Below are 61753 nucleotides of genomic sequence, written 5' to 3'. Positions count from 1 at the left end.
CCGAAGCGAGAATAAATTCTCTCTCCGTAAGGCAAAATTACTTCCGCTCTGTGCTCGCGGATCTACAGTAATTGCCCCAAAGATACAACGGTTTAGGGATGATAGACGAGTCCTTAGCACTAGGAGTTCGCTATCCGGTCGAACGGCTTGATACTCGGGACTGAGTATGTAAACTAAACTAATATGACAAATTAATTATCTGAATTCGTTGGTGTGTTTAATCTCATTCTGGAGGGCCCTATTTATAGTAGTCCAGGGGTTTCCTTGAACTGACGTGACTGTTTGGCCAAACAGGAGGTCCGAACAGGCGTGTCTCTTCGGTCTTGAACCGTCGCCACGTGCCCTGTTTGGACAAACAGATCCGAACCAACGTGTCTCTTCGGTCCTCAACCGCTGCCACGTCGGTTTGGGCAAACAGGTGGTCCGAACCGTCGTGTCTCTTCGGTCCTTAACCGTCACCACGTGTACTGTTTGGGCAAACAGGTGGTCCGAACCATGGATATCTTTGGGCATTAATTACTCATTCAATTCTTTACAGATTTGAACAAGTAAATATACCAAATTAATCTACTCAACATGTAGATTCCAAAAATATCATTTAATATCATTAATTACAATGTAATCATGACATTAAATAAGCTATTTATTCCAACATTCAATTCCCGAATGATCGAATTATTTTTTGGATGAAGCAATAGTATGAGTATTGTATGTTTGTGCTTTATTGATAGTGCGCATGTCCTATCTAAGATGCTCATCGTATATTAAATTAGAAACAATAGGGCCGGATGGCCCTATTGGTGATTGAAACTTAAATTTTGTTCACAAAATTTAAAATATCAATATTTGGCCATCTTTTATGTGCTCTACCTAATTTACCCTTTAACCCAATAGATCCAACAACTTCCTTTGACCCGGATCCAAATTTAGGGATTAACTCATGCCTTGTCTACCCTCCAGACCCCCGACCCCACCCACCCCCTACCCACCCCCAAGCCAATTTTTTTTTTTTTTTACTTCCCCTACCTTGTCTACCCCCCAGACCCCCGACCCCACCCACCCACCCCCCCACCACCCACCCCAAGCCAATAATTTTTTTTACTCCCACTGCCCTGCCTACCCCCTGACCCCCGACCCTACCCCCCCCACCCACCCCCAAGCCAAAATGAACTTTTTAAACACTTTCCCTAGGGTTTAGATATTCCATTTAGGGTTTAGATTATCCATTTAGGGTTTAGATGTTCCATTTAGGGTTTAGATTATCCATTTAGGGTTTAAATGTTCCATTTAGGGTTTAGATGATGCTGTTGTTTCTATATTTGTTCTGCATGTTTGGCACTTATGGCACTATTAATGCCATAAGTGCTAAAAAGACCATTTTACTTTATTTTATTTTGGATTTTCGTTGGCACTTATGGCACTATTAGTGCCATAAGTGCCATAAAATAAAATAATAAAGTAAAATTTTTTGGCTTGGGGGTGGGTGGGGTGGGTGGGGTCGGGGGTCTGGGGGGTAGACAGGGTAGGGGGAGTAAAAAAAAAAATTTCGTTGGCACTTATGGCATTAATAGTGCCATAAGTGCCATAAAATAAAATAATAAAGTAAAATTTTTTGTTTGGGGGTGGGTGGGGTGGGTGGGGTCGGGGGTCTGGGGGGTAGACAGGGCAGGGGGAGTAAAAAAAAAAATTTGTTGGCACTTATGGCACTTATAGTGCCATAAGTGCCAAGCTTGGCACTTATGGCACTAATAGTGCCATAAGTGCCTAACCGTCCGCGTGCCTGATCCTACCCGGCACGCGACCCGCGCTCCCGACCCTACCCAGTCCGCCCAATTAAGGGCAAAAACGTCCCAAAGCTATAAAAATGGCCAAAATTTATGTTTTTTCAATGAGTGGTCATAATTTGTGTTTCATGATTCATTTTGGCTATTCCAAAATTTTACTCGTATAATTATATAAACATGATAAAATTAATGCAAGATATTTAATAATATATTATTTTATAATTAAAAAGCAAGATTGTTACAGAAAAAAATTAGAAACTAAGATTATTAGATCATCCAAAAGCAAACCACAGAAAACTGGTAATCTTCATGCTCATCCTCTGCATATTTAATCGATAATAATTCAAGTTAAATATCAATCTTAGAATAGTTTAGTTAATAATTTAGATGCGAATAATTCAGTAGCATGCGCATGATGTTGTAAGTCACGCATATATCAATGTCAACAAATAATAATTAATTACCAAATATCTCAATTTGTAGAAGCTAGTGAAAAATAATAATACACGTTTAGATGAAAAGAACTATTCACCAGCAAAATAAAAGGTAAAAAAATTGATACTATAAATAAAGTAGGTGAAACAATCTACGCAAAAAAAAAAAGTAGGTGAAACAAAAAGACAAATCGATAACTGAAAAATCAAATATGTTCATGTGCGTGACCATTTTCGCAACCAAAACTGATAACGCAACGCTCCTTTTCTATAAGCAGCAGACAACAGTAGCTTTCTCAAACCCCTTTCCCCACCTAAATTTCTAGAAATATAATCGAGTTTTTCGAAATATCAATACGAGTCGCTGCAAATAAATATGCTCACGGTATTGTACTTTTACCTCTTTTTGACTTAATACTTTACTTTCACGGATAATAAAATTTTCTGGAGGTTAATTTACAATCGTATAATTTGATAGTTTACCATATGTATCCCAACTTTTAACTATTTTATCAATTATATTCTATTTAATTTAAATCATTTTAACTTGCATTAATTTTATCAAACATTTTTTAAAACTAAAGTTTTTACGTGGAAATATTAATATTCGTGAATCACATATACAAATTACTCCCTCCATCCCATTATTGATGACATGTTTTCTTTTTTGGTTGTCCCATTCATGGCTTGTTTCCTATTTTAGATATAATTAGGGCTCAATTAACTCTCACTAAAAAGATAAGAGACTCTCAGTTCTCTCTCTCAGCCGTCTCCACCCTCACCCTGTCCACCTTAACATGCTTTTGTGAAAAATTATGCATGTTTTTGTGGATGAAGGGACTGGTATAAATTTTAATGGTAAAATTGAAAGATCACAAAATATATACTATGAAAAAATATTACTCCTATCACATTTATAACTTGTGATAGTATTATAATGAATTGGAGTCAAAATATGAGAATATGGGAAAAGGTAGGGCTGGGAATTTCGGGATCGGGTAATCGGGTACCCGATACCCGACCCGAAAAAATCGGGTAGGGTACTCGATACCCGATTTTTTCGGGATCGGATATTTAGGGGTCAAAATAATCGGGTATCGGGTATACTCGATCGGGTATCGGGTATACCCGAATTACCCGATATTTTTAATTAATAAATTTTAAACTATTTAATTAAATTAAATCTAAAACCAGTGTTGTGAAAAACGATTGAAGCAGGCGCCTTGAGGCGCGCCTCAAGGCGAGGCGGTGATGAAACCGCTCATTGCATACGCATATTTGCTAATTTCATTTTTTGCGCATTGATCTAGTTGAGGCGCCGCATTAAACTATAAAAGGTGAGGCACCGCCATAAACAAATGCCTTTTCAGCCGCAATATTTTGGGCTTTTCAGCCACTTTTCATAAAGTTTTCTTTTTTTATTATTTGAAAGGCTTCAGCCGCAACTTTTCTTTGGGTGGGCCCTAAGTAAATTACTATAATTTAACCCTAATGAAACAAGTATAAATAAAGAGCTGCACATGCACATGCGTGTAAAAACCATAAAATTACAGCAGCAAATAAAGAGCAGCAGTCAGACGCCTTCAACAACATAGTTCTACAATTCAACTGTAAGATCCAATTTCTTTTATTACTATTAAAGCATGCAAAGTTATTTAAGATTATTCTTTTTATGACTATTAAAGCATGCAAAGTTATTCAAGATTCAATTTTTTTATAACTATTACGTAGCATGCAAAGTTATTCAAAGTATATGTTTATATGTTATTATTTATTCCAAGTTTTATGGCTGTTTCTAATTGAATATCTATTGTAGTATTTTATTTCCAGATGTATGTTCTATTATATTAATAAATTAATATCATAACATTGATATGAAATTTGATTATATGAATTTTGCTAGGAGTTTTCAATCATGAGTCGAAAGGATCCAGCCTGGAAGTACGCGAAAGAAATTCCTGTACCAGGAAAATTATATAAATATCTTGAATGCAACTTTTGCCAACAAGATATTAAGGGTGGAGTTGGTAGAATGAAGGACCATCTTGCTGCTACGCATAAGAACGTGAGGGCTTGCCCAAAAGTTCCTGATGAAGTGAAAGAAGAAATTTTGAAGTACTTGAAGAAGGGGACAACAGACAAAGAAAAACGCCAGGACCAATTCAACGATATGGTAGAGTCTGGAGCTTACTTCCACGACAGTTCTAATCCTATCCATGGTGATGATGGTGACATGAGGAGCATTAGAGGGCCGATGGATAAGTACCTCGTTCATGTGGATGATGAAAATATTGATGGCCAAGAGAAGCACGCTGCAAATCCACCCCAAGATATGTCTCAACATATCAAAGAAGCTAGAAAGCAAGTGGCAATGGACATAGGGAGGTTTTTCTTCGAGAATGGGATTTCATTCAACTGCATCGAGTCTCCTGCGTTTGTGAACATGTGTCGGTCCATCGGATTGTATGGAAAAGGATTGAAGGTTCCATCTAGACAAGAGTTGAGTACATGGATTTTGAGGGAAGAAGTAAAGACTACGGACGTGATAGTTGAAGATGTGAAGAGAAGTTGGATACAAACTGGTGTATCCATCTTATCTGATGGTTGGAAAGACATGCGAGGGAGAAGCTTGATCAATTTCTTAGTCAACAACCCCCATGGTACTGTTTTTCTAAGGTCCGTTGATGCTTCAGATGCTGTTAAAGATGCCAATTTGCTATTTCAACTTCTAGATGAGATTGTGGAAGAAGTTGGAGAGGAACTAGTGGTGCAAGTTGTGACTGATAATGCTAGCAACTACAAGGCCGCCGGAAAACTATTGATGGAGAAGAGGAAGCGTCTTTATTGGACACCATGTGCTGCGCATTGTATTGATTTGATGTTGGAGAAGCTTGGAGAGCTACCACAACACAAGAATGCATTGATGAAAGCAAAGAAAGTGAGTAACTTTATCTACAATCATGGATTGGTGTTGGCAATGATGAGAAAGCATACAGATAGAGAGCTTATTCGTCCGGCAACGACTAGATTTGCTACAGCTTTCTTGACCTTGGAGAGTATGATGCAGTTAAGGCAACCACTACAAGCTATGTTCACATCTGCAGATTGGGAAAGGACTACGTGGTCCAAAAAAAGTGATGGAAAAGAGGTTAAGAAGATAATCTTAAGTGATCAGCGATTTTGGCGTGCTGTTGAATATGCCCTAAACACTACAAGGCCATTAGTGAAGGTCTTAAGAATGGTGAATGGTGAACAAATGCCTGCAATGGGATTTCTCTATGGTGCCATGAACACAGCAAAAGAGGAAATTGCCAAAAACGTGGGTGGACAGCTTGGGGATTATAAAGAGATATGGGATATCATTGATGCCAAATGGGAGAATCAATTGCATCACGATTTACACGCTGCGGCATACTTTCTAAATCCTCGATTTCAATATGGTGAAAATTTCTCCAAGCATCCTGAAGTTAAGAAGGGTTTATTGTGTTGCATGGAGAAATTAATTCCATCTGCCGATCACTTACAAGCTGATCTTCAATTGGATAATTTTCAATCGTGCGCTGGACTTTTTGGACGATACGCAGCCTTGGCAAGTTTCAAAACAAGATCCCCTGGTCAGTTTTCTCTCTTTTTAATTACTATATCTATGTAGTAAACTATTTGATTCTGTTTTATGTAATTAATAAACTGTATATACCTTTGTTTTTGTGAAGTTTCTGTTCTGGCAACTTTAAAATGTTGAAATATTTATTTATTGTTTTTTGTTTATTGTTCTCAATAGGTAATTGGTCGACTCAATATGGAGATGAGAACCCTGAGCTACAAAGTATTGAGTTTGACGTGTTCAGCTTCAGCATGTGAACGGAATTGGAGCATGTTCAACCAGGTATTTTTCTTAATTTTCTTTTCTTAGTAATTTTGTTATTTTTCTGAAATTATTTAGATTGATTAATAATTATGTAATTCTAATTTTGTAGGTTCACACGAAGAAGAGAAATCGTTTGACCACACAAAAGCTCAACTCCTTGGTGTACATCATGTACAATAGGAGGCTTAGAGGAAAACATGTCAAATTGACAAGTATGTGTGAAAATAAGGACCCACTGGTAGTTGATCATTTGGCCTCTGACGATGAATGGTATGTTGGTAATGAAAACGAGGCAAATGAAAATCCTCCAACTAATATGGCTGCAATTACACAAATGATTGAGGGGGATTCATCTTCATCAAGGACAAGAAAGAAGAGAAAGAATATCACAAATTCAAAAGGTAAGCTTCAATTACTATCTTCAATTCAAGTGAATGAAAATTTATTATTATTCTTATACTCTTCATATCTACTAATGCAAAATGTAACTTAGGCAAAGATAAGAGAGTCCTGCTGATTGATGAGGAAGAGACTGATGAAGAGGATGAGCTCCAAGATGACAATAATGATGAAGATGGGGGGCATGATGATTGGGATGATTAAAACTTTAAATATTTGACAAACTGCAGAATTTGGTTTTTTGATTTACTTTGGTTTTTTGATATATTTTCAGCTTTTAGTTTTATGATTTGAGACTTTTAAACCCATAATTTATATATTTTAAGTTTTATATGGTGTTATTTGTTATTTAAAATTATTATGAGCTCTTTTTTTTGTGCTCGGTTTGAGGCTTACGCCTCAAACCGCCTTGAGGCTTACCGCCTCGCTTCATCGAGGCCAATCGCCTCAATCCCGCTTTGAGTTTTTCACAACATTGTCTAAAACTCCCAGCCCTAGGTCCCGCCCCCTGTACTGTGTTTCCCACTTTCCCAAATCAATTCATCCCTCCCAAATCAATTCCCAAACTGAACTCCCAGCCCGCCGGCCCTCCTCTCGGCTCTCACTCCAGAGTCCAGCCCCGGCCGGCCGCCCCACTCGCCGTCGCCCCTCGCCAGCCCAGCGTCGGCGCCAGTCATCCCAGCCCCTCGCCCCTGCAGCAGCCGTTCCGCCTCGCCAGTCCACGACCCTCGCCCGTGCAGCAGCCGTGCAGGTGCAGCCTCCGAGCTCCGACGACAGCGTCGACAGGTGAGCTTCTTCTTCTTCTTCTTCTTTTTTTTTTGTTTTTTTAATGGAGATTTCGAATTGGGTATTATGGGTTACATTTTCAATTTTTTTATAAAAAAATAGGGTATTTCGGGTATTAGGGTACCCTAATATCAAAATTGGGTAATTCAGGTACCCTAATACCCGAAATACCCGATTTACACAGTTGACTTGGAAGCGATAATTTTGACCGGGTAATTTAGGGTACCCGAATACCCGACTCGGGAACCCGAGTCGGGTATTAGGGTACCCGATTTCATTTTCGGGGTCGGGGTCGAGTATAGGGTTTAGGGTATTTTCGGGTTCGGGTACCCGATTTTTTCGGGTAGGGTACCCGAACCCGACCCGATTCCCAGCCCTAGGAAAAGGGGCTGATATGGGAAAATTTTCCCTCGTGACCAAGAAAAAATTTTCAACAAAGATAACGTATGCAAAGAGTAAAAAAAAAGAAAAAAAATATATGTATGTCACGATTTTCCATTAAAGAGAACTCACCCTAAATACAAAAAGAATGGGATGAAATCAATAAAGCGCAAAAAGTCAGTAATATATGATAAATTTGAGGGGTTTTGCAAATAAAATCATGAACAATTTCGAATTTGTAATTTTAACGTGGCTTTTGAAGTGTGACGAATTAAATTATAACCTTTTTCATTTTTGCAATTTCGTCCCCCAATTTTTTCCTGCCGCCGGAGTGATGAGCTGGAGCTTATGTAGATTATTTTGCCACGTAATTAATTGTTGAGCAAGATTAAATTGCTGACTAGGACTAAAATAAAATCAAAACCCAGTTCTTTTGTTTTAGTATTTCTTATGGCAGATGTTTAATTAGAAAATTTACAGCTTCAGCGTGAAGTTCAGTGCGGCTTAGTTCTTCAGTGTGCCTAGATATGAGGCTCATTTTTTTTTAAGCAATCAGGAAATGTGTTTTTATATCCAATCACAAGGCCACTTCAAGCTATTGCATCATTAATATCATCTACTAATAATACCTTCGCTATTTGCATGACATCATGATTGGTAGCTAAATCTTTCGAACCCACCACCACCTGATACATATCTAGTTTCATCTATATATAATATAAAACACCAGTTTTTTTCCCACCAATTTTATGGTATTTTTGCAATTACAACATGAATTGAGGACAATATTTTAGAAATTAAAAGAGAGAGGGGAGAGATGAGAGAGAAAACAATAACTAAGGAGTAGGTCTTGGGTGAGGTTAACCTCATAGCATGAGACGGGTCGGGTCGGGTCGGGGGCGCGGGTCGGGTCGGGTTTGGATGCGGGTCTGGGATAAAGTACACATTATCATTAATAAAAGTAACAATTATTGTGAACAAATGTAATAATTTAAAAACATTACATTTCTTCATGTCAATAATTACTTTTTATTATAATAACAATTACTTTGAATAACGGAGAAAATAAATAGAATATAGAAAAAAAAAATTAAATAATAATTTAAGTAATCATTATCTTGAGGAAAAGTAACTATTGATATGATGAAATAATCAAATAATAATTCAAATAATCATTGTCTTGAGGAAAAGTAACTATTGATATGATGAAATGTAATGTTTCTAAATTATTACATTTGTTCACAATAATTATTACTTTTATTAATGAGAACGTGTACTTTATTTCTGATATCCCAGACTCGCGCCCAAAACCCACCCGACCCGTCAAACCCGCGCCCCGACCCGACCCGACCCGACCCGTCTCATGGTATGAGGTTGACCTCACCCAAGTTTTTGTGATAACTAAGATAGAAGTTACGTACAAATAAGAACATAAATAGAAGAGAACACAAATCTACATTTTTTTTTTAAATTTTCTCTTTCCTCATTCCAATTCTAAATTTCTCTCTCTTCTATTCTATTTTTCATACTTCTTTGATTTTCTAAAAATCTTCATATTTGATTTATGAAAATATATTCGATATGTATCTCAAATTAAAGATCGTGATAAGATCTTCAATTTGATGTCAAATTCAATAAATATGAATTTCAAATAAATAAGTTATTATAATTTAAAATTTTAAAATAATTATTTTTCTCTCTCCTCTCTTTTTCTACATTTTTTTTCTCTTTATTCAGCTCAAGTTGTTATTATATTATCTTTATTTGTATCTCTTTCTCCTACAAAATTTATTTCTCTTCTCTTTTTCTTTGATATATAAAAAAAATATTAAGTTTATTTGTTGAATTATTTTATCAAACATAACATAAAAATATTTAAATTAAAAAAATTAATTAAAAATTAGGATACACTATTATCAACAAATATCGAGACAATATTATAAAAATATTTATTAATTTTAATTTTAATCGAAAATAATAATCAAATAACAAAAAATTATCTGTAAATTTATTTATTATTATACAATACTCAATTAATTTAAAATTATACTCCTACTCATTAAGTTGATAAAAATAATTATGATACACTATTTTAAATCAAATACAAATATTTAAATTAACATAATTTTTTGTTATTAATTAATTTAATTCATAAATGATGATATTTTTATATAATTTAGAATTTTAAAATAAAATAAATATTTCATGGCCCGTGCACCGCACGGGAGGGGCGTACTAGTTTCACATAAAATGAGAGAACGGAGGATATTGAAATGGGTTTGACGGAAAAAAAATAAAACAAAAGAGTGAGGTTTTGATTTTGTTTTAATCTCAGTCAGCAATTTAATCTTATTCAGCAATTAATTACGTGGCAAAATAATTCATATAAATTCCCGCTCATCACTTCGGTAGTCGGAAAATATTGGAGAACGAAATTACAAAAATTGAAAAGATTATAATTTAATTCGTCACACTTTAAAAATCATGTTAAAATTACAAATTCAAAATTATTCGTAATTTTATTTGCAAAAAACCCTAAATTTGACGACTAACCCTCGTAGGTAATGGACATTTTAGTGACCGAGAAAACACTTGCTCCATTGTCCATTGTAAGAGAGCTTGTAATATGATCAGCTTGGGTGGCAGAAATATTCTGGAGAGTGGAGCTTTAGCGAGCTTTTGCCGCCGTGAGTTTACGTCACTTTCGGGCTTTCGACTTCAGCATGTCAGGAGAGAAAGGCCGTGAGTTGACGTCACTTCCGAGCTTTCGACTTCAGCATGTCAGGAGAGAAAGGAATGCGATCGCTCATTGTTTAGCGAAAGCTGCGAGAGACTTGTTTACACATCGTGTTTGGAATGAACCTCCGTCGATTGTAGGGGGTCATCTCCATATCCAATGTTCATGTGATCAATAAAATCTTCTCTCATTCCCTCAAAAAAAAAAAAAAATTACATCGCTGAATTAGTACTAATTATTTATCATTCCAGCTGTGAAAATAACTAAACATATCGACCCTCAAAAAGAAAAAAGAAAAAAAAAATATCACTGAGTCAATGCGTGAGGTCTTGCAAATGCATTGCGGAATTGGGTTGGAAATGCTAGTATAACTGTTTGGGCGAAATTGGATCAAATATTTATGAAAGTTGAGCCTTTCCACTTCAAATCCAAACACAATTTATGAATGGAACAGATTTGTTGGATCATAAATCAAAAACATAAACAGACATCATCCAAGCAAATAGCAAGCACATAAATTCCATAACCATTGGTTAAGAAGAATGAAAGACGTAGAAGAGCAAGAAACGGTAGAAAATTAAAAAGCATAACATTTATTTCCTCCATAAACAAACGAATAAAAGAAAATCACGAAATGGCTTTGAGAATGTCCTCGGCGCTGCTAACATTGAATGCACCGCCCTCCTCCAAATTCAAGATCTTAACGACGCCGTTTTCAACGAACATAGCATACCTCCTCGACCTCACCCCCAACCCCACCGGTTTATCGCTCAAATCGAGCTCGCACCCAATCGCCCTGGTGAAATCCCCATTTCCATCGCTCAACATCAACACATCGTCCCCAATTTTCAAATCCTCCTTCCACGCCTTCATCACGAACGCATCGTTAACGGAAACGCAGGCGATCGTGTCCACACCCTTTGCCTTCAAATCGGCCGCCTTCGCCGCGAATCCGGGGAGATGCTTCTGGGAACAGGTGGGGGTGAACGCCCCCGGGACTGCGAATAGAATGACTTTTTTGCCGGATGTCAGGTCGGCGACGGAGACTGTCTGGAGCTCGTCGGCGGAGTCGAAGTAGGAGAGGGTGGCGTCAGGCAGCTTGTCGCCGACGGAGATCGTGGCGGATATGCTGGGGACGGTGGAGAATCGGAGGGTTTGGGGGCGGCGGAGGGGGAGTGGGGCAGAATTGATGGAAAAGGAGCTGGATCTTTTTTGTGGAGAGAGGAGAGAGAAGGGTTGTTTGAGTTTCCGAGAGGAGGAAGCGAGGAGCCTCGCGGTGACGAAGGCGGCTGATGTTGCGGCGGTGGCTGCCATTCCCCCTGTAATTCGCGAGTGAAGTTTGCGGAGAACGTTCTGGCCTCTTCTCCAGATTGTAGGCTTGTAGCTGTTGGACTTTAATTAGGTTTTGGAGTATTTATATATTTTGGGTAAAAATATCTTCCTATCTAAACTACTCCCTCCGTCCCAATAATGAAGTCTCCTTTGTTTTGGGCACGGGTATTTAGGAGAGGTAAAGTTGATGTTAAATTAGTAGGGACCACATAATTAGTACTTTAATTAATGTTATTTTATTTCTTAATTAAAGCAACTAATAAGTCTCTGCGCCTCTCTCTCTGTATCTCTCTGCCGGCGGCGGCGAAGCTGTTGCTGTGCTCGACTTCCTCCACCATCTGGAAATCCATCGCCGCCGCTACTGTGCTCGACTTCCGGCGAGGCAGCAGGAGAGATCCACCTTCTCTAATTCCCGCCGACGGCGACGCCACCCCCTAATCTCTCCTCTCACAGATCTCGCTCTTCCTCCCCTTTGATTTCTCAACACCCCAAGATTCAATCTTTAAGCCATCATCAGCTAAACCCATCTTCCACAGAAGCAAAAATAATCAAAATCTTCCCAGATTTCCCACCTCTACATCTCATGTCGCAAGGGTGGAGAAACCCTCCCCAAATCAATTGAGTGATAGATCTGCAACAAAACCAATCGTCGAGGCTCGAGGCGGCGGAGGCGCGAGGCTCTGTGCTGGATTTGTGAGTGAAGGGAGAGGCCGTTCGTTGAAGAGATTCAGCAGAAGGAAGAGAGAGAGGCGAATTAGGGGTTAGGGTTTTGCAGAGGGCGGCGCCGCCGCTAGAAAAACGGGCGGCGGCTGGCTGCGCGGATGTGTCTGGGAGAGGGAGTCGGTGGAGGCGGAGGAGATCAGAGGGTTGAGGCGGTGGATGCAGAGGGTTGAGGCGGTGGAGAGATAGGAGGCGGCGGCGCCTCGTCGACGCCAGGAGAGGGCAGAGCCCTGGTCGCCGAAAAACGGACGGCGAGGCAGAGGCCTTGTCGCTGCAGTCACCGGGAGAGAAAGAGGAACGGCGGTGGTGAGGCGGCGGTGGTGAGATTTCCGAGAGAGAGAAGAGTCGAAGAGAGAGAGAGAGTGTCTGATTTGGTAAAGTGAGTGAGAGAGAGAGTGTGAGATTAAAGTTAGAAAGAGAGAGAATACCTAATTAATTGAACTAATTGTATCTTAATTTTTGCCAAAAAGGGAAAGGAGACTTGAATATTGGGACGGCCCAAAAAGGAATAGGAGACTTGAATATTGGGACGGAGGGAGTATGTTTTTGTAGTTTTTTTCTTTTCTACACATGATTTTTTTTTTGGTAGCTACACTTACGATTTCTATCTACAATAGTACTCTAAATTTTTTTTGTTGACATTCAACTTTGTCATAGAATGTTAGTACTAATTTAGCATAACTAGGATCTTCAAGTAAAAAAATTAGTCATTTCTTCCATGTCTCATTGTATTAATCATTTTATTTCATTCTTAATCCTTTTAAAATTTAAATTTTCACATATTTATTTGTATGAAACATACATCATCATCATCATCATCAACAACATTATTTAATTAATTTTTTACTCAAAATATGAAAAGTATTTTTTATTAAAAAATATTTTTTAAATAAAATACTATCAGCTTTATATAACCAATAGTCTAATATATGGACTGAAATTGATGCATCCAATTATATAATCATATATAATAAGATTATGCGTATTTATTTTATATAACTTGTTCCCCTTCTTTCTTTCATGTTTCTATTTGTTTCTTATTTATGTGTACATCAACAATTACACTATCTAATCAATTTTTTTTTTCTAACTTATACACACTAACAATATTGTGCCGGATCATTAAAAAATGTGTTTTAATTATTTTAATTTACATTTTTGTAAATGTTCTTCGTGAAATACATTAATTAAATATTTATCTACTCAATTATACTCTCTCCGTCCCACTATAAGTGAGACCCTTTTTTTGGACACGAGAATTAAGAAATGTGTATTTTGTGTGTAGGTGAAAAAATGAAAAAGTATTTACAGGGTAAAAGTTTTATCCAAAAAGGAAAGAGTCTCACTTATGGTGGGACACCCAAAATAGATAGAGTCTCACTTATAGTGGGACGGAGGGAGTATTTATAACTTTTATACTTTTAAAATAATGTAAAAGGTAATTTAGTAAAATAAAATAATTTCGTTTCATTCATAAATTTTATTTTTAGCTACCAATCATGGGAATGGAATCAAACAAGTTATCACAATTTCATTCCTATTGTATTCTTTGTGCATACTAAGCATATGAATCACCAAGCTTTGCCATTTATTTCCCCTCTTCATTCCATTCCTACTTCTATTCCATTCCCCTCTCATTCCATTTCATTACACCAATAACCTCCTAAATCTCAGAAATTGCGGTGGCATCATTGCATGTCATGTTTTCATTCCAAAATCAAAATTTGGTATGCAAGCACAATATTTCTTCATAATTGTGTTATAGGCTACAAACTAAAGAGAATGCACATAATTGGGGTGATTTGGATAGGAAAACTCTATAATTTATATGGTATGTGACACAATAGTTTCAAGAAAAATGTGAAAACTAAAAACACACAATTATATCCCCCCTCCGTATTCGATTCAGCTGATGATGGTTTATTTCTGCATACTGATATTTTATTTGTCCCATTGCAATTTTTTTGCCAATTTTAAGTAATCTTAAGCAAGCTGAAACAAGCTCTTCCTTATGCAAGCTTAGCTCGATGTTGGACATTTCTACAACGAGTTTCTCAACAAGATCGAGTATGTCCTTGTTGAACATGCTTATCAAGGGATGGTAAGTGTTGAACGTAGGCTTGAGGCCTAGTGCTTTCATCTTCTCAAACAATTCCAAACACTTGTCTGCATTTCCGGCATTTGAGAAGCCAGAGATCAAGGAATTGAATGTGATGACATCGGGGCTTAATCTAAAACCTTTGTTACTAATGGTAAAGCCTAATTCTTATGTTTCTGAAACCTTCCATATCTTGAAGATCCCCTTTATAAGTGTGTTAGAGCATCCGCAATCGGCTTACTTGATAGCCTACTTGATAGGCTACTGGATAGTGGTTGTGTTATTGAGTAGGTAGTGCTGCATTGGGGTTACTTGATAGCCTACTTGATAACATTAGTTTTGATTTTTATGTTTTTCCATTTAAATTAGCATAATTTAAATAACATATTTTTCTAATAGTTAAATACGCCATTAAACATAAAAATTTAAAACACCTAAAACATAAAAAAAAATTACATAAAAATTTAGAACACCTAAAACATCTAAAAAATTACATAAAAATTAAAAACACCTAAAACATCATAAAAAACCATCATTAAAATTACATAATTAAAATCCTAGTCTAGACCACAACGCCTGAGCACGTCGGCAACCATGGACGCGTGCAATGCCCTTTGTGCGTCTGTCATGTGCGTCGTATCCGCGTTCAGGAGCTGCATATCGAGCTCTCTCTTCTTGATATCGTTCCTCCGTTGGTACTGGGCGGTGAATGCCCTCATCTGCTCATCTCCACTATTTCCGGTGGAGGATCCGAGCTCGTATGCGACACTGATGCCTTCCCTTTCCCCTTTGCCGCCTTCATCGCCTTGTTGCCAATGGGCCGGGAAGAAAAGATCTACTCGCCCGACGCCGAGGTGGTGAAGCCGCCCTCTTCCGTAGTCTTTGTCCTCTTGGAGGTATGCACGTCTCCAAGGAGGTACATCGACTTGAACTTGGGATTGTTCCGGAGAACTTTCCACGGGTTCCAAAAATTGAATGCGGCCTTCTGTGGGCTTCGAGCCTTGAAGAGGGTTTGGGCCTTGTCACGAAGCATATCATCCGAATGACCGGAGGGCCAATTGTTGCACGTCTCCACCCAAATAGCTTCCCAGAGACGCACATCCGCTGCTACTCGGGCCCAGTGGCCTTGAAGTTGCCGGATCTTAAGGTCGGCGCCGATGATGGGGTTTACACGTGCGCGGATCCGGCCCCAATACGCCTCCCCCTTCTGATCCGTCCCACGGATGGCGTCGTTGGTCTCCTCCGCCCAAACTTGGACGATGAGATCCGTATGCTCGGGAAGGTAAGTATGACGGATCCTTGGTTCCTTGTCGTGCTTGATTTTGGTGGCCATTTCCTTCCTTCGGCCGCCCTTCTTTGGTTGGGAGGCACTCTGCTCTGCATTGACCGGTTCCTCCTCGTGTGGGATCTCCTCCAAGTTGATTCCTCCCATATCGGGGTGATAATCGGAGGAGAGATCGGGGCACCAATTAGGATCATAGAAAGGATCCATGAAGGACGAAAATTGTTGAAGAGAAATGGAGGAGAAGAAAATTGGAGAAGAAGAGATGTGAAGAAGAATGAAGGAGATGGGGTTTTTTAAAGAGGAGAAGAAGGAAAAAAAAAATGGAAACGGTCGGTCAAAGCACGCATATCGAGGCAAAGCAGTCAAAATTCAAATTTAAATTCGAATTTCTCTATTTTTTTTTAATTAGGGCGCGTGCAATCTCTCCCCCCCTTCGAGCATACTCGAATACTCGAGTATTGCTCGAGTACCGCCCCCCCGCAACGCACATACTCGAAGGCAACGCCTTACTTGAGTAGGCACTCGAGTAAGGCGTTGCCGATGCTCTTATATGCCACATTGGTGGGAGACACGCCACTCCTCAACATTTCATGAAAAACTTTAAAATCATTCTCTGTATTTCTTCCCATGCAATGCCCACTTATAAGCATATTGTATATCTGCGCATTGGGCAGAACCCCTCTGTTAAGCATGTCTTTGAGCATGACTTCGGCTTTAAGAAGGCGCCCCTTTTTGCAGAAACTATTGATCAGAGATCCGTAGGTGACAACGTTAGGCTTCAATCCATTACTTTCCATCTCATCAAGAATCTCCAAACACTTCTCAAACTGGCAAACACGACCATATCCATTTATCAAGATGTTAAACGTCTGCACAACCGGGGAGACACCCTTAGCCTTCATCCTTCCGACCCACTATTTCACCTCTTCCATGCTACCAATTCACAAAAACGGTTGATCATCGTGTTATACGTGATGCAGCTCGGCCTCACCCATTATCTCTCCATTCCATCAACAGCCAAAACTGTCTTATCCATATTTCCCTCCTTGCAATAGCCTTTGATCATGGTGTTCAATATCACATCCGTGATCACAACCCCATGCTCCTTCAACTTGCTTAAGAACTCATCCGCTCTCTCCATCTTACCTTCCTTGTACAGCCCATTCATCAAAATGTTACATGTGTACTTAATTCATCTTCAACCCTTTCTTCACTGCATCGTCATACAACACCATTGAAACATCGACATCACCGCTCCTAGAGGGCCCATCAAAGAGAGCACTATAGGTGTTGGGGTCCCAGAGGGTTGACTGGACAGGTATATGGGGGGGAGGAATACACCTGTAGCCTATTTTTCGCAAATCAAAACAAACTTAACCAGATTTCAGTTGGAAATAGGTTGTAGACTAATACTGAAAAGTCTTCAGTAATTTGACATCAGTCGAGCACTGCACTTAACTGATATCCACGTAAGGCTTCAGTCTATAGTTTGTAAAACAGAGTAGAGTTATTAATCTCCCTGACTATCAGTTGAATCGTCAGTAGGATTAATAACTCAGCAGTGGAATTTAAACTTAATGCGAATAACCTTTAGAAAAGGTTTGTCACTTATAAAATCCTTAGTTACACTTTACAGTTAATCCAATTCAGTTGAAAATAGTTTTGAGCACATACAAAGGAATAACTGAAAGCAGGTAAAGAACACAAGAATTTTTACGTGGTTCGGAAATAACTTTCCTACTCCACGACCAGATGATTAGTTTGACAAACACTCTGGGCTAATGCTTCAAGGTGCACAGCAAGCCCACTAATCTACTCTGAATTGGATTTTTCTATGACACTTAGCACGCTCTGACACTCTCGTGCCCAATCAACATCTCGCTAAGGTCTTTAGAGACAGAGCCCTTGGTCTGAACTCCCTCTTGGTTTACTAGGTGCCAAGGTGATCGAACTGTTTAGTTTTTTGGTACTAAAAAACCACTCAAACACTCTTTTCTCTTGGTTGAAAGGGGTTTGGACTCTTCCAACTAAGACTACTGAGAACAGGCTCTCATGTAATCTATACTAAGCTTAAGATAAAATAAGAAATGCCTAGTTTACTAAGAGAGTTTAGATAATCAGCTAGACTGATTTTACAACAATGAATTACTCGCTTCTTCGATTCGAAATCTATCTATGAAAATGCTGGCTCTTGAATTCGACAAAGCTTCAGCGTATGTCTTCGAATCGATGAGGATTGCAGACGTTCCTCAAGCTCTATTTATAGGCGAAGTCTTGAATAGATCCGTTGGAGAGATGGTCTTCAGAATTTCTACCGTTGTGAGAGGATGTCGCTTCTTGGGCTGAGGTGACAATCTTCAGATACTCCATGTAGTAAACATTTGAATTATTTTGTCTTTGGAGTATATTGTTTCTGCATCTTTACACGCAAGGGGAAGCTTTAGTACTTGCAAGGACGATCTTCAAATCTTCGGCATTTAATACTATTGTACTTGAGCATTTAATGTGGCGTGTCTGATACTCTTCACTTTAGTTCAATGTAGAATGTCGACTGGTGCTTGACTTAAGCTTTGGTTCGATGCTGATATTGTATTGCATGAATATCTTCGATCGGTAACTGATGACTTCAGTTAGGATGCGTCATTTTGTTTGTCCAGTTCAATATGCTTCAGTTGTGCTGCCTTCGATCTTCAGTCTTTAATTAGCCAATCTTTAGTCTTTGTCACTCCAGTCGAAACTAGTGAGGACTAAAAACACTTAAGTCCATAAGGAAAACATAGGAGAGAGATGCTTTCTAATGATTTTGGTATCATCAAAACTAGGACAAGGATATATCAATTATTTCCCAACAATTTCGCCCTTTTTGATGATGCCAAAACCCTGCAATTAGTCACCTCAAAAGCAAACATAATTCAGTAAGTTGAATGACATTCCCCCTTAACAGTAACCTCCATTAACTAGCATAATACAGAGAAGGCAACAGACAAAATCAAGGCGACACACAGAACAAATCATCATAAAGACAGATAAAGTATGAGAAATGAGTAATAAACAACAGATGAGAAACATGTATTGCAGGAGAATCAAAAGCAGTAAAGGAATAAACAAAAACATGAGTGACAGAAACCAGTATCAGAAACAACACAAATAAATAACAGGGATTCCAGCCAGCCTTTCAAATCTAATCGGAGCGAGGTCTTTTGGAAGGCCTTTCCCCTGTTTTCCTTGCTGATTTTCATTTGTTCTCTTATCCCTTCTTCCGTTCTTCTTTCATCTTCCTTCCGTTCTTCAATTCTTCTCTCTTTTTGGCATCATCAATAAGAGAAGATTGTGTCTTCTGATGGCCTTGGGGAAAAGTTTCAGTTGCACTTGATGCCAGTTGACTGCTCTGATGTTGGAGCTTCTTCACTTGCGATTCAATAATGAGAAATTTGGCTTTGAGGTATATTAGCTCCATTTTTTGAGCTTGAAGCTTCATTTCACTTGGATGCTCCAATGCATCAGTTGATTGTGTCTCGGTTTCATGGGCTTCCTCTGTTCTTTTCTCAGTTCTCGTGGCATCAGTTGCTGGTGAAGGTGGATGCACATCCTCCATGGTTTCCTTATTCTGAGGAACTTTGTTGATCAGGCCATGGGTAAGTAGGTAGTGTTGAATAGTAAACATCATATCATGGAAGGCATCCCACAAGTTTGTGATGCTAAATTGTGATAACACACTAGACTCAATTGAGTCCATCTCTGAGTCAGTCAAGATAACATCGAGTTCTTGAAATTGAGGTCAGGGAGCAGTCTTGATGAAGGTATAGAAGAGATATTGAACAATGTCTTGAAATGCGTCTGGATGCTTTTCAGCACTAAGGGCAGAAAGATAGACACTGAGTCTGTGTTGGGCAAGACTTAGGAAATAGTTTCTAAGATTCACAGGCTAAGACGACTTCGAAGATGAGGGAGCATCGGGATTGAAATAAGAGACCTTCTCTGAGAAAGTTTCAGCGCAGTGCTGAAAGAACCCTTTAAAAGGAGGGAGAGATTCCTCAATTAGTGACACATGAGATTGAGTTGGGGATTTCTCAGGGAAAAGTTTTGGTGAAACTTCAGTTGAAGGTGTGTGAGGGATTGGTTCGACTGAAGTGGTGGCAATGGGAGAAGTTGGTGCTGTTGAGCTGCTCAAAGTTTTCCTGAGAGAGAGACACGTGTAACTATGAACACCTGCAGTCGATGGAGAGTGAACTGCACTTGATGATGTAGGAGGGGCAAGGGAAGGTGAAGGCGTTGCACGGATTGAGTCAGTAGATCTCTTAAACAAACTTGTGGCATCAATTATTTTGATCACTTCCTTCCAGAAGCATTGCAAGTCTTTGGTGCTGTCAAGGATGATAGAAGAGACTATGCTTCCTTGTCGAAAGTGTCTTGAATAATGAGCTTCGTTCTTCTCCTTGGCTAAAACTGTGAGATAAGCTTGTTCCCAGTTGAAAGGACCCAACTGCAGTAGTGCTGCAAGAACTATTTTGTGAGGTCGAGAAATGTGATCGGGTGATCCCAATGTGCTGAACCAGCATCTCTTGATGATCTTTGCCAGAATTCTGAGATGTGGTGGAGTACAGACATGCTCATGATTTTGTTCACCACAGGTGGTGAGTCTTCATTCAAAGGTGAAAGAATGATCTTGTTGGTGTCCTTGTTGGAGAAGGTGGGAGCAGGACCGTTGATGGGAAGATGAAAAATTTCCCTGACAGTTCGAGAGACATTGACGGTGTGTTTCTCAGAGATTGAGAAGTCTGCTATAGTGAAGACTGAAATCTTTTCAGTGTATAGGCCAAACACTGCATCTACAGAAAGAGAGTCATAAAATTCCTTGATCACTTTGTCTTGCAGGAAGTATCGAGGCGAGGAATGAATGAAGTTGAGCCAAGCATGACGAGTGAGGATCTCGTTCAATTTGTCGTGGTCATTCTGGTTGAACAGTACTTCTGGAGAGATAGAGGCCTCGTAGCAAACTATCTTCTGATAAACAGAGTGAGATGTTTTTGTCATTTTGAAGAAGTGTCACAAATCTTTCTGCAAAATTCAGATCTTCTCTCACAGATAGAGCTATGGAGTCAAGGTGTAAGAGCAAGAGAAGTGAGGGATAGAAAAACTTCGGATGAGAAATGAAAAGACCAAGTAAAAGAGGATTGAGTAAATCCACTTGTTGGACACCATCAACGATATGAAAAACTCCTGCATCCGAAAATGGCGTCTGGAAAATGTTGGGTTGTCCATAGGGTCAACGTTGAAATAATAATGAAGAAGCCGTCGATGGCAGCTTCACGGTCGCGATATTGAAAGCCCCTCGTCAAGAGAGCTGTTTTGGGTGCTTGGTTCATGCATACTTCTTGGACAACCATTTGCGCCTTGACAACTATTTCCGTTATTATCTCCGATTCCCCATCGGACGAAGATCGTGAAAAAAAAGAAGAAGAGTAAAACGAAGTCATTTTGCTATGTGAAAAAATGATTGATGAAATGATAAATGAAGATGAAAATATAGAGGAAATGATGATGGTGTAAGGGGAGAAAGGGGGTATTTATAGAGGGGGGAGGGGGGAAAAGAGGTTAAAGTAGTTTTTTTTTTTTTTTTTAATTGGGGGGTGATTTTTTCAATTATTTTTTAAAATCAGACGCGTGTTCCACACACGCATTAATAAAAGGCAGATGAGTCAAGCGCTTATAGTTAAGTCGGGCTTCGAGCCACCCCATCTTGCATTGGCTGGCTCCTTGTCGAGGCTAACTCGATCTGACGGATGAGCCATCCCAATGCGGATGCTCTTAGGCCAAGTGATCTTAGAAACTCACAAGTTGGTTTAAGCCATTTTTCAATACTATACCTCGTAATAAATGGATGTTTGGCCACAAATCTACCGATCATCCCAGTTTTGGATAGATCAAGGCTGACAAGAAAATCTTGATTAAATGACGTAACTTATGATTCTATAGTTTAGGAGTGTCAATTTTCCAAATTGCTTTTCAAGAGCACCAAGGACTTCGAAAAAGGCATGAATTTCAAGGCATCAGATCATCGATACAAGTTTGTCATGGAAGTCGAGGGTGAGAATTTTGGGGCACTTCATAATGATCATGGAAAGCTTTCCCTCTGGATCTGTGATTGAGAGTATTGAAGTTGTAATATTATCCCCCTTTGTAGTGAAAAAGAGGAACGAGTAAGAGTGAAATCCTATTTTGTAGGAAATGAGGGAAAATAAATGAGAAATTTAAAGGTTGATTTTTTTTTATTCTTCATTTTCTCATGATAAATTTACAACCAAAGATAAATATTAAAAATTACCCATTATAAAAGAAAACTATAAAAACTACTCATTTTGAGCTTAACAAGACAAAGTTGCCCTTACTTAAATGCAATTTTTTCTCAAATCACGAATTTTCTCAACATGCTTGACCAACGCAAGTAAATCATTAGTGGTAAATGCATTAATGCTCTCGATATGCTTGACCACTGCGAGTCGAGTATGTCGAGTATTAGTGTATTTGTGGTAAATACATTAATTCTCCACATGTTCAACCTCTGCAAATCGTGCATTAGTAGTAAATACATCAAAACTCGACATGTTCAATCATTACTAATGCTTGATTTGTCGATCATTACTAATGCTCGATAGCTCGAGCATTAGTGATCAAATCTATTTATTATATGAAAACACAGTTTGTGGCAAAATTGTAATTAAAGAATCAATCAAATGGTATTTATAAAACTCAACAAATCCCATATCCCATATATTTTCTTTCTCTTCTCTCCTCTCTCTCTCCTCTCTTTCATCATACACCTTCTTCAATTTTCTATTCTCTCACTCTCTCTTTCTCTCATATTCTTTTTTTTTTTTTTTTTCATATTTTGATGATTTTTTTTAAAAATCAAATTTTATTTATAAAAAAATATTCTATATATAAGATGAATGCAAGATCTTTGATTTGGTATCAAATAATTATTCAACTCTTTTATTAGTATTCTAATAAATTCTAATAATATAATTTATTTTCCTACTTATCAATTGAAGCTTTTCTAATAAGATGACATATGTAATGAGCTAACTTAGAAAAAATTAATTTTATGCATGATTAGCTTATGTTTTAAAACTATATATTGTGATGTGAAAACTGTTTTTTATTGTTTCTTCGTTTCTTTTAAGTTGAATGATGTGTTTATTCTATAATTTTAAGGAAGAAAATAAAGTTTTCCATCAAATAGATGGAAATTTAAAAATGATACTTTTCAAAATTATAAAATAAAATTAAGGATCTTTACTGAGTAATTGATGTAGATTATTTTATTTTTTAAGAAAAAAAATTGCATTTACTTATATTCTAACTATATTTAATATTTATTTGATACATCATTTAATTTATTTATTTTTGATAAATTAACATGATTAAATAAAGAAATTTAAAGGTCGCGCCACAGGGGCTCGAACCCAAGACCTTCGGTTTTAGACATTAACCCCTAATCGCTTAACCGATACACACGCTATATCGTTTAATTTTGATGCAGAATTATGTTCACCGTGCATCGCACAGGCGGATGTACTAGTATTATTAGAAAATGCACTAACACTCGACATACTCAATCATTATGAATCGAGAAGTCGAGCATCAGTGCAAAATGCACTAATATTTGACATGAGAGTAAAAAAACCCAATCTTAAACGAGCATAATTTATTTTACATAAAAGATGGATTTTTATAACTTTTATTCTTCGTAATGGGTATATATCATTTGTATCTTTTTAAATTTACTTTACACACTATTTTCGTTAGTGGCGAGATTTTTTTTTTTAGTTAAGAAAAGTAATTCAGCTACATCTAAATGTTAAAAATTTCTTCCAACTCTGTAAATTCGATACATTTTGCCAAGTTACATGGGCCGAAATAAAGGAAAACATCAGGGCCCATTGGTCCTGATGAGTGAATTATTGGATTATTTTAATCGGGACTGGTCCGATAATTGTGGCCCATATTTTAGAACCCCAAAAGGATGCACCTTATCTACAACTTCATTTATGCATTTCACTTCCCCCTGTGTTCTCCTATTATCAAATAAGTTACATATTTTTTTTTACTTGCATTCATAATATATTTATATGGTTGAATTATAGTAAGAATTTGATTTCCAGTAAAAATTACGATGTTAAACTTAATTTATAAAGTAATTGTATTTATCATATGAAAATAACTGCGCTCTTATATAAGTTTTGAACAATTGAACTCGAGACCACGAAAGTTTGATTACTTTTTATATTAAGTGCAATAATTAATAATTTTTTATATTAAAAGGAATTTTTATTTGATCATGTATATATATGTGTGTATGTGTGAGATTATTTTTTATTCCCTTTCACCAAGGGAGAACACGTTAGTTACCTAATTGATACTTTACAATTTAAGTAATTAACTACTCACCCGGGTCACAGAAAATTATAGTTTTATTATCATTTTCGTCCGATCAAAAAATTATAGTAGTATTTTTCTTTCAGAAATTATCATTTATATTTTAAATCTTATTTATACTCAATAATTACAAAATACTCAATTATTTAACATATCAATTTTGATGGATTTTATTCTCCCACTCAATTTTAATTGGTTACTTTTATTCATCTTAGACACAACTCTCAATCATTTATTAAAATTCATATACCAAATTACACAATAATTTTTGTGAATGAAAATAGTGCGCACGCGCACACACACACACACACATATATATATATATATATATATATAAATGGGCTAAAATAAAAATATTTCTTAAAATATAAAATATGAATTATTTTCAATCCTTAGATCATCAAGATCTATGATTGACCTTATTGGATGAATTCATGGGTCATGAGTTTGAATATCATAGATAACAAAAAAAATTAATTTTCACAATTAATACAGTTATACAACAAATTCATACGTATTCTACATAGAATTCATATATATTTTAACTAATTCGTATTTTATATGTTAAAAAGTATTTATACTCTAACTCTCACCTATATATATTCAGACTAAGTAGTTGACTACTGCTTTCGCATTTCACACTTCTGATTTGACATTTACTTAATAAACTAGAAGTTTATCCATATAGTTTTTGCAGGTTTGGTGGCGGAGATTACTGGTTGAATGGTGGCTATGGAAAGTCTCCACCTGGTGGGTGGAAATAAAAAATGAGTGTTTCTCGATATAATTTCTGTAGAAATGATTTTTTAATCTCCGGTTCAATTTCTATTAATCGACAATACCCTAATTAATATGAATATATAGTCTGTATTTATAATATTTGAAAAAAATAAAATTAATAAATTAAACACGGGTTATGACGAGAATCTTATATGGTAAAAACTCATAAACTTTCCAACGTTGGATTGGCAAACGGATTTGAGGGGAGTGTTTTCTAGAAGATCAGTAATAGATTCTTATCGGGGTTATGACAAAAAAAAGGTTAATTACATATAATATCACGAAGTTTGCCCGAAATTCATTTTTTCCACGATCTTTAAAAATTTCATTTTTTATCAAATACTTTGATATTTGTTCAATTTCCCTACGATTTTTTTTACCCTCAAATCGGAATCGATGTGGCGGCGGCGTTGATGTGGCTTGCCGGCACACGCCATTCCGATAAATTAAACGATACGTTTCAGTTTAAACATTAAAACCCTCGTTTCAGCAATCAGCGCCACCAATTGGCGAAGCACCGACACCAACAATCGGTGCCAGCAATCGGCGCACTGGTTTGGAAGACTAGAAACACGAAGCAATCGGCGCCACTGGTTTGGAAGACCTCTACACAAAGACTTCCACATTGGTCTGGAGAGGAACCTTCGACAGAGGTGGTGGAAAGGAAAGCAATCGTTTTTTTCTAGCACCAAAAGCAATCTTTGATTTTCTTTAGCTCCGATAAAACTGAGAAATTAAAAGAAATTAGGAATTTTTATTAGTATGATTTAATATTATATGTGTAATTTAAAATTCATATATATTCCACATTAGTGTTACGTGTAAAATTAAATCCATTTCACTGTTATGTCATTTTTTTAGTCATCGGAAAAAAAAATCGTGGAAAAATTGAACAAATGTCAAAATATTTGATAAAAAATGAAAATTTTAAAGATCGTGGGGAAAATTGATTTCGGGCAAAGTTCGTGATCGTGATATTATATGCAATTAACACCCCCCCAAAAAAACATAAATTTTGGTGAAAATTATAATTTTTACCTGAATTTTGAATTAAGCTAAAAAATATATAAACTTACATTTTAATTGTAATTTTCACATAAAGTTTGACTTTCGATGAAATTAAAGCTTAGTTGACAGTTGAAAAATACCTCATAAGCTTAATATCAAGGTATTTGTGATTGGCCTTAGAATCATAGACCTCTTTTCCTTGGGACCTTGATATTAAGCTTGGGAGATTTTTTTCCGACTGCCTAAGCTCTAATTTCACTGAAAGTCAAATTCAGGTGAAAATTACACCTAAAATAAAAATTCATATATTTTTTGGCTTAACTAAAAGTTCGTGTGAAAATTACAATTTTCACCAAAATTTGTTTGTTTGTTTGTTTTTGTTTTTTTTTTTATTACTATAACCCTTTTTTTATTTATACTTTTAGGGGGCGTTTATTTTGCATGATTGATAAAATGAATGATTGAGTATTTTTATCATCAAGAGTAGGATTGCTCTAATCCCACCCTTTTAATGGGATACGAATCAAGCAAAAGTAGCTTGAATGATAAAAATTATCAAGGACCTTGGAATATCCCAAAGTTTCAATCCATCAAAGTAAATAAACAATTAGTCTTACTATTTTATCTATCAAGGCTAATCCTTCAAAGTAAATGCCCCTTAATAACTTGAATTTCTGATCAATTATTCACATATTTTCCTGTGGTGGTATATTGTTAGATATGTGGTTCATATCTACAACGTCAACAAAATTCAAACAATTTATGCAGCGACTTTGCCATGATTTATAGATTATGTATATGAGATATAAAATAAACGAAAACAAAACAGCAATTGCAAATAATTTAGTTTAAATAGTATAAATGTTATGTGAGTGTATTGTGAATAAAGAAATAAGTTAACTTTTGTGAGTAGAGTGGAGAAATAATGATGAACCATATGATAAAATTGTAAATAAGCATTGAAAATAATCATAAAAATAAGAAATTAATAATCGATTCTGATTAATTAGAAATAGATTACGCATAATCTTGTGGACAGACAAAAAAGAAAATGAGCGTAGTCTTAGCCGTGCTCAACCGCGGTTGGACGGCGGTCTCGTTTAGTTTGTAGACTAGGCTCTATGTTTACCTAGACTTAGTACACACATGTTTGCATAGCAGTAGTCGGTTCCTTCTATAAGAGAAAGTAGGGCTATGACAAAGAAATTTACAGAAAGAAATATTAATCCACAAATTTGGAAAACTCTTATGTGCATGATACAATTTTTTAAAAACTCTCACATTATATATATGACATGTATATAATTATAGTCCTTTTATAAATTAAATTATGCTAATATGAAATTTGAATTGAGAATTTGATTTGATTAATAAATTCACATAAGCTATTGTTATGAATCAAAGTAAGATCCTTTCTTACGTACTACTTTTAACTTATATTAATTCTTTTATTATTCATGTAATCAGAAAGTGATTCGTTCAATCTCTCGTGTTCATATAGTATGTGTGAGATTCAATCTATTCACATGATTACGCAATGAGTCTTTTGTCATTATCGTCGAGGATTTTAATTTGTAGTTCACACTGATATATACTAGAAGCATCCAACTGCTTTTCATGTACAAATTAAAATATATAGCTCGGGAATTAGCATCATGCATACAACCTAACACTCTACTGACTGATGGTCCACCAAAATATGGTATAATTTGAGAGGCGGCATGGGGTTTAATAAATGATACTATATTTTGAGAGATATGTATAAAATAGAAAAAATAATTTGAGAGGCATGGGATTTAATAAATGATATATTTTGAGAGATTTGTATAAAATGAAAAAAATGATTCATCACAGTTGTTTATTATTAAGCAATTGATAAATGATTTAGACGAGTCTTTCGAAAATATTAAGTGTGAATAATATTGAAAATATAAAAATATGTGTATTAAAATAGAAATACCATATTTATTATGAACATTAAAATAATGGAGAAAACACACTTATCATGATTGGAGGAAGTAGAATATTTTGGTCATCCACGGAAAGAAAAAGAATCATAATAATTGAAATTCATATATGCATGTTTCAACTCATTTCAACTACTAATGTATTTGGAGTTATACGTATGATACTTGATGTTTAATATGCATGCAGCATGCATGTGTTTAGCATGTCTAATCTTAATTTGAATTTGCATCATATAAGTGCTTAATTGAAATTTTATTAAAAATTAGAAAAATTTAAAAAACCCTCGAGAGCACAAGAAGCAAACTGAGGGCCAGACCTCGTCAAAAACCTTTTCGGAAAAAATCCCGAAAAGAAAAATGAGTGACTGTCTACGAGACCGCAAACAAAGGAAAGATTGGGGGCGGGAAAAGCGAATGGAGCTCCGACCTAACCATCGCCCCAACGCAATCTGGAAACCCGGCCCCTGATAACACTCATTTTTTCATGATTTTTAATGTTCTTATGATGTCAATGTTTATGGGAAATTGAGTGTTTGATGATTGTTTTGTGCTTAAATTATTTTATCTTGCTCGTACTTTGATGATTTTTACAGAAATATGGATTTCGAATTTTGTAACAACCCGTTCTTTTATCAGTTTTTAATTCCAGTATTGCGTGTTTAATTATCTATCTGCCAGTAAATGAAGTACCTTATGTTTTCAACTATGTTTCTGAAATTCGTATTTTGGAAACAAAGTCACTACACTAGCAGTATGCATTTATTTACCTTCGCGTGTTTAAGACCGCGACGAGGATCTTTGAGTCGATGAATAATTATTATTCAAAGTTATAACCAACTTAGCAAAGTTGTGTTATTTATCAAGATGGAGTTTTTTTTTTCATGTTGTTACTTAAGTCGTGAATTATTTCCGGCTTTGAAGATAATTAAATCTACGGATTTAATTTAAGAATTAGAATGACGAACGAATTAAATCTACGGATTTAATTTAGCACTTATCGATTTTAGCAGAAACGCGAAACCAGTATTTCTAATACATAGAAACCAACACTGAAGGATTTTACTTAGATCTTTCTCTTAGATCACATCACCACCCACGCCACCCTATCCCGCCACCTGCCAACGCCATGATTAAGGAAAAGAAGGAAATAAGGGAGAAAAGAAGAGGTGGAAAAGGAGCTGCAGCAACAGCTCTTCCCATTGGCTGGGCAGCCGAAAGGCCTCCCACGCAAGCTGCAGCAACAGCTCTTCCCATTGGCTGGGCAGCCGAAAGGCCTCCCATCACCTCACCTGCTGCACCCCATCCCACGCCATGCAGTACTGCCACCAATGGCCTTCGGCACTCAAGCGCACACCAACCAAGCTCCTTGTATAAATTCACTCTTCAACCCTTGAGCCACCCCTTTCTCCTTTCAACACTTAGAATTTTTAAGCAGCAACAGCAAGAAGTTTCATCTCTCTCGACGCCTTGCACGAAGGGGAGTAGAGCGAGATTCTTGCTGCCGACTTGAACAAGTTTGCACCTCGACGCTCGAAAAAGCGAGAGAGAAACCATCGTTCTTTACCCGACCAAAGCACGCGATATATCAAGGTAACCTTCGACCCCTGTTGCTACTCCAATCGGCATGAATCACACTCACAGAAATCATGTTTTATGGGTTGTAAACGAATAAACAAAAAGCATGTTAAGTCACGTTTTTGTGGAACCTACAACTTGAACCTTGATGAACGATGAGAACTTTAGCTTTAAACGTAGACGAACGTGAATAATCACAGCATGCTCACATAGGTAGAGATTAAGGTCTGTATACGAGTGAGAATCGAGGCGAGATAAGGACGGAAAATTCTGGTTTTGGAAACTGGAGTCCCCGTCGCTCTTCCCAGACCGGAGAAATGGCCATAGCAGAGGAATGGCCAGAGGAATGGCCAGAGCAGAGGAATGGCCAGAGGAATGACCAGAGCAGAGCGGAGAAAATGCCAGACCAGAGAAATGGTCTCGCTAGAGAAGTCATTCCTCGCCAGAGGAATCACTTCGCCAGAGAAGTCGTTCTTCGCCAGAGGAATCACCTCGCCAAAGGAATCGCTTCGCCAGACGAATCATTTCACCAGAGGAATCGGTCCTCGCCAGAGGAATCACTTTGCCAGAGGAATCACTTTCACCAGAGGAATCGTTCCTCACAGAGGAATCACTTCGCCACAGAGCTAACTCAGCCAGAGCTGACTTAGAGGCCAGAGCTGACCTCCAGAGCAGAAAGCGAAGAAGCAGAGCAGACCGCGAGAGAGAGAGAGAGAGAGAGAGAGAGAGAGAGAGAGAGAGAGAGGAGAACATAGGGTGTTTAAATCTTTATTATTTTCTTTCCTTGCTTACGCAAAGGGGGATTATTATGTTTTACTGACAGTTTAGAACACCCTAATGAGAACGAATCAATGTAGTTAATTACTTGGCTTCATGGGACAGAACCTAGTTGGGTTAATTGGTTAATAAAAAAGAATATGAGCCATGCATAATTACATTACGCATCCTCATTTATTTTAGAATTTCCTCGGACTAAGACCTTACGTTATTTCTTTTCCGAATCAAGGTTGAACGCAAGAGTTTAAGGCTTAGTCGTGAGTCTCCACTACCAGGTGGGCACTACTTTCATATATATCAAATGAGTTTAAATGTTACGTTCAAGCAAGTTATTTAATGACAAAATCTTTGAGTTAAAGTTATTTCAAGTATTGTTTTGCCATAAAATGTTTCAGTTTTAGTATGATATCTATCTTCTTTGGCTTTGCCAATGATGCAATCGAATTTGGGTCCTGAGCAGTTGATAGCTATCCTGCCAGGGCTAGTGTACACCAGTGACCGTGAGTCATCTAGCGGGTTGGCCGGTCAAGTGTTCGTGAGAGGTGGCCACCTCTCCGGCACACAGCTTCAGATATGATAGATTACAAGAGAACTTAGTCTGATCAGACGAACTTTAAGAATCACAAATGAATTTAGTAAGCTTGGGCCTATTTAGCTAAAACTCCCTTGCTGTACTGTTTATGATGGCATGACAATTTACAGTTTCACGTAGCATGTTTATATGTTTACTTAGGCATACGTGTCCACTGAGTATTTTTGTACTCAACCCTGCATGTATTTCTAAATGTGCAGGTTGAGCATTGGTTGATGAAGATGAAGTGAGGAGCGGAGCTTTTGTCATAAGTTGATTGAATAAACTCTTGGATACATGTCTTCATACATGTAATCAGATTATAATTTCCGCTGCGTATTCTTAAGAAATAAGCCTTTTGAATTAAGTCGGATTCATCTGAACTTACTAGTTATTTGAATCTTTGTGGCTAAACATAAGTTATATTATAAATGTCCCCTTTACTGTCAATGATTAAGTTCGATCCTTCATTATATTTTACCCCTTTCTATCCCCGCTTCTAATCTCCCTCCCTTAGTCATGGTTTCCCGGCTTAATTATCCTTAATTAAGTCCGGTCGTGACATAATGGTATCAGAGCAGTTCGTTTGCTCTGAACCCAAGAGTTATCTATTAGCCTTAGTTTGGATATTAATATAAAAGTGTCGGTCGACAAGAGCTCAGCACTTCATCACATCGTCATGCTCAACAAGAAAGAAAATGGTAATGATTTTCAAACGTTGAAAAGTTCACGTTTCATGCGAATGTACTGATGCTTACACTCAAGTTTTATATTTTTTGATTGATTAGATATCTCAATGAACTTAGATGCATTAAGAATGCATGATCACTGTTACGAGAAGAACAGTAGAGACTAGAAACTCTGTTATATCTCACTATAGCTATAGTGAGGAGCCCAGAAAGAGGAAAAAAAAAAAAATCAAATACCACTTCAAGAGATGCGAGAATTTAATGAGAAGAGATGCAATGAGATGAAAAGAAGAGTGTCACACATGAGTCGGTGACATGGGCATAGTTCCTTGTTCGGGATGTTCACACGTGACAGAATACCGAACCAACTATTGCATTATCCGATAAGAACTTACTTGAGACATTGCTCATAGCGACGAGTGTGACTTATGTAATTAGCTTGCAGTTGTGTAATGAGCTAAGCCTCATTTCAAACCCCTCAATTATCACCCGTTATTGCTGTTGGATTTGTATACTGAAAGCAAGAACTTTATGCTTGTATACAATGATTCCTGTTTTCACTATTCTTATCTCCTATCTGATTGTGTTCATGATTGCATATGTATGTTCTTTATCTCTGTATGAGTAGATTATATGGTGTGTTGTAGATCACAGAAGACCATATAATTGGAATAACCTTAAGAGATATAATATGATCACAGCCGAAATAACTCTAGGACAAGTTGTTGGTTTATGCTGCAGTATAGATGGAAGTAGTTTGTCTTGGCTACTTGTCTATACTGGTACGTCATTACGTATTGATAGGACCACAGTTTGAGATGTATTCTTCTATCTGACTTAAGTGAAGAATCAAGATCTCGGTGACTTATAAGATCTTAATACTAATAAGTATTCAGATATATATGTTAATTCGTATATCACTTTGACTTACTATGGGTGAAAGTTATATACTAACTCGAGTACTCTGTATCTTGGGTGATAGCGGTTAATATATGATATTTAATTATCTGTATTAGTACCCGCATCCGGTATAGGATAATGACATCCCCTTAAGGAGCTCAATAAGGTTTATTACGCTAAACCCTGCAGGTTGATTAAGTTCAGGCGTAATAATAAAGTTTGAGTGGTACTGCTTAAGGAATTATTAAGAGATTAATTAATTTAAGCTGTCAGAGCTCTAATTAATTAATGGATGTCGGATATTTTAAATACGGAGATTTAATAAGTCTAAATACAAGCCCCGACTCATCACCGGCAATAAAGGGGTAAGTCAGTATCGGTTCTCTAGTGGAATGAACTGATATTTATAAATTAATTATGGTCTGGGCTGACCATAGATAAATTAATTTATTTGAGGCCCATCTTTATTCCTTGTATCTGGTCCCTGGGCTGGCCCAATGTCTCCTAGCCCTAGAAGAGCCAGAAATCGCCCCCCACACTAAATAAGCGCCCCATACGTATTTAATTCTCTATTAAATACAGTTGTCAGCTCTCAGGGAAACACACTAATAAAAATTAGGGTTTTTGAGAGCAGAGCGGGGCACAGGAAACGTGGGTGAGCATTCTGTCTTGGGAATTTCCATAGCTCGTTGTCCATCCAACGTTGGGAATTGAGCGGGATACAGTCGAGAAGATCAGAGCTGGAGTCAGATTCTTTCGACACGATCATCAACAACTTGTGCATCCGATTCTCAAGTAAGTTTTCCTAACACCTATGTGCAGCTGTTAAATTCATAGGAGCATGTTAGGATTTAATCGTTGTATGATAAATTAATAATAATCCAAGAAACGATCATCGGGCATTAGAGTATTAATTCAGTTTAATATTCCTTCAATTGCATGATGAGAACCTTCGTGAGTAATGTTTGAACCTCAGAGTTAGACTCACATAGAGTCATAACACTTTGTGTATGATGTTATAATACTACGATTAAAGCTATCAGCTTATAGTTTTAGATATTCAAAACCATTCTACTTACAGTACCTATCGTATTAGATGAGGACATGACTGAGAATACCTATTGATTACGATCACCTACTACGGATTGGAAATACGAGATGCGATATGGGTACTAGCAGTTACCAACCATTATGATTGATCATAAAAGTCTACGCAAGTGTGTAAGACGAGAAAAGTTCTCAAAGATGGTTCAGAGTTTAATAATAGCTAGAAGCGCCGACAATGGATCGATGCTGAAACAAATGAATTAAGATTCTAATGAGACCCTAAGGATATACTCAAGATAAGTATATATACCTTAACCTATCAAGGACATCACCTCAGTTAGAACGTTTTGGATTAGGCATTTAGTTTAGTAGCCGGCCGGAATGAGAGCATTGACTAAGGTCATTCCATGACTTAGCATTACGTATGGTGACACATACCCTGTAAAGATGCTCAGAGGAGCAAAAGCTATTTCCTTATTGAATGCGTGATGATTCAGAAGGTCTTTTGCAATGATACGGAAGAGTGCTTCAAATTATATGGTTGCATTTCAAGCGCTATGTGAAGGAACACTAAGTACTAGAATTACTACATTAAGATCATGTAGAGGAAGATTGTTGAGTAAGGTTGAGCCTATCTTATTACGCATAGAGAAGATGTTTAGGGATTGCATTAAATTAGGTGGCAGACTCCAAGTTTGAGAAGCTCTAGAATATTCTCAATGGAAGAAAGCGGAGGTTTTAGAATAGAGGTACTTTTTGCAGCCATTAATCAAGACTTACCAAGTTTGGAAAAGTATTTCCGTGTGACTGAGAAGTAATCGTGTTGGACCTGGCCAGTCCATATGACCATAATCTCAGTAGTCGTCATATATGGGTTTCTAAACCTGTGTATTTGAACTTTTATCTGAAAAGCCAAACGGGTGCAGACTATTAGGTCACTTCATTTCGACCTTTCAGTCAATTCATTTCTACCCTATGGTCTTCTCTTTTCAAATGTCTGACAAAAAAAAAAATTGAACCACTTGTCATTGTGTTTTCAATCATTGTGGTCTATTAGCTGTTAGTAGACTTTTTGTGACCTAAAGACAAGCAATTATTCACCAGATTAAATCAGTCAGACACGAATGCTTCGACCCAAGGGTCAAGCACGTGATACATTTAGACCACCTCGTATGTTTTTAGTAGGACATTACTTGTGTATTTTGGAAATGATGATTGTTCCGATATTTTTTTCTTTTGTATACCCCTATGTTGGCTTGGTTATTTTGACTAATATTAGCACGGAAACATTGGTCCATGGGGTATTCCGTGACTCAGTTATTTTGTGATGGCTTTGCTAGACAACCAGTCCTTCATATGCAGTACCTGGATAGATCAGTATACCTAGATTCAGAAGTTGACGAAAAAGTCCTCATTAAGGCAATTTCCCATGTCTACTTAGCGACCTGATGGTCTTTTGCGGCAAGTCACTTCCGCCACGTTTTACTTATATGCTTGCATGAGAAAGAGTGCGAGCAAGATTTGAGAATCAAGAAATGGTTTACAGAAGTGATGATATATAACTGTATGTTTTGATGATTTTATGTCAACTCATTAGTATGCCACCAAAACGAGGGCATCTAAAAAGATGAAGAAGAATTCCCTAAGATAATGAAAGTACTAGGGCAAAACATAGCCCTATCACCCATACAACTAGAACGTAGAATAGATGAACTATTTCACGACAAAACCCACATGCCTTCAGTAGGACAGGAGATCCAGCAAAAGCTGAGACTTGGGTAAGAGCTATTGAGTGCATTTTCAATTTCATTTGCGTTGGACAGACCAGGAAGGGAAGCACAGAGAAAAACGATGACAGTTAAACAATTAGAAAATTTTACGCGGGATCATTCTAAAACAGAAATATATGATAAGTATATACCCCATGGCTATCGCAAGAAGAAGGAAAGTGGATTTTACAATCTAAAGTAGGGAATAATGACCGTTACTCAGTACGCTAGGATGTTCTGTGATATGTCGAGATATGCGCCAGAGCAAGTAGACACGGATGAAAAAAAAAATGGCTGAAAACTTTGTGCCGCTCTGAGGCACGAGATTAGGATGGCTTTGGCAAGCCATGGTGGATTGTCTTACACTGCGCTTAGAAGAGCATTAAACATTAAGGCAACAATGTCGAGAGAAAGATCAGTAACGACGCCTATGCCAACACCTCCACAGGCACAAACTCAGAAATTTTGAGGAAAAAGAAAAGAGGACAACAGTAACAATTGTCAAGAGAAGAAGACGCCATGGCAGGGGCAATCATCCCAGCAACAGGGCTGCGAAAGCCAAAATGGTACTTCTAGACAGATAGGAGATAACCAACAAAGGATCCTGCCCTGCCCAGAGTGTAACAAGAACCATGGAAGATGCTGTAATAATGGAAGAGTGGAAGTGAAGGCTGTTACATAGTAGCCAGAAGGGCATTTTGCAAACCGTTGTCTGAATAAGGAACAAGGGACGGGTCTATGCTGAACTTGCTTGCCCAGGCTCCGTATATGCAAGCAATCCATGCTTTGCCCCAACCAAATAGTAGTAACCACGCTAGCAGCATCAGAGACAGCAACAACAACATGTACGACCCCGTCACGTTAGAAAGCCACGGAAAGCTAGAAAGGAAGAAGCTAATAAGTCCCCGTGGGATTAGCATGGGTAGGAGAAAGTCTGTCATCTCCACCCAGCAAGCGACAAAAAAAAGGGTGAGAATTTAGCAAAGTAACACTTAAGAACGAGTATCCTATATTGATCATTTGTCGAGGATAGATGACATTTTTTTTAGCTCAGAGGATCGAGTGCATTCTCAAAGATAGATTTGAGACTTGGATACCACCTGCTAAATTCTTGACCAGAAGATGTACCTAAGATGGCCTTCACAACCAGATTGGCCATTATGAGTTCGTAGTAGTGCCATTCGGATTGATCAATGCACCAATTTGTCTTAGTTTTCATAGATGATGACTCAACCTACTCGAAGAACGAGAAAGACCATGAGGAACACCTGAAGATAGTCTTAGAAACGTTGAGAACAAAACATCTTTATGCCAAGTTCCGCAAGTGCGAATTTTGGCTCAACAAAGTCACGTTTCCGGGACATACTATTTCATTAGAAAGGATCAAAGTGCATCCTAAGGAAGTACAAGCTGTACATGAGTGGAGATCGCCTACTAGCCCCAATGAGATCAAAAGTTTCTTGGAATTAGCAGGTTGCTATCAGAGATTCATAGGAGGATTTTCCGAAATAGCAAGACCAATGACCCAATTACTCAGGAAGGGAATTAAATTTCCTCGGACAGAAGTATGTGAGAAAAGATTTCAAGAAGCTCAAGGAGAAGTTAACCATAGTTGTTCCAACAACCGACAAAGAATATGTGATATATACAGACGTGTCCAAGGAGAGTACTTAGTTGCATGTTAACACAAGAAGAAAGAGTGACAACATACGCATCACGATAGCATTGACCACATGAATTGAACTATCCTACTCATGATCTACAATTAGCTGCAGTGGAGACACTACCTATATGGATTTAGGTGCGAGATATTCACAGACCATAAAAAGTCTGAATTACTTTTAGCAAATGGGTCTTAACATGAGACGAAGAGGATGGCTAGAACTAGTAAAGAACTATGAATGTGGTATTAACTACAACCCAGGCACTAACATGGTAGCTGATGCCTTAAGTCGTAAGGCTCAATCTAAATTGGAATTATCCTCACTATGGAGGGAAACTCATGAAAAATCTTGTAAAATGAGTTTAAAAGTGGTTCAACTACTAGAATCAGTGGAAGGCATTATTGCCACAATGATAGTAACACCCAATTTGAGAGGAAAGATGTTAGGAAATGATGAGACCTTAGAGAAAATACATTTAGCAATAAGATTAGGCAAGCCTGAATGCTACCATGAGACATTGGATAATGCATTAATGTTTGAAGAGAGATTGTGTATCCCACGCGATGAGAAACACAAAGATGAGATAATAAGCGAGGCTCATGACAAGCCACATACTGGCCACTAGGGAAGCTCAAATGTACCAGGACAATGAAGGAAAATTCTGGTGGGAAGGTATGAAGAAATATATATAGCTTCACTCGTTGAGATATACCTAGCATGCCAACGAGTGAATGCTTTGCACTAAAGATCATATGGAAAGTTACAACCACCGAAGTTTTTTAGATTGGAAGTCGGAGCATATTGCAACAGATGTCGTGACTAGTTTACGAGGATGAAATGAGGGAACGTTGTCTTTTGGGTAATAGTGGAGTGACCGCGAAATGCGCTCGTTTTATAATAATACAGATCACATACGGATCAGACAAGCTAGCATAATTGTATGTCTGAGAGATTGTGCGCTTACACGACGTGCCCGTGTTAAATCACTTCCGACCGAGACTCGAAGTTCACATCTAGATTTTGGATGAGCTTGTAGAAGGAGTTAGGCACAAGGTTAAATTTTAGTACCGTCTCCCACCCACGATCAGATGGATAGTTCGACAGACCAATTCAAACTCTCTTAGACATATCTTTGAGTAGCAGTACTAGATTGAGGTGGGAGTGGGGGAATCATTGTTGCCATTGATTGGCATCGTATACAACAATAGTTATCAGGAAACCATCGATATGCGCCTTATGAGGCATTATATGAAGGAAAATGCAAATTACCACTTTACTGGAAGAGGTAGGTGGAATGGGAATTTTATGACCAAGCACGATCAGTGAAACGATTGAGATACTTCGATAGATCAGAGTAAGAATAAAAAAGACACAAGATACGCAGAAATCTTACGTTAATACGCACCGAATTGAGTCACATTTTGAAGTAGGAGATAAGGTTTTCCTAAAGGTATTTTCCTCTAAGGGAATAGCTAAGTTTGACGACAAAGAAAAGCTTAGACCCCGATTCATGGAACCACATGAGATTTTGGAAAATAGGCCCAATAGCCTATAGATAGACGCTACCGCCAAGTTATGTGAATGTCCAAAGTTTTTCACATTCCTCGACTTAAGAAGTATGTTTTCGATCCGAAGAGCGTGACTCACCATAACAAAATGATTCTTAGCTCAGACTCGAGCTATGAAGGAAGACCAAAAGCCATGTTTGCTCGAGAAGACGCAATAACTCAGGAATAAGTCTAGCAATTAGTGACAGTCCCATAGAGACACCATGGATAAGAAGAAATTATGTGGGAGCTTGAAACCAAGATGAGCAAAAATGCCAGAACTTTTTAGCACAGATATGCAAATTTCGGGACGAAATTTTTGTTAAGAGGGGTAGTATGTAACAACCCGCTCTTTTATCAGTTTTTAATTCCAGTATTGCGTGTTTAATTATCTATCTGCCAGTAAATGAAGTACCTTATGTTTTCAACTATGTTTCTGAAATTCGTATTTTGGAAACAGAGTCACTACACTAGCAGTATGTATTTATTTACCTTCGCGTGTTTAAGACCGCGACGAGAATCTTTGAGTCGATGAATAATTATTATTCAAAGTTATAACCAACTTAGCAAAGTTGTGTTATTTATCAAGATGGAGTTTTTTTTCATGTTGTTACTTAAGTCGTGAATTATTTCCGGCTTTGAAGATAATTAAATCTACGGATTTAATTTAAGAATTAGAATGACGAACGAATTAAATCTACGGATTTAATTTAGCACTTATCGATTTTAGCAGAAACGCGAAACCAGTATTTCTAATACAGAGAAACCAACACTGAAGGATTTTACTTAGATCTTTCTCTTAGATCACATCACCACCCACGCCACCCTATCCCGCCACCTGCCAACGCCATGATTAAGGAAAAGAAGGAAAAAAGGGAGAAAAGAAGAGGTGGAAAAGGAGCTGCAGCAACAGCTCTTCCCATTGGCTGGGCAGCCGAAAGGCCTCCCACGCAAGCTACAGCAACAACTCTTCCCATTAGCTGGGCAGCCGAAAGGCCTCCCACGCAAGCTGCAGCAACAGCTCTTCCCATTGGCTGGGCAGCCGAAAGGCCTCCTATCACCTCACCTGCTGCACCCCATCCCACGCCATGCAGTACTGCCACCAATGCCCTTCGGCACTCAAGTGCACACCAACCAAGCTCCTTGTATAAATTCACTCTTCAACCCTTGAGCCACCCCTTTCTCCTTTCAACACTTAGAATTTTTCAGCAGCAACAACAAGAGTTTCATCTCTCTCGACACCTTGCACGAAGGGGAGTAGAGCGAGATTCTTGCTGCCGACTTGAACAAGTTTGCACCTCGACGTTCGAAAAAGCGAGAGAGAAACCATCGTTCTTTACCCGACCAAAGCACGCGATATATCAAGGTAACCTTCGACCCCTGTTGCTACTCCAATCGGCATGAATCACACTCGCAGAAATCATGTTTTATGGGTTGTAAACGAATGAACAAAAAGCATGTTAAGTCACATTTTTGTGGAACCTACAACTTGAACCTTGATGAACGACGAGAACTTTAGCTTTAAACGTAGACGAACGTGAATAATCACAGCATGCTCACATAGGTAGAGATTAAGGTCTGTATACGAGTGAGAATCGAGGCGAGATAAGGACGGAAAATTCTGGTTTTGGAAACTGGAGTCCCCGTCGCTCTTCCCAGACCGGAGAAATGGCCAGAGCAGAGGAATGGCCAGAGCAGAGGAATGGCCAGAGGAATGACAAGAGCAGAGCGGAGAAAATGCCAGACCAGAGAAATGGTCTTGCCAGAGAAGTCGTTCCTCGCCAGAGGAATCACTTCGCCAGAGAAGTCGTTCTTCGCCAGAGGAATCACCTCACCAGAGGAATCACCTCGCTAAAGGAATCGCTTCGCCAGAGGAATCATTTCACCAGAGGAATCGTTCCTCGCCAGAGGAATCACTTTGCCAGAGGAATCACTTTCACCAGAGGAATCGTTCCTCGCAGAGGAATCACTTCGCCACAGAGCTAACTCAGCCAGAGCTGACTTAGAGGCCAGAGCTGACCTCCAGAGCAGAAAGCGAAGAAGCAGATCAGACCGCGAGAGAGAGAGAGAGAGAGAGAGAGGAGAACATAGGGTGTTTAAATCTTTATTATTTTCTTTGCTTGCTTACACAAAGGGGGATTATTATGTTTTGCTGACAGTTTAGAACACCTTAATGAGAACGAATCAATGTAGTTAATTACTTGACTTCATGGGACGGAACCTAGTTGGGTTAATTGGTTAATAAAAAGGAATATGAGCCATGCATAATTACATTACGCATCCTCATTTATTTTAGAATTTCCTCGGACTAAGACCTTACGTTATTTCTTTTCCGAATCAAGGTTGAACGCAAGAGTTTAAGGCTTAGTCGTGAGTCTCCACTACCAGGTGGGCACTACTTTCATATATATCAAATGAGTTTAAATGTTACGTTCAAGCAAGTTATTTCATGACAAAATCTTTGAGTTAAAGTTATTTCAAGTATTGTCTTTCCATAAAATGTTTCAGTTTTAGTATGATATCTATCTGCTTTGCCTTTGCCAATGATGCAATCGAATTCGGGTCCTGAGCAGTTGATAGCTATCCTGCCAGGGCTAGTGTACACCAGTGACCGTGAGTCATCTAGCGGGTTGGCCGGTCAAGTGTTCGTGAGAGGTGGCCACCTCTCCGGCACACAGCTCCAGATATGATAGATTACAAGAGAACTTAGTCTGATCAGACGAACTTTAAGAATCACAAATGAATTTAGTAAGCTTGGGCCTATTTAGCTAAAACTCCCTTGCTGTACTGTTTATGATGGCATGACAATTTACAGTTTCACGAAGCATGTTTATATGTTTACTTAGACATACGTGTCGACTGAGTATTTTTGTACTCAGCCCTGCATGTATTTCTAAATGTGCAGGTTGAGCATTGGTTGATGAAGATGAAGTGAGGAGCGGAGCTTTTGTCATAAGTTGATTGAATAAACTCTTGGATATATGTCTTCATACATGTAATCAGATTATAATTTTCGTTGTGTATTCTTAAGAAATAAGCCTTTTGAATTAAGTCGGATTCATCCGAACTTACTAGTTATTTGAATCTTTGTGGCTAAACATAAGTTATATTATAAATGTCCCCTTTACTGTCAATGATTAAGTTCGATCCTTCATTATATTTTACCCCTTTCTATCCCTGCTTCTAATCTTCCTCCCTTAGTCATGGTTTCCTGGCTTAATTATCCTTAATTAAGTCCGGTCGTGACAAATTTGGACTATTGGTCTTAATGAAAGTTGTAGATCATCGCGATACGAGTTCGTAGGTGCAAACGGATCGTAAATCGGAGTTCGGATGAGAGAGATATGACCAAAACAAGAAAGTCGGGCGCAGTAGTGAATAATGTCCGACGGGAATTTATGAATTTTCGGGATTTTGGGATTTTATCAGTATTTTCGAGTTCTGTACTGTATTTATTCCCTGTGCCTATATATAGGTCCTTTTCCTGACCTATTAGACATATCTTTACCTCTTTTTCACCTTTTTTCATATTTTTCAGTTTTAGACTTAGAATTTTATTGCTTTCATAGATTAAATTTATTTTCTTGCAATATTCAAGCTGTTACTTCAGAATTTCTTTTCGAGTTTTATCAGTTTCATTTATTTTTATTGCTTTCTTATTTTTTATGCTTTTGATTTATTTTTTTTATGTCTAGCTAGGCTTTTTATCTGATTCTAGGGTTTGTAAATAGTTAATTAGATCTATGTAATTCATTTGTTAATACTTTTTTGCCTTCTAGTTTATGATTCATAATTCCTGGTACTTGAATTCGTGTGAATTATCTCATCAATAGTTTGCATGTGTAGATATTCGGTTTGAGACCTAGCGGAGATAACTGTTTAGCGGATTCAGGAATGTATGATATGATCTTAACCTTGAGACCTAGCGGAGATAGGTGGATCATAGGGAGCTATTCCTAGGAGCTTTTGGGAGTTAGTAGATTTTCTTGAGACCTAACGGAGATAGATAATTTACTAATCTACTGTCATTGGTGCTCTAGCGAGAGTGATTGATTAAATTAGTGATCTCTTATCATAGCTGGATTAAACTGGTAAATATGATTAATAGATTGATTGTGTGAATTTGGTTAATGAATTTACTTTTCTAGGATCAGTCGTTTTATTATTTGATTTTCTACCTGTATTTTATTTGCTTTGTTCCAAAGTTTAGTTTTAATTAATTCATTGATCTTGGGAGTTGCCTGAATATTGTTAGAGTCATTGATAGGATTACTTAGAGTAATTTCGTTTATCAGTCCCGGTGGATACGATACTCGATTACTGATTATTTGCTACAATTGCACCGTGTTAGTTACGGTATTTTTGTTGCTAAGAAATTAGTGATCAACCCCTAGATTAAAAATTTATTGCTCCACCAACTGAGCTATCACCACTCGATGAATTTATATCATATAACAAAACACAAGATATATTGATTAAAAATAAATAAAAAATTAGGGTTAGGTGGTTGCAATTTAACGATATCCAATTTTTGATTTATTGCAATTAAGAATTTAAGATCACTTCTAAACTCTCTTCAAATAGTTCGCAGGTTTAAGCAGTTAATTCGAGAAATGAAATATTGAGTGTTGACGGGTTCGAGGAGATAAATATCTTGACATGTGATCGACGTTTAATACTAGTTGATTGCAACAAACTTCATAAAATTAACTTGCAAATATATTGATTGTTGTTGTCTAGTGCTACATCGAAATTTGTAGTGGTTACCATGTATTGGATGCGAACCCGAAATGTTCATCACCTCGTGCACATCAAATATCAATACTCCCTCCAACATATTCATTTTATATGTCGTTTTAGACTTTTCATATTATGTTCAATTTAATAGTCTTATTAGATTTACGCAGATTATTGGGTGCGACCGTCGCACTGCGACGGGTCGACCCGGCTCCAAACCCGCCCTCCTGACCCGAAACCCTGACTCGCGTGGGTTTGACCCATACTCCTAATTATTACATTTATTTATAATAATTGTTACTTTTAATAAACATAATCTATACATTTGTTCATATAAATGTATATTGATATGTATAATGTTTTATATTGAATGAAGGTAAATATTTATATTAATATAAGTATACATTTGTGCGACCAAATGTATATCTTATGCTTATTAAAAGTAAATACTCCTATTAGGGTTTAGTCTTCAGGCTTAGGGTTTAGTTTACAGGGTTTAGGGTTTAGTTTATAGAATTTAGGGTTTAGAAAATATAATACTGTATATTAAATGAAGGTATTTATTAAAATGCATTTTATATATAAAAAAGAAAAGGAAAAAGAACCTAAAAAACCCTTGAAAGCACAAGAAAAGCAGACTAAGGGCCGAGCCTCATTAAAACCTTTTTACGGAAAACCCAGTGGGAAAAACCGTAAAAAGGAAAAAGAGTACCCGTCTAACAGAAAAAGAACAGAATGAGAAGAGCGGAAGAGAGAGTTTCGGGAACTCCGGCCTAACCATCGTCCCCAAACAATCTCGGCTCTATCCCTACTAAAAAACGAAACAAAGGAATGGTAGGCCGAGGGCCGGTGAGACGCCGTCGCCAACAGCCAACCAAGAAGAGAAAACGCAGAGAAAAAAGAAAAGCAACACGGCCGGTTAGACGCCGTCGCCGTGAGCAAGCAAAAAGAGACAATACGGCCGGTAAGACGCCGTCGCCGTAAGTCAACAAAAACGCCACGCCCGTCAAGACTAGAGGTAGCTAACAGCCGGTTATATGCCGTCGCCGTTAGCACCTCATGCAGAAGAAAACCGCAAAGCATCCCAACGCTAGTAGTTTTGGCCGGTGATACGCCGTCGCCAAAACTACCAAACCTCAAAGAGCATCTGGTGCTAATGAACCTAGCCAACCAAGAACGCCTACACGGCCGGAAAGACTCCGACGCCGTGAGCCCGAAAAGAACCAAACCAGAAAACGAAAGAAAGCTACGAGAACTTTGAACAAAAACCAGCACGGAAAAGCACAAACAGAGTATAGCAACACGACCGGTGAGAAGCCTTCGCCGGAAAACCTTACGAACAGGAGCAACCAAAAGAAACCACCAGAAAAGACGGTCCGACCACCCCTTATTCTTCCACCTCCAGAAACGCCAACAGCTCAGACGGCCACAGCCCCGGACACAGCCAGAAGCGCTGCCCGACCCATCCACCAGCAACCGCAAATCCAAAGCAACAGGAAGCCGCAAACCAGAACACCAAGTGTTCGAAGAAAAACCCCAGTGCATCTTCAACTTATATCTAGGTCGATCCACCCAAAACCCATCAACACAACGCCCCAAAATCTGTCTCCAACATAAGAAAATGAACCCGTCAATCACATAACACGCGCAACTGAACAGCCACCTGCAAAAAGAACCCTCCAACTGAAAGCACCACCGAGAGCACCAGGTGTTCGAAAAAAGTTCCCAACTGAACAAGCAAGCCATAACCGCAGCATTATAATTTAATACGGACCCTGCTATGTGTGGCCATATCAAGAGCCACGGTTTCCTTAATTTCGTCAATCGCAAACGGCCACCATCCCTCCAAACGATTTTGATTTGCCATAAGATCAGCTGCAGTGTTTCCTTCTCTGTAAATGTGAGACACTTGAAATTTAAAGTTCGAGAGCAAACTGATAGTCCTCTTCCACAGAGCCATGAAACGCCACGGAACGTCATTAGAACGAGAATTGAGAAGGTTAACAATATAAGTAGAATCTGCCTCAAGCCAAAGGGAACGCCATCCTCTATTATCGGCAATATTAATAGCATAAATAGCAGCAAGTAACTCTGCTTCAAACGCAAAACCGATTCCACCTTTAAAGTGGAAACAGCCACGAACCCACCCAAAATTATCGCGGAAAACCCCGCCAGCTGCCATATTACCTGGCACACCCAACGCAGAACCGTCAGTATTCACTTTTATCCATTGACCGGCTGGGGGCCACCAATGGACCTCAATCATGGTTGGAGGCGCCGCAGAACGTGTAGAGACCCCAATACGTCTGAGCAACAGATAATCCGTCCAAGAGTTACTGGCACAACCAAGCTTGGGGAAGTGAGAATCAATTTCCTTAAACATAGCTTTAAGAAATCTCGTAATAAGATTCGGACGGAATCCAACATCATTGAAAATCGCTTGATTACGACAATCCCAAATTTTCCAGAGTAAGCTCATAATTCCCGCTTTCCAGAAAGAAACAACTTGCGTGCTGAATTTCTCATGCCAAGCTGCTACAAGAACACTATGAATGTCCTCAAAAAACGAGTAATCCTCTTTACCAAACCAAGCCAGAAAATCAGCCCACACCGGCTTCAGCGCCCTGCATCTCCAGAACAAATGATCAATGGATTCTTCATCCTGACAACAGATAATGCAACGATTAGGACCAACCATGCCACGGCGAACAAGCCCATCAATCGTGGGCATCTTCTTATGAATAATTCTCCAACAAATCAAAGAGCGACGCTCCGGGATGAACTTTTCCCAAATCCAACGACCCCATCGGACTTCAGGAAAACGATGGTTCTAGGCAGCATAAGCCAAAGCCGCAGTCACATTCCCAGTAACAGAAGGTTTCCAGAAACGAGTATCATCCTCCTCCCCAATCGGCAGCAATAAAATATCCACAACAATATCCGGGAAATTAATGATAAAGTCAGCAGTGAAATGCCAGATGCCGTCAAAAAAATAATCACTGACCGCCTGATTAAGCAAATCCAGCATAAAAGGCGGGATATAGAGTTTTTCCCACAGCTTGTAACCCAACCAATCATCACGCCAAAAGTACGTGTGATCTCCGGTCCCAACGTAAGAATAAGATTGGTCAATCAAATTATTCACGTGCTCACGAACCCCCGTCCAAAACGGAGAAGACGCCAGATAATCTTTGGCATAACCAAACCTTGTCAGATATCTCGTGCTTAAGATAGAGTGCGTAAAGTCTGTACCTTGCACCAGTTTCCAAGCTATCTTCATCAAAAAACTCTTATTCATATTTGAGAACGATCGAATCCCCAAACCTCCTTCGACGCGAGAAGCACAAACCCGAGACCAGCTGACCGGACAAGACGACTTCTTGTTCATATTGCCAGTCCAGATGAAGTTGCAACATTTCCTATCAAGACTGTAGATAAGCGACTTGGGCCAACGATACACCATCATCGAATGTGTAACCGAACTCTGGATAACCGAGCGAACCAGACAAATACGACCTGCCATAGAGAGATGTAAACCCTTCCAGTTTGAAAATTTGTTGACAATCCTGTCACAAATAGGCATGAAATGCGAGGCTCTAATACGACCAGTGAACAGAGGGACGCCCAGATACGTAACCGGCATAGAGCCCAGAGCAAACCCCAAATCACGAGTAACCCCATTCTTGATAGAGTTAGAAACCCTCGAGCCAAAAAACACGTGGGACTTGGCAGGATTACAGAGCTGCCTAGAAAGCTCACCATAGAAGTCGAGAATCTCTTTGATCTTACGCGCATTTTTCACAGTAGCTTTACAAAAAATCAAGATGTCATCCGCATAAAAAAGGTGAGTGGGAAAAAGCGACCTCCTACTAAAATCCATAGGGACCAGATGCTTCGATTTAACACAGTTCAAGAATAAGTGGCTCAAGACATCTTCAGCAATACCGAAAAGAATAGGGGAGAGAGGATCTCCTTGTCGCATCCCCCGAGAACACGCAAAATAGCCACTCAACTGCCCATTGTAAAGAATGGATATGCGAGCAGAAGTAAAGATGATAGAAATCCATCTAATAAATCTCTCATGATAACCAGTCACACGTAGAACCTGAAAGATGAAATCCCAACTCATCGTATCAAAGGCCTTATGGATATCAATTTTACAAGCCATATTAGAACGACGCCCCGTACGGTTCATGCAACTGAACCCTTCCGATCCCAGCATAATACAATCGTGGATCGAACGACCGCTTATGAACCCAAATTGGTTGGGGGAGACACCAGCCGCCGCAACCACACTCAGTCTAGTCGCCAAAATTTTCGAAATAATCTTGAAGAAAAAATTCGAGAGAATAATAGGACGTAGATCCGCCACCGTCTCCACAGTTTCCTTTTTGGGAATAAGAATCAGAGTACTGGCATTACAACCAGCAGGCAAGTAAGAGTTGAGAAAAAAAGCTCTAACAGCACCAAAGATGTCGACTTTTATCGTGTTCCAGCAACTTTGATAAAAATGACCAGAAAAACCATCGGGCCCAGGGGAGCTATTAGCATCCATACCAAAAACCGAAGCCGTGATTTCCTCATCTGTAGGAATACCAGTAAGACTATCATTCTGAGTCTCAGAAACATATTGATCAATGATCGCCTCAAGCATAACCCTATCCACGTGAGCGCGCCCCTCCCCAGTAAACAGGTTAGTGAAGAAATCAATGATGTGCTGTTGAATGGCCTCTCGATCATAAGAAATGGAATCCCCAATCCGAAGGTGCTCAATGCGCTTACACTGTTTCCGAAACCTAATGAGACGATGGAAAAAGGAGCTGTTTCTATCACCATCCGTCAACCAAGTTGCCCGACTTTTTTGCTGAAGAAGATTGTTTTTTCTCGCCAACAGAGTGCTTAAAAAAGCTTGAGCCTCGACCTCCTCATCAAAATACTCATCGTTGTATCCCAAAATCGAGATCTTATTCTGAACCTCCATCAGCTTTTGTTGCCCTTCAAGAATTTGCATATCAACATGTCCAAAAACCGTTTTGTTCCAAACCCGAAGATCCCCACGAAGTCTTCTAAGTTTGTACATGACCCTGTAAATCGGACAGCTAGTATCCACCGAGCCCGTCCAAGAAGAGTCCACCATAACCTGAAAATTAGGGTGAGAGACCCACATATTAAGAAACTTAAAAGGGCGTCGACTATTATCCAAGCCAGCATTACACTGCAAAACCAAAGGAGAATGATCCGAAGTGAGACGCGGAAGAACATGCGTATTGATGTCCGTCCAAAGATCAGCAAAACTGGAAGAGAAAATAGCTCTATCAAGCAAAGACTCCACATGGCAAGGAAAATAACGACGACCAGACCACGTGAACCGGAGGCCAGAAATGGGGGACTCGATGAACTCCGTGGCTTCAATAAAATCACAGAAATCTCTACAAGAACTTCTAGAAGGAGAAACCGAACTCCGACGCTCATGCGCCCCCTTAACAGCATTAAAATCGCCAATGAAAACCGTGTTCCCGTCCACAAAAGAGAGAAGCTCAATCCATAAAGAACGACGAGTAATAGTATCATTTGCACCATGCACCACAGCGATACGGAAGCTCTTCGATTGCCAAGTACAGTCAGCAATGATCGCCTGAGTCGAAGAGTGAATAATATGAGAGCTCACCGAAGGATGAGCCAACAACCAAATATTAGAGCAGCGAGGTTGTCTACAGTTCTGATGTCTAGGAACCAAGTTAAGAGATCTCCAGAAACTCTGTCTAACTTTGTGAAACTTTTTCTTAGGCTCGATCAAACCCAAAATCAAAGGCGAGAAGGAACTGCAATGCTCCTTAAGAAGACTTTTGGATTCGTCCGTCAGACCACGAACGTTCCAAACAAGGATATTCATAGAATTAATGAAGAGTCCTGGACTGGGAGTTACCCAGATCCGCTTCACTACCCCACTGCTTGTGCACAACGTTATCCATAACACGCAAACTCTCAGTGTTACTATAATCCACCATGAAATCACGTGGCTTGTGTCCCGCTTCAACAGATTTCCTTAAACGATTTTTAATATTCTCTTGCTGCATCAAGAGCGCTTTGTTATGATTACGGGCTGCCTGATCTTGTCTTGAAGGACGACCTCGACCACGTTTGGGAGGGTCCTCTTTCGAATCTGAGACATTTTTCCCTGAAGACAAAATGTGCGTCTCCTTCAATCCTTCATCTAAAGCATCCTTCTCGCCAACTTGACCTATATTTATATAAGTATACATTTGTGCGAACAAATGTATATTTCATGCTGATTAAAAGTAATAATTATTATAAACAAATGTAATAATTTAGGATTCAGGATTTTGGGTCTGGGCACGGGTCGGGGCGGACCCGTCGCACTGGAGTGCGACCGCCGCATGCAAGACCGGCCCTTAGATTTAATAGTCGTATTAGATTTCCAACCGAAAAATGCCCTTATGTATTCAATTACTTCATTAATTACTTCAAAGCATATTGATTCCCAAGTAATTAAAGCCTGATACATATGGAGTTTCCAAATCCCTTCTATTTATTTTGAGAAGCTTATTTTAAGGTCGATCGTCACTTTTTTTTTGTTGTAAGCGTGATAATTTCATGTTTTGAATTATGGATGTGAGTGGAAATAACAAATCGAGAATGAATATGCAATTGCTTGTTAATAATGATAGTGAGGAGGCAAAAATTATAATTCGGGTCCTTGAAAAAAGTCGAAAAATTCACTATACAATTAAATAGTGCAATATGTGTCACTAAAAATGCCTGATTCAAATGTTGAAGACGATGGTCTCCAGGTCTTCAACACCTTCTACTCGTCGTGGTGCAATTGGGGTTGTAGAGGAATCCATTGTGGATGATCAAGTTGTCCAAGAAGTGATAAATTGTGGGCTAAAAATTCTTATTCTAAAATTGTTTGAGAAAAAAATAGATAAGGTAATGCTTGCATATTATGTTATGATTTACAACTAGTGGTATTGCCCCATGTTTACCGAATTATTGAGTTGTGACTCTATTAGTGAAATCTATTGGTGTTGAATTTTGTGTTTTATACATTTTATTGGATTACTGTCTTATGTCTATGAGGTTAGTAAGGTGAGCTTTGGATGTTTGAGATGCTTTTTATGTGCGCAGTGTGGAGATAAGTGTCAAGCAAAGAGCAAAATGGAGCGCGCGAAAAGAAACACAAGATATTTAAGCTTCAAATGAGCTAATTTACTTGAATATAAAGAATTTGCACCAAATTCTATTAGGAACAAATAATTGGTATATTACTTTCGGTTAATTAAAACTTGCAACAATTTTGGAATGCACCAAATTCTGTTAGGAACAAATCATTCATTGGTCTATTACTTTCGGTTAACTAAAACTTGCAACAATTTTGGTATAGGATCAATATGCCGAAATAAACCATAATCAATTGAATTGAATACAGAGAAGAAGGAAAAAAAAACATCTTGTTGATATGAATTGTGTTTTTTCATGGGTTCCAAGTTTTTAAATACCACTTTTTAAAAGTATAATGTTTAATAACCTCAACTTAAAACTCACTTTTTTGTATACCAAAATGAATTAAAAGACTAAAATACCCTTATATTATATCATTAAAGAAAAGCAAAAAAAAAAGGGTTGAAGAAGTCATCGTGTCCGACGAAATGGGCGATCGGAACGGCGACGAGTTGGCGTCGGTGTCGACGAAATGGGCGATCGGAACGGCGACGAGTTGGCGTCGGTGTCGGCGACAAGCTCCGACGAGGAGGGTTTCACACATCCTATTCCTCCGATGAGCCCTAGTTTTCGCCTATTCCATTTTTCTTCAAAATTGAAGCTTAAATTCTTAGTTAAATGCATATATATATATATATATATATATATATGTGTTATAATGCTTTGAGAATCATGTTTAGTTGATATATAGCTTTGAGTTTGTGACGGCCTGACTTATCTAGGGGCCAGCCACCCTGAACTTGGGGTGATTATCAATGTTATTTAGCGGAAGTAAATAACTTAACTATTTTGGTTGAAAACTTGGTTAATTAGCGGAATTAATGGACCTATTCTTTAATCGTTCTGCTCAAAGGAAACCCGACTCGACACGAAGTATGAGGACTCCGGTCAAGTCCGGGAAGTTCATTATCACGGTGTCCAAGTGCCCGAAAGTAACTTAATTGTTCAGTTGTTCAGGGAAAACAGTAAACAAGTTCATAATTGCCACACAGGGCATAACCAACAAAATGAAATATTTGGTGATCGAGGTTATGGGAAATAAATTTCATCGAGAAACCTTCTTGACAGCTCCAAACCACCACCACCACCTAGCCTCCACTGCGCCCGGCTCCATTAACCTGAAAGGATTTAAAACTTTGGGCTCAGTACTAATGCACTCAGTGAAGTTAATGCCCCTTTTTCTTTAACTTATTTTAAAGAACTTTTCTACTTAGTGAAATGCATGCCTGTAAGAAATTATAGCAACTCATTTTAAAAATAGTTTTACTATAAATTCCAAATACACGTGAGCCGTAGCTCATTTAACCTTTGCGCGCATTTCTGGTTTGGTGTTACCTTTCTTGGTGCTAAGTATGGGAGACCCGCCAAATCAATCCTATACCTAGACTTCTTGCTAGTGTACACTATCCTGGCCCCCGTCGGCGACAGAGCCGATCGTTTGGGGACAACCCCGTTTGTTCTTTGTAACAACCAAACAAAATATTTGCATGCATTCACAATTTAAAACATATTTGCTTGTATATAAAGAGAGGGCTTACTAACCCAATATACTTTTGCAAATATAACCCACCTGATCTTCGGTGTGGAAGAGAGAGGTGATTTTAAGCTGTGGTACCGTCCTGCGGACCAATTCCTATAAGATGAGTTCTTAACACTTAGCACATATCATGGACAACGAAAACCGTTGTCTACTTAGGGTCTCTAGGTCAGCCTATTCCCGAACTTACAACACATAATCAAACTAAGGATTATGCATTTTACATACATTAGCTTATCTTGATGCCTTATCTAGGTTAACTCACACATTTTCATTAAAACTTTGCACAAAACATATCCCAAACTCGTCATGCACATATACTTAATCCTTCATGAAACATCATTTAAAATCAACTTTCATACTTAAAAAACAATTCAACAACTTGAGCTCTTAAGGGGCTATTTTGCAACAGACACCAAATCTGCCTCGAATCTCCAAATGAGGCTCCAAAGGACATTATAGAAACTAGGCATTTCAAGTATCATACTCCACTTTAATTATTTTAACTCTCACATAAAATGTGGGACCCTTATTCCACTCACAACACATCAATCACTTTATTAAAACCCGTGTCGTTCTTAACTGGATACCAAAAGTCGGGACGAAGGGAGTATTTTTTTGTTATCAATCAATCAACTCATAAATGATGACGTGTTCATAATTTTATGTAATTTAAAATATTTAAAATACATAAATATATATGGCATGTGCGCCCATGCACCGCACGGGAGAGCGTACTAGTATTAAATAAAAACCAAGATAAACATATAATATGGCTATTTTATCTTTAATCATATTTAAATTTTATGTAATTGCTACCCCAAATGAAGACTGTGACCAGATTATGATTTTTTTTTTACAGTTTGTAACGAGACTTCCATTAAACCCAAAAAAAAGAATTAAAAGAAATAAAAAAAGTAAATGTCACACTCCAATTCTTGAAACGATAACTATAACTGGGGTACGACTCATCATTTAAAATGAACAAGGGAAAAAACTTGTGAAATCCGAATAAAAGGGATAACAATCGGGCTTAGCCCCTTTGGATAAAGAAAGATAGGTATTCAAGTGATACGAATCCATCAACAACATAATAACTTCAGGATCACAAGTTTATTGTCATGCTTGAAATACTTGCGAATTTAAAAGTCTCGACTCAACAAAAGATGTCGTTTAGAGTCATAGCATAAAGGTCTTAAGTTAAAGAAATAAAAGACATATACTGGCTAGTTCTACAGCGGAAGTCAAAATAAGGAGTTGAACTCTAGCCTCAGCTCATCTCGTCAACACCAACCATTAACCTGAAAAACATTTGAAGATATTTGGGCTAAGTACTAATGTACTTAGTGGGCTGCAACTTTAAAACATTTCATAACCTGAAGAGCAGTTTATCCAATCATACTGACATGACTTAGAAGGTTTTGAAGTGAAATAACTTCTAAGCATGTTAAAACATTTCATATAATACTTAATTATTTTACGCGCGTTTGCACACTCCATTCTGTTACTCGCTGTGATCCCGGACCATTTAGTCACCGACGGATCTCTGTCTCCCACTGACTTGAACTGAGGGCGTAACCCAGCCAAGTAAAATAAACCTCAGAAATTAATCCAGACAGGCCTATCATAACTATGCTCCGGAACACATCCCGTCGAGCACCCTTATAACGCCTCTGGTTAGTGCCCGATGGAGATCAACCCACCGAGTCAGCTAACAAGTATACACAATTCTCAAATAACGTGTTAGGCTATAAGAGAACCTCAATTGATTCGTTGTGGCAAGCCTTAAACATGGTAGAGTGCACAAAAATATTTTATTGGATAAACAGTTTATATTTTATGAACATTTAAGCTCATTAGCTCAATCATACATTTGGAAAATAAGCCCACCTGTTTAGGCAAAGCCTGTCGTTTAGCTTATCTCTGAATCAGAATAGCAGTGCTAATCCTCCTGATGTTCAAGGCCTACAAGAAATCTATTCTCAATAGGTCTCTTAAATCTAAACTCAAGTCACGGTAAAGTGCTTAACATTCTATGATCCACTTAGCCGGGTTTTCAAAAATTTAATGAATAAATAATTGAAAATAATTCTTTTGAGTTAAGAACACCAACAATATTCTTACTCATCTTTCTTTTGTAATTGGAAATTATAAATAACCAATTAAATCATGATGCAATGCATGACTCATTTCATACTTAAGCATATAAGTGTTTACTTAAAATATGCACAAGTCCAAAATAACAACAAAGGCAGCCCACGGCTTCGCCGCCTCTCCCCCCTTTCTCTGCTCTGTTTTACTACGCTCTACTCTGCTCAACTATACTCTGCTCTGCTCAACCAGCTCTGGTCTCCCAGCTCTGGTCTCCCAGCTCTGGTCTCTCAGCTCGGATATCCCAGCTCTGCTCTCCAGCTCTGATCCTTCAGCTCTGGCATTCAACTCTGATCTTTCAGCTCTGCTCTCTCAGCTCTGGTATTCAGTTATGATCTTTCAGCTCTGGCATTCAGCTCTGGCATCCCAGCTCTGCTCTTTAGCTCTGCTAATCAGCTCTGCTAGTTAGCTCTACTAGTCAGCTCTGCTATTCAGCTCTGCTAGTCAGCTCTACTCTCAGCTCTGCTCTTCAGCTCTGCTAGTCAGCTCTTCTCTTCAGCTCTGCTCTGCCCTGATCTCCTCTCTACTCATCTCTGCTCTGCTATCTCATCTGTCTACTCTGCTCTACACCTCTCTACTCTGCTCTCATCTCCCTACTCTGCTCCCACTCTCGCTCATCTCCCAACTTCTGAACACCCGCCGACTCTCTCTTTCTCAGCCCACCAGTACAGCTCACGCCGATCACCTCCTTGGCAACGGCGAAGCGCCGTCACCTCCCTCTGTTTCCGGCGACCGCAGCAAGCCACGACCGCTACCCCCACTCTCTTTTCCTCCAGATCTGACGAAAACGCGACCCACAGGCCACGCCTCCGCCGAGCCTTAGATCCCCAAATTCAGCCACCACCGCCCTTACTCTACCTCTGATTCTCTCTTACTCCGACGACAGACGACGAGGTCGCCGCCGACAGCAACAATCCCCTCCGACTCGGCACCTCAGACCCAACGCAGAACAAAACCAACTCAAGACTCTACCTTTCTTCTTATTCTTTTAACACAGACATCAAGTATGCACAAACATAACAGAGTATATGCACAGCTCAGATATACATGTATGCGTGTGATTCTTGTTTGTGAAGTTTGAAAAAAACATTCGTTCGATCATGATGTGAACTGGACTCGGAATGAAAGGAGAAATCTCAAAGTTTGAGAAGAACTTACTAACGTTGTTGCGTTTCTCTTCAGGGGCGAAGGAGTTGAGAAGAAGAAATTCCAAAATGAATCGGCCGCATGGTTGAAGAAGGGGAGAAGATTGGTTTCTTAAAGGGGTGCAAAAGGCAATTGGGACATGGATGCACCCTCTTCACACTCCCTTAAACATTGTGATATTTTGCTAATTGTAATTAGCAAAATATCTAGGGAATTAGTCATTGTTGGGCTCAATGAGTTTGGGCTCAATGGGTTTGATTTGTGGGCTGAAAATGGGCTTCATCTTGTTACTCAAAAGTAATTAAAACATAAGGCCCAAAATGAAAATAAAACCCAACTCATATAAATGCTTGAATGCTTAATTAAATAAATATGCAATGCATATAAATTTAATAACTAAATTTACAAATGCCTTTGTAAATCATTTTTATTGGTATTAAAATAAATTTTTTTTCTCAATCCGGCGTGAATCATCTTAATTCTAAGTTCAAAATTATTCTAAACTTAGCTCGAGGAAACCGGGTATTACAGTAAAGTAGGCAAGGAATTGGCCGTTCTCTGCAATGTCGATGTCTCTGCCATCGTTGTCTCCGGTGGATGCAAGCTATAGCAATATTGTAGCAACAACAATATTTTTTTAATTGACGGTTTTCTCCTAACAAAAATAAACAAATTCGATCTCAAATAAATATAAAATAAATAAATCTATTATCAGAAACCATGAATAAATATCGATAATGGCGGTACGCCTAAATTAATTTATTGCAGTATCTAACCTCCATTAAAACAAGCTTGAAGAAATGGCGAACCGCAGGTTTCGCATTGCACCCAGTCGAAGACTGCTCCGAATTGGATGATGGAGGAATCCATAATTCTTTTGGGGCGAAATTCTGTGCTCTAATTTCTTATTAATTTCTTGTTTATTTGTTAGTATTTAGACTCTTTATTTTCCCCAAAGAAATTCATGGTTTGAATTTTATCACTCACATCTTCCCTATTTCTTCGTTCTCCAAATTCAAGCTAAACTTATCACCCAAAAATACCAATCTTGTATTTAGGACTGCTATAAAAGCATGTACTATTAAATAGTTAGAACCCAACAAGTTATTGGGTTACTAAATACTAAAGTCTCACCTCTCACAGTCCACGAAAAAGAGTATCATTAGAGGGTGAATACGAGTTTAAAGTTATTGTAAGTAGAATAAATATTATAAGTATAATGTTAGTATAAACAATAGAATAAAAGTACATTATTAGTAAAAAAATAGAATAAAAGTACAATTTATAGTTAAATATATATATAGGAGATAATGTATGATATCATGGTTCAAAAAGTGAATTGAGAGTCTTCTTTGTGTACAAAAAAAAAAGGAGTAAGTAAGACTCTTCGGTGGACGGATGTAGTAATTTATAATATACTTAAAAAAGTAACTTCCAATTTGCAATCAATTTTAAATTTGAGTGTTAATTTTGTAGTTATACTAAGATTGAAGGTTTATTTGTAAACTATATTTTTGCATTTTATTTCATTTTTCTTTATCTTTTTATTTTTTATTTTATTTCTTTCTAAAATTATGAAATTCGACTAATTATAAAATATTTAACATGCATATCTAATTAAAGATCACGATAATAGCTTTAATTTAATATATTTTATGTAAATATTTGATTTAAAATGTAAAAGTTATATTTATTTAAAGATTAAAGTTTAAAAAATTATCTGTCATCTCTCATATTTTTTTTTGAATAAATCTAGTTTTTAATTCTATTTTTTATTTTCATTTTTTTGGTGCCTTTTCATAATATCTATTTTTATTATTGTAAATTCTCCTTTATTTTTTCAATATTCAGCTCAATTATATTCAATTAAAATTAATTTTTTAGTATATTTTTGAATATGATAATTGAGTTGGTATCAATTTTATATAAATATAAAAATATTTCTTGTACATTGCATAAGGTGCAAATGCGAATATATTGAAAAAGTAATTTTTAATTTATTTTCAAATTTAATTGGTGGTAATGTGAATGAAATTAGGAGTTCCTTACTATAGGGAAAAACCAAGAATATTTATGAAAGTCCTTAAAGAATTTTGTTACCTTGCTAGCATATCGCAGGTCAAATCTAAGCAACTCATTGGAGGGCATCCGTAATGGTGTTTTCTCACATTATTGATTTTTCTTTCAATGAGACCCATACATACTTTGCTTCCCAGCAAGCAAAACTGTTTCTCTTCTCTCCTCAGTCTTCACTTTCTTCTCTACTCTAACTTCTCTACGTCATCAACTTCCTTTTTACTTCATTCCATTAAACATGTTCTGAAAGAGAAAACAAAATTATCAGTCATATCTAAATGGATCATTTCCTCTTTTTTATTTTTCCCCGAATGCTCTTTATTCTTGATAGGTTATCTTTGTTGGGATCGGGTCGAAAAACGCAGCGGAAATAATTTTTTTTTCGAAATTATAAATGAAATAACTATTATTTCATTCCAACGGCATTAACGACTTCACGTTAACATGATGAGAGAGCGAGAATAGAATCTCATACCTTTTCGCTCTCCGGTTGATGTCGGGTATGGAAGCAATCGGTTGCTCGCAGGGATCCAAGCGTATCCCCTCTATCAAGTCCACACTTAGTGTTCGTGTCGAGTGAGAAGTTTTTCGCTAGCAAAACTAATCACTCTTGTATTCAGGAGAAATCAGAAAACTCAGCAGAAAAAGACTGAGCGGCGAGAGCAGAGAGAGAAGAAAATAAAAAATGCAGAAGACGTTTTAATTTAAGGAAACGCGTTCCCCAAATTACAGCTGCAGATTAATTCCCTTAATTATGGAAATTATGGAAATTAAATCCTTCTGCGGTTATGTCTAGTGAACAGACGTCTTTTCATTTTCTTCTTCTCCAATCCGGAGAATATCCGGATATCTTATATCCGGATACAGTTATATATATCCATATATATATATATATAAATCTGATTTTATTAGATTTAAAATTAATCCAATTAACTTTATCTCTAATTAAATTAATCCTATTAATTTAATATAGAATCAGACTTGTTAATCCGATTATATTCAATAAAACTAATTTAATTGAATATCTAAATTAACTCATTAATTTAGAACAAGTCTCAATTTAATTAATCGAATTAATTAATTGGATTTAACTATTTAAATCAATTCAATCTGACACGTTACACTAATTTGTGTGTGACCCTCTTAGGTTCACAACCAGCACCAGTAATAGGTTTGTAACACATTACAACTTAGTTAATTTATCTGATAAATTAATTCACTTGAAATTAACTATTTAATTCCAAGAGCCTATAAACCATGGGAACATCTAGCAAGTAGCATGGCTATCTAGCACTGTGTGAAATAGCGAGTAAACCTATTTTGATTATGAATCGTCATACACGTACAGTCCTTCTATCATCTAATTTCCCAATTGGATATTGAGTATGGAATTAAATCGAAAACTCAATATAATCCAATAATCATATTTTCAATTGAATTCAATAACTCTTTAATGAATCATAATTCATTATGCCCTGGCCAAGGTCTTCAAGTTATGAACAATGAAAACTATAGGAAATTCTCTTGTCTCACAAGTAATAGATTCTTTATTGACCACTCATTAATCTCCATATAAGTTCATATTTCATCCAACATAAAATCTTTAGTGATTGACTAGCAATCAGAAAATATATCAAAATGAAATAGAACTAATACAAGATTACTATGGTGTCTCAAGTCAAAGGACTAATCGTATACTATCATAATATAGTAATTCTTATTTCGATAAAACAAATTCCATATAAGAATTTCTATCGGGTCAGTTCGGTGTACTTGTTCTCCAACAAGCACCCACATATATACACTTACGTCAACTACGTTAATGTTGATGAAACGCAACATTCTCATCTTATGAGTATGTATCATATGTGCGAGCTATTTCCAACAATTCAATATCCTTTTCTTGAATAGTTATTTCACTCGGAACTATTTTAAGACCAAAGCTTCAAAGACATATTTCATAATCACCATCATATGCGTGATCATATCTTATAACTCTTTATGGTCTAAGGACTTCATCTAAATCGCATAAGTTATTAAAAACAAATACATTAGATAAGTAAATGCCTTTATTAATATAAATTCCAATGAGATTGAATTTACATATAAATAAAAATGACCAATCTAATTGGTGCGCCGAGTGTAACTCTTTCAATCTCCCACTCGCCCTAGCACCAATCACCCGTGTATCTTAGACCCATCTTCTCAAGATGTCCTTCGAATACCTTTTGTGACAACGGTTTAGTAAGTGGATCTGCTACATTTTCTGCTGAAGCAACTCGCTCCACAACGACATCACCTCTACCAATGATTTCTCGAATCAAGTGGTATCTTCGCATAATGTGTTTGGATCTTTGATGAGATCTTGGTTCTTTAGCTTGCGCAATAGCTCCATTGTTATCACAGTATATAGGTACTGGATCAACAACTGAAGGAACGACACCCAACTCTTGAATGAAATTCCTTATCCAAACAGCTTCTTTTGCAGCATCTGATGCAGCAATATATTCAGCTTCTGTGGTGGAGTCAGCAACTGTTTCTTGTTTAGAACTTTTCCAACAAATTGCTCCACCATTTAAAGTGAATATAAATCCTGACATAGACTTGGAGTCATCTTTATCAGACTGAAAACTAGAGTCGGTGAAACCCTCTAGTTTCAGTTCCCCACCTCCATAGATCAAAAATAAATCCTTAGTTCTTCTCAAGTACTTAAGGATTGATTTTACGACCTTCCAGTGCTCTTCGCCTGGATTAGACTGATATCTACTCGTGACACTCAGAGCATGTGCGACATCAGGTCTTGTACATAGCATAGCGTACATAATACTCCCTATAGCAGAAGCATAAGGCACACGTGTCATTTTTTCTCTCCCTTCAGGTGTCTGAGGAGACATAGCTTTAGTGAGAGAAACACCATGACTCATTGGCAAGAATCCACGTTTGGATTCTTCCATGCTAAACCTTTTTAACATTTTGTCTATGTACATGGACTGAGATAATCCAATCATCCTTCTCGATCTATCTCTATAGATCTTGATTCCAAGGATGAAAGATGCCTCTCCCAAGTCCTTCATGGAGAATTGGTTTGACAACCAAATCTTTGTTGATTGCATTAATCCTATATCATTCCCAATGATAAGGATGTCATCAACATAGAGCACAACAAACACCACCGAGCTCCCACTAGTTTTCTTATACACACATGGCTCTTCCAGATTCTTATGAAAACCAAACGTTTTGATTGTTTCATCGAATCGGATGTTCCAACTTCTTGAAGCTTGTTTGAGTCCATAGATAGATCTTTGGAGTTTACAAACCTTTTGTTCATACCCCTTAGATACATATCCTTCAGGCTGCACCATATAAATATCTTCCTCAATGTTTCCATTAAGGAATGCAGTCTTTACATCCATTTGCCATATCTCATAGTCATAATATGCAGCTATGGCAAGTAGAATTCGAATGGACTTAAGCATCACAACTGGCGAAAAGGTTTCCTCGTAATCAATTCCTTGCTTTTGAGTATAACCTTTTGCGACCAGACGAGCTTTAAAGGTAGCCACATTTCCGTCTACTCCAAGCTTTCGCTTGAATATCCATTTGCATCCGATAGGAATTATTCCATTTGGTAAATCTACCAAGATCCATACCTCGTTAGAGTACATGGATTCCATTTCGGATTGCATAGCTTCTAGCCACTTATCTGAGTCAATATCTTTAATTGCCTCAGAAAAGGTCCTTGGATCATTATCCATAGGTTGTTCTTCCTCATGATTTTCCATCAATAAGTTCAACCTATCAGGCGGCCTTGAAACTCTTTTGGACTTTTCACGGGGCTGTGTATAAGAACATTCACCCTTTTCTGATTGAGTATTTTCTGCCACAACAGGAGTACTTTGTGGTTCTTGAGTTTCATCAAGTTCTACAATCTTATTACTTCTGTTACACAGAAATTCTTCCTCAAGGAAAGTAGCATTTCTCGAAACAAACACCTTTTGTTCCGAGGGATCATAGAAATAATATCCAATAGACTCTTTTGGATATCCCACAAAATTACATAAGATGGATCGCATATCCAACTTATCTCCCATTAACTGCTTCACATAAGCAGTGCACCCCCATATCCTAAGATATTTGTAAGAAGGTGTTTTGCCAAACCATAATTCATACGGCGTTTTGGGTACAACTTTAGATGGCACTCTATTTAATAGATGTGTTGCAGTTTCTAAAGCATAACCCCAAAATGAAAGAGGTAATGTAGTGAAGCCCATCATAGATCGCACCATGTCTAACAAGGTCCGATTCCG

At 37.9% G+C, this 61753-nt stretch overlaps 4 protein-coding genes across 4 annotated transcripts; 2 read left to right on the top strand and 2 right to left on the bottom strand.

The window, feature by feature from the left end:
* The first annotated feature begins 4133 nt into the window (after positions 1–4133).
* Positions 4134–6079, top strand: LOC130998399 (uncharacterized). The gene is made up of 2 exons (XM_057923818.1): positions 4134–5832; positions 6000–6079. Exons 1-2 carry the CDS (start codon positions 4134–4136, stop codon positions 6077–6079), a joined length of 1779 nt encoding a protein of 592 aa, XP_057779801.1.
* A 114-nt stretch (positions 6080–6193) lies between these two features.
* Positions 6194–6818, top strand: LOC130997934 (uncharacterized). The gene is made up of 2 exons (XM_057923368.1): positions 6194–6487; positions 6580–6818. Exons 1-2 carry the CDS (start codon positions 6256–6258, stop codon positions 6687–6689), a joined length of 342 nt encoding a protein of 113 aa, XP_057779351.1. The 5' UTR covers positions 6194–6255; the 3' UTR covers positions 6690–6818.
* A 4064-nt stretch (positions 6819–10882) lies between these two features.
* LOC130997933 (peroxiredoxin-2E-1, chloroplastic-like) lies at positions 10883–11703 on the bottom strand. The gene has a single exon (XM_057923367.1). It carries the CDS (start codon positions 11701–11703, stop codon positions 11017–11019), a length of 687 nt encoding a protein of 228 aa, XP_057779350.1. The 3' UTR covers positions 10883–11016.
* A 452-nt stretch (positions 11704–12155) lies between these two features.
* On the bottom strand, positions 12156–16726 carry LOC130998398 (pentatricopeptide repeat-containing protein At5g12100, mitochondrial-like). The gene is made up of 3 exons (XM_057923817.1): positions 16335–16726; positions 14441–14672; positions 12156–12248 (listed from the first exon to the last, which is right to left on the bottom strand). The coding sequence occupies exons 1-3, from the start codon at positions 16724–16726 to the stop codon at positions 12156–12158; spliced, it is 717 nt and encodes a 238-aa protein (XP_057779800.1).
* Positions 16727–61753: the final 45027 nt, after the last annotated feature.

This window comes from Salvia miltiorrhiza, chromosome 8, assembly GCF_028751815.1.
Source record: "Salvia miltiorrhiza cultivar Shanhuang (shh) chromosome 8, IMPLAD_Smil_shh, whole genome shotgun sequence".
Taxonomy (NCBI): domain Eukaryota; kingdom Viridiplantae; phylum Streptophyta; class Magnoliopsida; order Lamiales; family Lamiaceae; genus Salvia; species Salvia miltiorrhiza.
The sequence above is the reverse complement of the archived record's forward strand: the minus strand, read 5'-3'. Positions and strand labels throughout refer to the sequence as shown.

Bases quoted from the DNA above. Each gene is read 5' to 3' on its own strand.
- LOC130997934 (XM_057923368.1), top strand. From the start codon at position 6,256: ATGTACAATAGGAGGCTTAGAGGAAAACATGTCAAATTGACAAGTATG. The intron at 6,488-6,579 runs GTAAGCTTCAAT...AATGTAACTTAG, and splicing joins GAATATCACAAATTCAAAAG to GCAAAGATAAGAGAGTCCTG.
- LOC130998398 (XM_057923817.1), bottom strand. From the start codon at position 16,726: ATGAAGGCTAAGGGTGTCTCCCCGGTTGTGCAGACGTTTAACATCTTG. The intron at 14,673-16,334 runs GTAAGGCGTTGC...CAAAGGTTTTAG, and splicing joins TTACTCGAGTGCCTACTCAA to ATTAAGCCCCGATGTCATCA. The intron at 12,249-14,440 runs GTTTCAGCTTGC...CTTCTGTGGAAG, and splicing joins GCTTGCATAAGGAAGAGCTT to ATGGGTTTAGCTGATGATGG.
- LOC130997933 (XM_057923367.1), bottom strand. From the start codon at position 11,703: ATGGCAGCCACCGCCGCAACATCAGCCGCCTTCGTCACCGCGAGGCTC.
- LOC130998399 (XM_057923818.1), top strand. From the start codon at position 4,134: ATGAGTCGAAAGGATCCAGCCTGGAAGTACGCGAAAGAAATTCCTGTA. The intron at 5,833-5,999 runs GTCAGTTTTCTC...TGTTCTCAATAG, and splicing joins TTTCAAAACAAGATCCCCTG to GTAATTGGTCGACTCAATAT.